The 72,089-nt window shown below is 38.6% G+C and overlaps 1 protein-coding gene, 2 long non-coding RNA genes and 3 pseudogenes across 4 annotated transcripts; 3 read left to right on the forward strand and 3 right to left on the reverse strand.

Annotated features, from left to right (window-relative positions):
- Window positions 1-3,044: 3,044 nt before the first annotated feature.
- On the reverse strand, window positions 3,045-4,560 carry LOC143551150 (uncharacterized). The gene is made up of 2 exons (XM_077041654.1): window positions 4,537-4,560; window positions 3,045-4,309 (listed from the first exon to the last, which is right to left on the reverse strand). Exon 2 carries the CDS (start codon window positions 3,853-3,855, stop codon window positions 3,079-3,081), a length of 777 nt encoding a protein of 258 aa, XP_076897769.1. The 5' UTR covers window positions 3,856-4,309; window positions 4,537-4,560; the 3' UTR covers window positions 3,045-3,078.
- Window positions 4,561-23,427: 18,867 nt separating this feature from the next.
- LOC143551174 (glutathione S-transferase T1-like) lies at window positions 23,428-24,608 on the forward strand (annotated as a pseudogene). The gene is made up of 5 exons (XR_013138452.1): window positions 23,428-23,566; window positions 23,658-23,718; window positions 23,820-23,873; window positions 23,967-24,240; window positions 24,323-24,608. The product of XR_013138452.1 is annotated as a glutathione S-transferase T1-like (transcript).
- Window positions 24,609-25,229: 621 nt separating this feature from the next.
- LOC143551161 (copper-transporting ATPase HMA5-like) lies at window positions 25,230-27,369 on the reverse strand (annotated as a pseudogene).
- Window positions 27,370-39,934, reverse strand: LOC143551162 (putative copper-transporting ATPase HMA5; annotated as a pseudogene).
- A 9,432-nt stretch (window positions 39,935-49,366) lies between these two features.
- Window positions 49,367-49,785, forward strand: LOC143551152 (uncharacterized). Its single transcript, XR_013138448.1, has 3 exons — window positions 49,367-49,439; window positions 49,616-49,689; window positions 49,766-49,785. It is a non-coding gene; the product is annotated as an uncharacterized LOC143551152 (long non-coding RNA).
- Window positions 49,786-49,844: 59 nt separating this feature from the next.
- On the forward strand, window positions 49,845-60,097 carry LOC143551151 (uncharacterized). Its single transcript, XR_013138447.1, has 3 exons — window positions 49,845-49,922; window positions 59,434-59,707; window positions 59,787-60,097. It is a non-coding gene; the product is annotated as an uncharacterized LOC143551151 (long non-coding RNA).
- The last annotated feature ends 11,992 nt before the right edge of the window (window positions 60,098-72,089 follow it).

Genomic DNA, 72,089 nt, shown 5'->3' on the forward strand with positions numbered 1-72,089 from the left:
CGCGTTCCCACGTGAACTCTGGTCCACGTCTCGAGTTCCAACGAACCTTAACGATTGGAATTTTGCTGTGCTTGAGTGCTTTGGTTTCCCAATCCAAAACTTCGACTGGTTCTTCGATGAAGCGTAGCTGTTCATCAACTTGCAACTCGTCCAGAGGAACTGCTTGGGTTTCATCGGAAAGGCATTTCTTCAAATTGGATACATGGAATACATTGTGTACGCTACTGAGTTCCGTTGGTAAATCCAGTCGGTATGCTACCGGACCATTGCGCTCAGTTATCCGGTAGGGGCCAACGTATCGTGCATTGAGTTTGTTTCGCCTTCCGAAGCGAACTACACCTTTCCAAGGTGAGACTTTGAGTAAAACTTGGCCTTTCACTTGAAATTCAAGAGGCTTTCAGCGCTTGTCGGCATAACTCTTTTGGCGATCTCGTGCTGCTGCCATGCGGTTTCGGATTTGAACAATCTTTTCAGAGGTTTCAAGTACTAATTCTGGACCAGTGATTTGGCTATCACCCACCTCTGCCCAGCAGAGAGGTGATCGACACTCTCGTCCGTACAACGTTTCAAACGGAGCTGCTTTAATGCTTGAGTGGTAGCTGTTATTATACGAAAACTCTACCAAAGGCAAGTGAGGTTCCCAACTTTTCCTGAAATCCAACACGCATGCACGCAACATGTCCTCCAAGGTCGGAATAGTGCGCTCACTTTGCCCATCCGTCTGAGGATGGTATGCTGTGCTCATATCAAGGCGGGTGCCTAGTGCACTCTGTAGTGACTTCCAGAAGTGCGAAGTGAAACGGGAATCTCGATCACATATGATTGAGACAGGCACTCCGTGTCTAGACACTACTTCTTTCATATAGATGCGAGTCAGTCTTTCCATTTTGTCCGATTCCTTGATTGCTAAGAAGTGTGCAGACTTAGTCAACCGATCAACGATCACCCAGATGGTATCGTATCCCGTCGGTGTTTTGGGTAATCCCGTGATGAAATCCATGGAAATGTGTTCCCATTTCCACGTTGGAAGTTCCGGTTGCTGTAGCAGACCAGATGGTTTCTGATATTCCACTTTGACTCTTGCACAAGTCAAGCATTTGCTCACGTAGGTGGCAATGTCGGCTTTCATGTTTGGCCACCAGTAAAGTGCCTTTAGGTCATGGTACATTTTATCCGAGCCAGGGTGGATGGAATATCGGGACTTGTGTGCTTCGTCCATCACTAGGGTTCTCAACTCTCCGTATCGAGGGACCCAAATCCGGTTTTCGAAACATCGGACCCCGTCCGATTTGGTTTCAAGTTGCTTGTTCATGCCTCGCATGAGTTCTGATGGGAGATTATCGTCTTTCAAGGCTTCGAGTTGAGCATCACGAATCTGATCGGGTAAGTTGGCGTGAATCGTGAGTTGTAATGCTCGCACTCGTCTAGGTTTATCGGTTTCTTTTCTGCTGAGAGCATCGGCCACTACATTGGCCTTTCCAGGGTGGTACTTGATGGCACAGTCATAATCCTTAAGTAGCTCGACCCAACGACGCTGTCGCATGTTCAGCTCCTTCTGATCGTAGATATGCTGGAGACTCTTGTGGTCGGTGTAAATGGTAAACTTGGTAACGTATAAGTAATGCCTCCATATCTTAAGAGCAAACACCACAGCTCCGAGTTCCAGGTCATGGGTCATGTAGTTCTTCTCATGGATCTGTAGTTGTCGAGAGGCATAGGCTATAACCTTCTCGAGTTGCATCAACACGCAACCGAGACCCTGTATCGATGCGTCACAATGCACCTCAAAATTCTCCGTTCCCTCGGGGAGGGCTAGGATAGGGGCGCTACAGAGTTTGGTTTTTAACAGTTGGAAGGCGGATTCTTGTGCGTCACCCCAATTGTACTTAGTACCCTTATGTGTCAATGCGGTGAGTGGTTGAGCAATCTTGGAAAATCCCTCAATAAAACGCCGGTAGTAGCCGGCCAGTCCTAGGGATTGTCGCACCTCAGTCGGAGTCTTAGGTGCTTCCCAGTTTTTGATGGCCTCTACCTTGCCGGGATCGACATGGATTCCATTCTCATTGATCACATGTCCTAAGAAGTGAACCTCGCGAAGCCAAAATTCGCATTTCGAGAGTTTAGCGTACAGTTGTTCCTTCTTCAGCAATTCTAAGATCAACCTCAGGTGTTCTTCGTGGTCAGTCTTGTTCTTGGAGTAGACGAGGATATCATAAATAAAAACAATCACAAACTTGTCGAGGTACGCCTTGCATACTCTGTCCATGAGATCCATGAATACGGCTGGTGCGTTGGTTAAGCCAAAAAGCATAACTGAAAACTCGTAGTGACCGTACCGAGTTCTGAAAGCCGTCTTTGAAATGTCTTCTTCGCGCACTCTCAGTTGATGGTAACCAGATCTCAGATCGATCTTCGAGTAGTAACTCGATCCTTGAAGCTGGTCGAACAGATCATCAATTCGGGGTAAGGGATAACGGTTCTTGAACGTCACCTTGTTCAACTCTCGCTAGTCGATGCACATGCGGAAAGTCCCGTCCTTCTTTTGGACAAATAAGACAGAAGCTCCCCATGGTGATGAGCTAGGTCGGATAAAACCTTTATCCAACAAATCTTGTAATTGAGTGGACAACTCTTGAAGCTTCGCCCGTGCGAGCCGATACGGGGCTCGTGCTATGGGTGCTGCACCGGGGGTCAATTCGATTTGGAACTCGACTTGTCGAATAGGTGGGAGTCCAGGCAAATCCTCCGGGAAGACTTCCGGAAAATCTCGCACAATCGGTATGTCTTCGATTCGCTTCTCCTCCGCGGGTTTCTCGACAATATGAGCTAAAATTGCTGGATGACCCTTTCTTAAATATTTCTGCGCCTTCATGAGGGTGATGATGCTGGTGGTCATGCTGCTCTTCTCGCCCTGGATCGAAATGATTTCACCGGAAGGGGTAGTGATGTGGACTATCTTGTCAACAGGAAACTTAGCATCTAACGGGGTTGGAGTTAAGTCTAAGAGTTTACTAAAGGCTTCCGATATAAAACTCCTATCAGCTCCAGTGTCAAACAAAACAGAAGCAAAACAGTCGTTCACAGAAACTTACCGGTAACCACATTCGGATCGTTGCGGGCCTGGCCCGACCCAATCACGAAAGCTCTACCCTTACCACTGCTTCCGCCACTGTTGTTGCCTCCATTGTTCTCATTCTGCTTCAGTTTGGGGCAATCCTTCCTGAAGTGACCCTCTTGACCACACTTGAAGCACCCTTTAGTCGCCGTAGGCTGTTTAGGAGCACCCTTAGCCGCTAGGTCTCCCCTACAGTCTTTGGCTTGATGACCCATTTTACCGCATCTCAAACACTTCATACGGTCGCATGAGCCAGCATGGTGATAGTTGCACTTGTTGCATTTCGGGTACTTTCCAGCATAGCCACTCGAACCCTGCCCGCCACCGTTGTTGTTATTTTTGGAACCTTGATTATTGAAGCTCCGAGTTAGTTCGGGCTTACGGTAGTGTTGTTGCTGTGGGGGGTTCGATGATGAGGACCTGGTGTTGTCAAATTTCTTCTTTCCATTGCTCGGGTTGTTGTTCTTGTTGTCAGTGCTTGAGTTGTCTCGGGTTTTAGAGGTGGAACCTCTAGGTGGTAACGCACCTTGAGCCACTGCCTGGTCCGTCAGTTTGTGGGCTAATCGGATCGCTTGTTGAATTGTGGCCGGTTTGGAAGACGTCACCATACCCTGAATTTGTGGTACCAACCCATCGATATAAATCTCGATTCTCTTACTCGGCGGGTCAACCATCCGTGGACACATTACTGCTAGCTCATGGGAACGGGTGGTGTAGGCTTCAATCTCAGAACCCACCATTTTCAACGTCCAAAATTCAGATTCCAACTTCGCGATTTCCTCTAGGGCAGTACTCTTCTCGCATCATATTCTTGAACTCTTCCCAGTTCATAGCGTTCGCCAAATCCAACCCAAGAATTTGCACATTGGAGTTCCACCAAGTGAGGGCAGAATCCTCCAATGTCCCAGCAGCGAACTTAACCCTGCTGGCGGGTGGACAGTTACACATCTCGAAAGCTGACTCTGCCTTCTCAGCCCAACGCAGGAAACCTATGGCTCACTCAGTGCCCTTAAACAAGTTGGGCTTGCAATCCAGGTAGTTCTTGAAAGTACAGGCTCCGGCTGGGCCTCCGGCTTGATTCTGAACATGTGCAGCTAAAGCTGCCGCCGCATGGTCATTCAATAGGGTTTGGAGTTCTGCTGCGGTTAGGTTGATGTTACCGCGACCATGCCCAGCGTTTCTTCCAGCCATCTCCTAGAATCACAACATAAAATGTTAGACATGAATTCTCGTTTTCATATGCAACACACCATACATGTAATAAAAGGTAGGTAAGAAAGAAAAATAAAAGAAGCAAACATCACATCACAACCATATAATAATCCAAATAATAATTCATGATTAAAACCATTGTTTTCGCTACAAAGTATTTAAAAACAATCCTTAAAATCATAGAAAATAATAGTTTGGATGGAGACAACCCCTCCATCTAGGTGTTATCATTCTTGGATGTTATTGTCTGAGAACACCTCTGAGTGTGCCTCTGGCTCAGCTGGCTCTTCCTCCGGTTCCTCCTCGGGGTCTTCCTCAGGTTCTTCCTCGGGTTATGCTGCATTCTGGGCAATTTGCGTCTGTAAGATATCACAACGCTCTAGAGCTATCTCTGTCCGGGATCTCGCCACAAGGAGTTGCTCTTGCAAATCTATCATCTCTGCTTGCATTTTTCTCATTATCTTCATTTGTTGATAGTTAGCCTCCTGCGCTTCCCTCACAGCTTCCTTCAGGCGAAAAATTTCTTTCCTAGTCTCGGTTCCATCTCTTAATAATTCGGGAACGTTCACTTTCGCCGAGCGAATAAAATCCACGTCACGCTCTAGACAGGAAACAACAGCTGCGAGAACACGCTCTATCGGTTCGGTTGTGGGTGGTAGGGTGTTGGGGTATGCAGGATGGCTCGGGTGAGGTAGTGGGGGAACTTGCTCGCTGTAAACCATACGCCTGATCAGACTCGGGTACCACTCCCAGCTAATGTCATCGTCGTACATGCCTCCAGATAGGCGATGCCTCTTTGGTGCAGGGGCTTCTAGTTCCGGGGCTATTCAGGGTGGCGATGAGGTATGTAGTTGCGGTTCCTTTCCATGGGCATGAGTCACCTGGTCGGATGATGATGATGGTGGCGTCGACATCCCTACAGGATAAGTCGTGTATGCGCGCGTATGAGTGAATAAGGTAAAGAGATAAAGATAACGAAAGTCTAAATATAATATATATATATATATATATATATATATATATATATATATATATATATGCAGTGCGTAAAATTATAACTAATGCGTCGTTGCGGTTATAGTCTAGTATGCATGCAAATTCTAGTTCGCTATAACCTGGCTTTGATACCAATCTGTCACACCCTCAAAATCCACTAACGGAGTTTTACCGTCAGAGGGTGTGGACTAACAGGATCGGAATCATTAGTTATAATCAAACATTATATTCAAAGTTTTTAAACCACAAATATTAAAGTTTAATGAATGCGGAAGCGTAAATCATAAGCCAAGTGTTGCGTCACGCAGGACGACTTAAAACCAAATTAATAAAAGTTTAAAAGAAAGTTTTCAAAATGATAGTGTTCAATGAAATGCATGTCCCTATACCGCGCCCGCCTCGGCTACCTGAGAATAACATACTAAAAGTGTCAACACAGGGTTGGTGAGTTCACATATATAAATAAAGGAAAACGTTTACGTTTAAGTGTTTGCGTTTGCGTTACCAGATAATGTTAAGTCAATTATATATCGATAGGTAGCTAGCCTATAAAACAAGTATTACTAAGTGTTCGACACCGAAGCTGACTGTTTATCAATTGCCTTGCCATCAGTCTACCACGACCATGGAAAATGTGTTAGCCAAGATTACACCCACTCGACCTGCCGTCGAGTTTAGAGTTGGGTGGGGTTTGTCAAACCCAGTAGTACTACTCAACAGTGACTCGCTATTATACAAATACTAAACGGTTCGATGTTATGAAGGACTTTAGTTGGTTTGTTTGCCACTTAGCCTTACAAGTGATATATAAAAACTAAACAAAATCTACAGCGTTGGAGTATGTTATCTCCTCATAATAAAAGCGTTTAAAAGAGTAAAAAGGGGACGTGAAACTCACTGTTTGCGAAGAATTCAAAAACAAGTCAACCGAGAGATGCGCGTCACAGAAAATCCTCACTGGCGCTCTAAAACAAGAATGAGATTTTCTAAGTATTGGAACTATTATTGAGTCTCTAGACTTGGCACATAATACCTATGCATGAGATACGTTTCGTGTTTCGTTTGTGAATTATGTGTGACTCGACAAACACATTGGTGACACGTTTCATGTGTAAACAACTACATAAGTATCAAGTACTAACATTGTACATTACTAGTAATTATTCCCCACACTGGCAATTTAGTCAAAAACATAGCAAATATCGATCAACAAACACGTTTCATGTATTTTCACATAGTTCAGCAGCTAGTTTTATCAAGACAGAATTCTACATGGAAAGATTACTCAATTCAACAGATCATAACATATCAATTAATTTACCAAAAATCGTCACAGAAGCACACATGAGTTAGGTTTCCAGAACTATTTTTATTGTATTTTTATTCCACATAGATTTCTCACAATAATCAAAACATTACAGTAAACTCACAGCAGTCAAAATCATGCACAACAGAATGATTTGTTGTTCCCGTTAAATGATAAATTAAATTAATGCAAGACCAATTGGGTTAGATTATTAACTCAAAATGTTAACTTCCAGAAGTGGAAACAACCCATTTGGTCTTGTAGTTTATGAGATATGATAATTTCAAAACAGCTTAACAGCAGACCTCACAATTCAGACTTGCACTACAGTTTTGTAAAATAATAAAAGTTAACTTTTACACGTCCAAAAATTACAAATTTAGACTCTTTAGAAACTAGACTCAACCTAGTATACTGTAGTGTTAATAATTTCGACCAATTACCACATTAACATCCGGTTACATTCGTCTAAACATCAATTTAACAATCTGTCCAGTACCAGTTTACATCAAAACTCAACATAACAACAATCTATGAACCATAATCCATGCATATAACACTCTAGACACAAGATTTACCAACCATGCATATCAATTTTACGTTACACACATAGTTAGGGTTTTACTTGAAAGTTTAAAATCAAAGAACAAGTAATTAACAAGCAATTGTAACATAACTAGTTATCAATTCACTAGCAAATCATCATCAAACATGCAATCAAACCCTAACTCATCTTAATCATCAATTTCGAGAATTAGGGTTTTGATTAACCCATTCAATATTAAAATTAAACACATAGAATGCATAGAGTAGTTGTTAATTACCTTCCTAGCACCTTAATTCTTCAACAAAACTTGAAACAAGGTTGTATGTACGTGTGTGTGTGCTCACGGCTGCCAAAGGAGAGGGAGAGGGAGAGGGGGTGAAGGCCGATCGGTTATGGGGAGGGGGTAGGGGGTTAGGGTTTTGTTATTATTTAATATTAATAATGTTACACAATGGTCCCTCTACTTCTAGTTGTTCAAACTCTAGTGTAAAACAATAACTCTTGTCTCTTGTGTTTAATATTTCACATACATATCAAGTAACATATAGATTAACACATAATTATCAAGTATTTATCGTTTGATGTTTGTCGTTTGTTCACCAATGGTTTAAGTCAACTCGTTTGCGTTTAGGTGCAATCCCGAAAGACTACATGTGTAGTGATTGTCGAGCGTCATTTAAAACCCTAGTTTAAATGTAATGAGATGTGCGTTATAGTTCTAGTGATCTTAAGTTTGAATTGACGGAGTTTGGATTAACGGAGTTAACCTAAAATTGGCGAGTGTCACATATAAGGCATACATTTATCACTTAGGATAAATGTATTAACAGTCACATAGAGTATGCACACAGCCCCGAAAACATAACACGGAAATGGGGCTAGAAACTCACTTGGATCCTGTTTCTTTCCCTGTTAAGTTTCAATCCTTTCCTTAACTGAGCTCTGTTAACTGCATATTAATTACATGTATCAATACGTGTCCTATTCACATTATTCATATTTCAGCCAAAATGGCTAAGTCTGTTCTATTCTAATTGTCTTTTTTAGATTACAATCTACTTAGAATATTTTCATCCTTAACCAGAATGTATTTGAATACAAGGTATTCAATTATCTTCGTATCCTTTCTTTATTTCCTTTTGCATTTACAAGCATAGTTTGTATTAGATTAATGCATGCAAGTTTCAGGCATGTGATCGAATATGGACAAGTAACCAGGTTTATCCATTGTATTCGATTCTTTGTTTTGTATTCAAACTACACAGGGCATGTGAGGATATCATTGTAATTGACTAAAGCAATGTAATCGAGTTTAATAGTATGCGAGTTAACGTTGTAAGCGGCCTGTCCATTCTAATCGATTTCTATCTTTGTAATCGAATCTACATGTAATCGAACACAACCTTATAATTGAGTTTCCCGTTGTAAGCGAATACAAGCAATGTGATCGATTATGGTATTTGTAATCGAGTGGACTATGTATGCGACCAGGAGCAATGTAATCGATTATAAGATGTAATCGATCATAGCCTTTGTAACCGAACGGGGTAATGTATTCGAGTCTAGCCGTGTAATCGAATGAGGCATATGTACGCGAGTATAAATTGTAACCGAATGGTATATTGTATTCGAGTTAAGCATATGAAATCGAGTAATGGCCATGTAATCGAGTTCTGACCATGTAATCGAGTGACATAATGTAACCGAATCCCCCATTGTGATCGTGTATGAATAGTGTAATCGAACCATCCAAATGTAATCGACCATAAGGCATGTAATCGAACGAGCAGTAGCCACTTGGTCCGTTTATCACCTTTATTACTACATTTCTTGACTTTGATACTTTATTAAGGTTTGGTATTAACCCATAAACATTTCCTTAACCGTTTTCGGCCAAAACTTGACCCGAGTGACCATAAAGCTTGGACCTTTATGGTCCAAAACGTCCAAGGCTAGATCTAGGGTTTCTTTATACGAGCCGTATATGTCCATGAGTTCGTTAAGTCCATTTTAAGCATCAAGTTTACAACTTTATCACATAATAAGGTCCGATTTACTATCCTACCAAGTTTCATGCAAAACCGACTTCGTTTACTCGTTCTTTTCACGAACCGAACACTACTCGTTTTACCCGAAATAAACCAACTTACCCGTTTACTATCAAGTTCATTAATTTATCGATAATCATGCCCCGATCTATCATCCTACTAATTTTCATGTAAATCCGTTCATGAAAAGTAAGCCTTTTTAACAAAAACGTACCTTTGAGGTTTTTGTCTGAAATCACTCGAGAGGCTCAAAACCATATCAAACGAACTCTGATTTGAGTGATTCAAGCGTCCATGGAACCGTGTTGTCCCGATAAACAAACCCATCAGCTCGCCTTCGCCGGAAACCACTGCCACAGTCGCCGGAACAGCTGAACAGTCGCCGGAATCTTCACTTTTGAGATACTATGGTTTTGCTGATGAAAACCGGACTTCCCGACCTCTGATCGAAGAACTAATCAATGGAAATCTTCATTTATATACCATGAACACTCAGTTAAAATTTGAGATCGATCCGACAGCTAGATCTTCAAGAATCTTTATGTCTTTGTGGGTGGTTTTCTCAAAAACGGGAATTGAAGAAGTGTTTGTTTTTTATGGTGTAGGCTATGATGTAGAGATGTATGAAAATAGAAAGGATTAGGGTCTTAATGGGTATTTATACTCTCTTAAGCCCATGGACCTTCGGCCCATCTTTCTTTTTTGGCCCATAATTAATTATATCTAATTAGTCTACTTATCCTTCCATATTTATTATTTTACTATTTTTCTATTAACTCAAGTAAACTTTTCCATCTTAAATAAATAATATATTAATTATTTATTCTTAGAAATTTCGGGATGTTACATAAAGCAAGACTTGTAGCTCAAGGTTTTTCTCAAAGGCCAGGAATTGACTATGAAGAAACGTATTCTCTTGTTATGGATGCTATAACGTTTAGATATTTAATCATCTTAGCAGTTTCTAAAAATTTATAAATGTGTCTTACGGATGTTGTTACAGCTTACTTGTATGGATCACTTGATAGTGACATCTATATGAAAATTCGAGAAGGTTTTAAAATGCCTAAAGCATTATGCTCAAAAATCAAAGTGTATTCGATCAAATTACAAAGATCTTTATATAGTTTGAAACAATCTGGAAGGATGTTATACAACCGACTAAGTGATTATTTGATAAGCAAATGATACACAAATAATTTTATTTGTCCATGCGTCTTCATTAAGAATACAACATCATGATATGTGATCATAGTTGTGTATGTTGATGATCTAAATATGATTAGGACACAAAAATAAATTAATGAAGCAATTTCTCTTTTAAAGAAAGAATTTGAAATGAAAGACCTTGGAAAAATCAAATATTGTCTTTGTTTGCAGATTGAGCATATGCATAATGGGATACTTGTGCATTAGTCAACTTATACTGAGAAAATCTTAAAGCGTTTCAATATGGATAAAGCAAATACTTTAAGCACCCGGATGGTTGTTAGATCACTCAATGTTGACAATGATCCATTTTGCACTTGCTAAGATAAAAAAAGAGATCCTTGGTCTACAAGTACAATACCTCAGTGCAATTGGAGCACTTATGTATGTTACTAACTGTACAAGACCTGACATTTCTTTTGCAGTTAATTTATTGGCAAGATTCAGTTCATCCCCTACTAAAAGACATTGGAATGGCATTAAACATATTTTTCGGTATCTAAAAGAAACTGTTGATTTAGGTTTGTTTTATTCTAACGATTCAAAAGAAGGGTTGGCTATGTAGATGCAAGTTATTTATCTAATCCCCATAAAGCAAAATCTCTAACTGGATACATATTTAAGAATGGAGGAACTACGATTTCATAGCGTTCTTAGAAACAAACACTCGCTGCAACATCTTCAAATCATGTTGAAGTCATTGCATTGCATGAAGCTTCAAGAGAATGCGTATGGTTAAGATCTATGTCACGACACATATTGACTTTTATGGACTAGAGAAAGATCGAAGTCCAACTCATATCTTTGAAGATAATGCAGCTTATGTCTCGCAAATGAAGGAAGGGTATATCAAAAGTGACAGAACAAAGCATATACCACCAAGATACTTCGAGTATACTAGGGACCTTATTAAAGACAATCAGGTTGAGATGAGACATGTCCAGTCCAACAACAACTCAGCTGATCTTTTCACAAAAGCACTTCCCACAGCAACATTCCGGAAACACGTTCATGATATTGGCATGAGACACGTACGAAAAATGTAATGACATACAACTTGAGGGGGAGCTATATGCTGCACTCTTTTCCCTTAGCTAAAGTTTTTCCCACTGAATTATATTTAGCAAGGTTTTTAACAGAGTCGGTAATTCTAGATCCCGAAGTTTGAAAATGTTATAAACGTGTACTCATCCAAGGAGGAGTGTTATAAACGTGTAGGTAAACATATCCATGTGAATGGATGAAAATTTTCAACACCAATTATTTGTGTATGTCTCCTAAATAGTAATTCCAATAGTATATATATCTACCTCATGTAACAAAAGAAAATGCACATCGACAAAGTTACTGATTTGTCTATTTCCTATTCTCTTGTTTCTTTGTCATCTTCAAGTTCAAAGATTACTTTAATAATCTTCTTCTAATTAGGGCTAATATTATAGCATATATTACTTTTTGTTCATAATTAGAAATTTTGTGTCAAACCGTAACCGAAGACTCCAATGATGCCCAAACATGTTACCAAGAATTCGGTTGTTGATAAACAATTGTTATAACAATGGAGACTTCATACACAAAAACGAAACCACCCTACAAGATTTATCACCACTAAGCTAACTATAAAGCAAAAGAAACCTAAATTTCATAACTGTAAATTAAAGCAAAGTAATAACTTTATTTTCACCAAAACCTTGACAACTTTATTTTCACCAAAACCTTCACCACTGAACTGGGTAAGTAACCTCTTGCTCTCATCTAGTCATCTTTAGCTGCATGCTCTTATCTTGGACGTTTTTGTTCCATGTAAACAATATACTTTTTTGCCCTGTTAGAGTATTTAATTTAATATTGAATCATATTATGATATTCGTATAATAGAAGAAAAAAACAACTACATCATACATGAATTTCACTCCATCATATAGAGATTTACCATACAAAAACTTGATTAAAGAGTGAAGTATGAAAAAACATATGTATATACTATTTACCAAACTTATGTTTTACAAATACGACAATATCAATCTCCAATTGAATCCAACATGTCACATAAAAGAAATTAACATAAAGATGTCACTTACACGGGCAAGAAAAAAATACAGGCTTAATAAGTAAGAAAAGTATATTAATATATATATATATATATATATATATATATATATTAAGAAGAGGATTATATCCCTCTCACAAAGTCACTATTCTTTTTTAATATTTTATTAATTATTATAACCATTAATTCACTAATCATAATTTCAAAAATAAAAATAATAGTTTTTACTTCTTTTATTATAATTTTTTTGTCAACTAATTAAAATATTTAACCAACTATATTTTTAAACACTAAACTTGGACAAGTGTCGGCTCTACATATCTTATTATTGGTTAAGCGATTTCTTTAAAAACTTGCTTTCATATTTTTTATAGTTCATCTTTACAATGACCGAAACTTTTTTCATGATTTAAAAATATCTTATCGTCGCATGGTTTATATCCGCGTGTCAGCATTTGATACCTAGCTCGCCTTTAAAATATTTTTTTGGAATACTAATTTATGTTTACGAATTTGTGTTGATACCGCTAATACGAACCGAATTTGTGTTGGTATCGCTGATACGAACCAAATTTGTGTTGGTTTGCAACAGTAACATGCCGGTCTTTTTGGTTCCACCTATGAAAATTTGTTGTATTTTGACATTAAAGGGTTTATTTCTTTTGTTTAGTTTCGATGTCGTAACTTGATACAGACTGACTTCGCATCGACTTGTAACGAGTTTATGGTTTACATTTTTACTTATGTTTCCTAGTATAAATATAAAATGCAGATTTTAATGTACCTAATATACAAATGAAATCAAAAACTTGAAGATAAAAAGCACACACACACTCCCGATCCCCGAACAAACCGAGGTTTGTTGACACTTAACAAGATGGCTGACATACAAAGGCCTAATGGTGACTACAATTAGTAGATAAATACATTCAATATTAAATAACTACATATACAACAATGTTAACCTCACCATATTTAATATCCTTGTAGTTTGAATCACTTTATCATGTGGTTTCGTCTTCCCAGGCTCTCCGATTTCTCCTTCTATATCTACACTCCAACCACGTCGCCGCCGTGTCCGTCTGGTTAGCGCAGTTCCGACGAAGCGAGGGGATCGAGCTCTTGACACAACTGTCTCACAATTCATGTACCCTTGGAGAAGGCCACCAGTGTAGGGATGAGCATGGTACCGGACCGGTACCGACCGGTCTCGATCCCGATCCCGAAAATCCCTAATTCTTGGTACCGGCCCCAGTACCGAAATATTCGGTTCGGTACCGGAGGTAAAAAGTCAGGAAATACCGGTACCGTACCGTACCAGTACCTATCCATAAATTTAAAACTTTGGTACCGATTCGGTACCGGTCCCGATTTTGCTCATCCCCACACCAGTGTACCAGTATTTGGTGATGAAAAGCGGTTGTGAAAAGCAGTGGAGAAGAGGAGGAAACATGGAAGATGTAGAGAAGGCGAATACCAAAATTAGAAGATGAAAAGGGTAGGTGCATATGGAACCACAATCAAGATCCACAATTTGCAACTCTTAATGCAACACAAAGTTGCAAATTGTATATATATAATTTCTTTTTAATTTTTTTAACTATATACAATATACATTATAATCACCATTTTTTTAACAATTCAAAATAAAATAACTTTTGATTGTTAGAGCATCTCTAATGGTGAATATGTGGCAATGTGATCGATGTCGAAAGGTCAATCAAAAACATTTATAAATTACCTTTACTAGCAAGGGCAAGTAAGGTGTTGAATCCACAGGGAATCAGTGGAAAGTGCTAATCAAGTTTTACAATAAAAATAATTAAAGTGGACAGACGATGTCAAGCGGTTTAGTTGATTAGTTTGTAAACAATTATATGAAAATAACCAAACTCCAGGGTTCGGGTTTTGCAACAAGTTAAGGAATTGATAAACTTCTTTGGACGGTTTCTTGTAAAATATGTAAACCAAAAGACTTAACGATTGACCGTGTTGATCGTCAGAACTGAATCCGAACAATTGACAATGTTAAATGAAAATCTATTTGATAATTGGTTTTACTTGTTGAAGCACAAAATCAATAATATGGTTAATGATAAACGGGTCAATGATGAAAGAACTTAATCCTAATTGTTGATGACCACAAATCAATAACTGACAAAAGATTAAGCAATCAATATATAAAAACCGTTTAAGCACAAAAGCAAACTCAAAGAATTGATCAACCGAATGATTAACCAAATCCAAATCCAAAGTTAAAGTTTAGAATATCAAAACCTAATTATGCAACTCAACCCTACACCCGGAGAAGGTTATGAAGTCTTTAGCCTTGCATCTTGATCTTCATGCTCTCTTGATTATGATGTTGGAGAATGATTTCATGGATCAATCTTGTGATTAGAATGAGTTATGATGGTGTTAGATAGCCTCCAAGACGTCCCTCAACTGATAATTATTCAATAGGATCGACTCTAGGGTTTTCGGGCCTTAAATATGGAAGAAAAATCAATAAAAACCCTTTTTTCGTCAGACCAGACCGTAAGCTACGGTCTGGTCAATCTGATTTACGGTCTGCTAGGCCAAAACACTGTTTCCTTCATAGAATCTTCGTTTCAACTCCGTTTTCCTCCCCGTTTGCGGCCACATCTTCGTATTTAAATTCTCTATCACCTCATAGATCATCACTTTCATTTCCACTCCATCATGAATGCTCAAAATTAGCTTCTTTAAGCTTCGTTAAGCTCCACACACCTGTAAACATAAAACCTATCAAAGTATTTGTGTTCGATACATATAAACAAGTAAAACACACAATATAGATCACTTAAAGCACATTCTTTTACCCACACATCACATCCCCACACTTATCCTTTTTCTTCCCGAAAAATATTTATAATGGAATCAGAACCAGAAACTGTCTTTGCAAAACACTTAGGTTATTTTAATTAATGACAGATAACACAAAAACCGCGATTGCCAGTATTGTTGTCCACTTAAACCCAACCGCCGACAAATCAGACCCCTAATCATGTTTAGATTTTAAGTTCAAGTTAACATATAATCCAAGGGTGCCACATCTAGAATCGCAAATCCACCTAATTTGTTTCAGATATGTCAAAGCAAAGATGAAATTAAAAAGATTTTTCTACCACTATAACCTAAAAGCTTGTAAATGTTAAAACCTAACCTCACAGAAGGGTACATAATCTGAGCATTTACATATAATTATATATTAAACCTCACCCATGGATGTTCAAACCGTGGTTGCTAGCCCAGTAAGAAGCATATAAGCTGTTGGTTTTTTTTTATTCATTAACTTTCATTGATCCTCACCCAGAGGCCTATCCGCCAAGCTACCAACTCGAGGTAAAACACATAGGTTGTTGGATCTTAATCATATTATATTTTTTTTTCTCTTGATCCTCATCCATAGATGTCATCTCCAAGTCATTATCCCAGAGGGAGACACATTAAATTATTGGATCTTTATCATGCCATTATTTTTCGATCCTCATCCATAGATGTCATCTCCAAGTCACTATCCCAGAGGGAGACACATTAAATTATTGGATCTTTTCTCGATTATTTGGCTTTTAATGCTCATTTTGATGAATTCATGAATTGCCACGCTTTTGTGCCCATTAACTGAGATCAAATTTTAAAAGTTACAAGGTTTTAACCTATAGTGGTGCTTATTCATTGACTTAGACATTTTAGTTTCTCCACTTTTCTAAGATGGGAACCCATAAGACTTAATGATTTTAATTATATGTATATTAATACATTTTCAGAAATCCTTCATTATCGGCTGGGCCTACCAACACATCCCAAGTTAAGTGTGTTTCCGTCTTTTCTTATCTCACATATATATATATATATTAGTTTTGAAAGACAATTCCCAATTTTTCTATCATTTTCCATTGTTTTGCAAAAAATTAAAATTCGGGACATTTGTAACGTTTTTCACTTTCTCAAAAACTCTTTCCCTAATATTTTCAACCTTCCCGTATCCCCACACTTAAACTTTACATTGTCCTCAATGTAACTCAGATTTTCAAGAACATATGCAAACACGGGATATTCATACCAATTGCCATTCAAGGGACAACCAATACCCATCTCCAAATTTAAATAAAGTTGCACACCATTAAACGAAACACACAAAGTTTTTAAACATAAACATAGACACCACCCACACGACCAAAAAGTTCATCACGCCACCCAACCACCCATAACACAATTATTAAACAGTCAACAGCAAATAAAAGATAGGGAAAGACACATGGACCTGATTCAAATCTCTTATGTCAAACGGGTCCTGTCGATGAGTACTTTTGCAACCTTGACCCTTACTTCCTAAATTATGATATGACAATATCTACTCCACCGAATCTTGACAAAACCACCATGAGCTTCCCCACACTTAGGGTTCACTATGACCACAAAACACAAACAAAAAGTAACACACAAAAAGAAAACCAAAAATAAAGAAACAAAACAAAACAAAAAGGTCGGGTTGCTTCCCGGTCAGCGCTAAGTTTTTGTTAAGGTCTTCAGCCAGACCGTTACCTCATTTTGCGGTTATGGTGGTCTAATGGAGTTCTTACCTTCCTCCACCTCATTCTTCTTCCTTCTCCAACACAATGGTAGCTCTAATGCTTCCTGTCTAGGCCCAAAACATGCCAACCTCCTTTGTTCATTCTCGAATCTGGGTGGTTTCTTTACCTTCTCCTTCTTTGGTGGTTTCTTCCTATTTGTTTTATCCTTTACGTCATTGACCATCACTTCCATCACTGTCTTAGTATTGCTTGTTGAACTTACTGTTGCTTCACTTTTTACATCTACTGCATTTAGCTCTTCCTTCTCTCGTTCACGCTTAGACCTGTCAAAAACAACACTTTTCTCCTTTTTGGCGTCATTCTTACTTACATGAGAAAGTCACCCATTAGTAGCACATGACCTAGAATATTTATTTTCAAAAGAATAATCATATGAATTTGAAAATATACTTAAAATTAACTTACGGTTACCGAAGGTCATGCAAACTGTTCTGTCTCGGCAGTTAATCTGAGCATTTGAAGTAGCCAAAAACGGTCTGCCCAATATCACTCGGGGTTCTTCATCCTTCTCAGCCAGTGCATAATTAAGTACCAATAAATCCTCAGGGTAGTAAAAATTACCAACCTTTACCGCAACACCAACTAGCTTACCACGTGGCCGCCTTCGAGTGAAATCAGCTAACACCAAGGTGGTGTCAACCTCTTGTAAAGACCCAAAATCAAACCGGTCATACACACTCCCCGGTAGAATACTCACACTCGCACCATAATCAACAAGTGCCTTGGTGGTCTTGAACTCACCAATCTGAATAGAGATAAGTGGTGCCCCTGTTTCAAATTCTTCAACCGTGTCATTCTCCACACTATCTTCGATTGTGATGGCACTGACGTGTGCATTTTTGGAGTTACTTTGATGGCTCGGATTCTTCAAGGTGTCACTTGGTAATTTGGATGGATTTCTCTTTAGGCTCGCCATTTCTTCAGCCAGTTGACTCACTTGTTTATCTCTTGCAACATTTTCCTTCTCTTGGAGCTCCAACCTCTGATTCAATGCCTTATTCTGAGTCTCCTGATTTCTATTCTGAGTCTCTTGATCTGCCTTCATTTGTTTCAATAACTCCACCACATCCTTAAGTGACTCCTCTTTGTTACCCGAAGAATTTCCTTGCCCCTGTTGATAACTCTTTTGATAACCCTTATTGTAACCCCCATAATCTCTCTGATTGTACCCACTCTAACCGCTGCCCGAACTATTACCATACTGTTTCTGATTTGACTGATAACCTGTCTTCTGAAAACTACCCTGAAAATTCGGGTTCTGTTACGTGCTCGGATTTCCATAACTGAAGTTTGGATGATTCCTGAGGCCTGGATGATAAGTATTTGAACTCATATTATGGTACTTTCTTTCACCATGCACATAGTTGACCTCTTCTTCTTCTTCTTCTTCAGTTTCTTCATCTTGCACAACCCCACAACTCGCAACCTCGTGTCCTAATTCACCACAACCTTCACATACCGGATATGTTTTCCCTGACTTTCCGGCTCCTTGTACACCTGCAACCAACAACCTATCCATCTTCTTTTCCAATCTATCCATTCTTTCTTCTGACCCATGACTTTCAACTGCTTTGACCACTGATCTTTTTGACATCCTGTTCGACTGTGCTTGTCTCTTCGAATTACTCGCGTATCTCTCCAAATGTCCCCAATCCTCATTTTCGTCATTTGCAAGGAAAGGTCCATTCGTGGTGGCTTGGAGGTCACGAACATCATCATTTGAGAGACTATCATGGAATGCCTTTATCAATTCCCATAAGGCAATCCCATGATGTGGACAAGTCCTCAACAATCGTTTAAACCTTTGGAATGATTCATAGAAAGTTTCACCGGTGATCTGCTGAAAGTTTCGAATGTTGTTGCGGGCCTCTGTGGTTCTCTGGGGCGTATAATACTCGTCTAAAAACTGTTGTGCCAAGTCTCCCCAAGTGAAAATACTAGCTGATGGCAACGAGAGAAACCATTGCTTTGCCGCGTCGTTCAAACTGAACTGGAAAACTACCACCTTCACCTCTTCCGCAGTAAAACCTTGACTCGAGATGAGTGCGCATATCGAGTTGAAATCACTCAAGTGTAAGTATGGTTCTTCTGTAGCCTTTCCATGAAATGTCGGTAATCCCGTTAAACTGTTCTGCCTTACCGAAAAGTTCTTCCCTGTCTGACTGGAATGATGATTGGTAGAGGATTCGCAGCCACTTGTGGAATGAAGTGGCGTTGAACGCCTCTGACTGGCTGTGGAACAAACGCCCTTGGAACTCCATCATCAAAATCATAATACGGCTGTTCATGGTGTTGTTTCCGTCTCGGTGCTCGATCTCTCTGGTTTTCTGGATGATTCTGCCTAATTTCTTGGTCATCACGGGGATCTTGTTGCTGATATCGACCCCGCTGTTCATCTCTACGCTCCTCCTCATCCTCAGATTCGTAACCAAAATCGTCCCCTATGTGCCAATTTTCCACCCGTGCACGAGCACGATCAATCTCGGGTCTTTCCTCTCTCAAATCAATCTGTCTTTGATGGTTCACTGGAGCTGATATGATTGACAAGTTGTCATCCCTGTTTCTGGGATTACGGTTAACGTTTCTTTGGTTGAACAGATTGCGGTTTCTGTCACGGTTAATGTTCTGGTTTTGTGGAACTGGGTGCTCTTGGTTATTTGGTTGGTACATATTCGGGTCCCTTCTATTTCGGGTACTCATAGTCTCTTCTTTTGGTGTTCTGATTTCAGGTATTTGGTTTGATATGGGTTTCTGAGCTGCTCGGTTTTGTCTTGTTGTTTTCTCGATTTCGGGATCAAACTGGAACGGCTCTTTCTCTCGGAAATATCTCGTTTGCATCAACTTGTGAAGTTACCTGCAAAGACACAAACACTAACACCCCGCGTAAAATCAACGAAGAAAAATTAAAAACAAAAACTAAAAACTAAGCTAAACTAGCACTTTGTGCGTTGATTCCCCGGCAACGGCGCCATTTTGATCCATGTTGAAAGGTCAATCAAAAGCATTTACAAATTACCTTTACTAGCAAGGGCAAGTAAGGTGTCGAATCCACAAGGAATCAGTGGAAAGTGCTAATCAAGTTTTACAATAAAAAATAATTAAAGTGGACAGGCGACGTCAAGCGGTTTAGTTGATTAGTTTGTAAACAATTATATGAAAATAACCAAACTCCAGGGTTCGAGTTTTGCAACAAGTTAAGGAATTGATAAACTTCTTTGGACGGTTTCTTATAAAATATGTAAACCAAAAGACTTAACGATTGACCGTGTTGATCGTCAGAACTGAATCCGAACAATTGACAAGGTTAAATGAAAATCTATTTGATAATCGGTTTTACTTGTTGAAGCACAAAATCAATAATATGGTTAATGATAAACGGGTCAATGACGAAAGAACTTAATCCTAATTTTTGATGACCACAAATCAATAACTGACAAAAGATTAAGCAATCAATATGTAAAAACCGTTTAAGCACAAAAGCAAACTCAAAGAATTGATCAACCGAATGATTAACCAAATCTAAATCCAAAGTTAAAGTTTAGAATATCAAAACCTAATTATGCAACTTAACCCTACACCCGGAGATGGTTATGAAGTCTTTAGCCTTGCATCTTGATCTTCATGCTCTTGATTATGATGTTGGAGAATGATTTCATGGATCAATCTTGTGATTAGAATGAGTTATGATGGTGTTAGATAGCCTCCAAGACGTCCCTCAACTGATAATTATTCAATAGGATCGACTCTAGGGTTTTTGGGCCTTAAATATGGAAGAAAAATCAATAAAAACCCTTTTTTCGTCAGACCAGACCGTAAGCTACGGTCTGGCCACCGTAAGCTACGGTCTGGTCAATCTGCTTTACGGTCTGCTAGGCCAAAACACTGTTTCCTTCATAGAATCTTCGTTTCAACTCCGTTTTCCTCCCCATTTGCGGCCACGTCTTCGTATTTCAATTCTCTATCACCTCATAGATCATCACTTTCATTTCCACTCCATCATGAATGCTCAAAATTAGCTTCTTTAAGCTTCGTTAAGCTCCACACACATGTAAACATAAAACATATCAAAGTATTTGTGTTCGATACATATAAACAAGTAAAACACACAATATAGTTCACTTAAAGCACGTTCTTTTACCCACACATCACAATGGTCTGAATTCCAAACCAAACCCTCAAAAAGGATGTTACCATTAGAGATGGCTAGCTGGAAGAGAGAGAGAGAGAAAGGAGGGATTGTTTTGTGAATCCAGAACACTTCAAAAGTGTACTACATGTCCCACTTTAACAAAGCAAATACACACCATATTTTCCATCTAAATTCCTTATTTTTCATCTTTCAATTTCCTGCTGGTTCATGAATGGTTGAAATCAATATCAAATGCATTTGTTTACATGGTGATAAACTGATAGGAAAGAAATACAGTAGGAGGTGGGTGGTGGTTAGGTGATAAAAAATGAATGGTTGAGATTTAATGGTGAGATACTAATAAAAATTTCACCTTAAGCAAGATGTGTTGAAATTTCACCTTAGGTGATAAAAATCTCACCATTAAACATGTTATTTTTGTTTTCAAATTTGTTTAAAGGGTTAATAATTCAACGGGGATACGAAGTTATTGAGTTTTTTTTAACTAAGAATATAGGAAGTTAATATATAAAGTTAATGAATTTTTTATTAGTTTTATGTGTGCATTTTAATAAATGAATTAAATAAAAGGAAAACTAGATACTGAGGTGGATGGTGAGGTGGTGCTTTGAAACAAGGACTATATATTTTTCTATTGGAGGATAAAGAATGTTTTTGATGTTGATTTGAAATCTGATGTGGCATGCTGAGGTGGTGATTTGAAACAAGGAAAAACAGCTTACCATTGTGGATGCTCTTAGTTCTTCCCTCACTACATAAGATGATGTAATAGCTATGTTTCAAAAACTCAAAACCTATAAAGAGCAACTACAGGAATATTATAGTTCTATTATACATTTTTTATAACAATTGATGTATTTATATTTTGTCTATGAAATTAATTTAGCTTTAGTTTTTATAACATGACCTGACCCGACGTGACCTGAATTTTTATAAAAAGAAAAGATAATATATAGTAGCAGATAACTGACACTAAAAAATGTCCGCCGCCCATGAAAATTTTTTATGGGTCTACCAGTGGTCAATATTTCTTTTGTTTATATGGTCGTGATGGTGAGACAGCCCATCTGTCGATGACCACATCAGGACACACAGGGTGACGATCCGTGATTGTTGATCCGATGTGGCATCCCATGATATATCATGTAACTTATATACACGTAAGCATTCCCTAAGGGCGCGTTCGTATCACGTAATGGAATGGATTGGAATTGGAATTTTCATAGGATTTGAAATTTGAAGGAATTGGATTTGGAATCTAAACATTCTAATAGGAATTGGAATTGGGGGAAATTGAAATCCAAATACATTCTTAATGTGTTCGTTTGACAATTGAATAGACATCAAGTTTTTTTTTTGTTTTTTTTTGTTTTTTTTACAATGACACCGGCGAAAACATTTTAGCTTTTTTAGATTTTTTTTGTTTTTTATTTATATTTTGCGTTATGATTTTATTATAATTTTTTTTTTGAGTTTTTTTATGGATTTTCTATTAAGATTAAAAACCCCTCAAAAAATATTCAAAAATATTAATAAAAAAAATCATAACTCAAAATATAAATTAAAAACAAAAAATCTAAAAAAACTAAAATGTTTTGTTCGGTGTCCTCGTTAAAAAAAAAAAACTCGAGATAAGATTCCAATAAATTTCCTTGAATTCCTCCATATTTTGAAAGGATTTGAAATCTCTATATTTAAAGGAATTTGAAGGATTTGAATTCCAATTCCAATTCCAATTCTTTGAACCGAACACACCACAATGGAATTAAAATTCCAATTCCAACGAAACGAACACGTCATGTCATGGGATTTTAATTCCAATTCTTTGAATTCCCACGAATTCCATAAAACGAACACGCCCTAAGTGTTACGCCGCATACAAGAAAACTCTAGATGCAAAATCCTACAAAAGAGTGGTTGACTATCGATGGAAAAGGTACAAACAGTGAAGTGTGGCCAGTTAACCAAATTCACACATATAAAGTAGCCAATTAGTGGAAAAGGACAATATTACTAGAAGGTGTGATGCGTGTATAAATAAGTACCACAACTAAAAGACATAATAATTTGATGCGTTCATATAAAAACATACCACGTGATCATAAAGCTTCCTGATGCTGCACTTTAAACCATTCCTTCATCTTTATATATTCTCCAAACTCATAACTCGGATGATATTAGTTTCACTTAAAGTTCTGTGATCAGTTATGTGACTAATGTGTTTATTATGTTATATGAAGGATGAATGGGATAGATTTTGAGGAAATAACTATAGAAATCCTTAAAGGCCAGCAACATACCCCTGAATATAAAGGTTTGTATACTACCATCTTTTATTGATTATTGTGTTTAACTGTACATATTGAGGTTACTGAAGTATGCTTATCATTTTTCTTATGCAGCAGCAATAAATCCCATGTGTCAAGTTCCAACAATAGTTGACGGCGATTTTACACTCTTTGAAAGGTTTATTATCGTTTTCCTGTATTATTTAAAGCACGCCACAGGGTCTAGGGTTTATGTTGTTTTAATACTGTAAAAAGTGAAAACTTGGTGTACCTTTGCAGTCACGCGATTCTTATCTACTTGTCTTGCAACTACCCTGGAGTGGCTAGTCACTGGTGAGTCGCATATATCTTTATACAAATTCTAAACTTTACCTTTTAACCGTTCTTACTGTAGTATGTATATATATGTTTTGTATTTATATATAGGTATCCAACTGATCTTATTGAAAGAGCTATGGTCCACTCTGTTTTAGACTGGCATCATGCCAATTTACGTCTTGGAGTTATTGTAAACAATGTCATCTCTCCACTAAATGGCCTGCCTTCAAATGCTCAAGCAACCGAAGAAGCCGAAAAGACACTTGAGAAAGCGTTAACTGTATTAGAAACTTATTGGCTAAAAGATGGACCATTTTTGGTTGGAAGATCCCAGCCGTCCATTGCTGATCTCAACTTAGTTTCTGAAGTCATGGAACTTCAGGTATTGATATAGAAACGTTTTATCTTTTCGTTTTTTTTCCCAATCTTTTTGCATCAACAAATAAAATTTGATGAGTTTGCAGCTTCTGCCCGAGGAGCATCATGATCGGATCTTAAGCCCTTACAAGAAAGTTCTTAAGTGGGTTGAAGAGACAAAGAATGCAACCGCGCCTTATTTTGAAGAATTTCATGGGATTCTGTTTAAAGCCCGGGAAGAATATCGTGCTCTGCTGGCAGCAAAATATGGGAAAGACTAATGAAGTTGTGAGACAATACACGAACTCGCTCTTTATAATGTCTTGATTGTTGATTTTATGAAGTGTGAAGGTTGATTTAGTTTGTCAACGGTTATTGAGGATTTTGGAAACAATGCATGTATATGTTTACTGTTTCTGTTTCTGGTGTTTTTATGTGTTTGGATTAAATAAATGCCTTAAAATGTTCATGTTCTCATGTGTACATTTTCGGTTTCAAATATTCATATTAGCAATATTCTCACAATTCCAACATAGCCCAACTTGTTATATGAAGTCACAGTCTTGAGGTAAAAATACAAAACTTATTAACATGTCATGTTCCTGTTTCAGACTTCTGCAACCATAGTTAACTCGGTTAGTAGGTCAAATACCACATGTTTAGTAAATAGTCACTATATATGGAACTTTGTACACTAACTAGCACATTAGAAGTATAAAACATTAAAACTACCACGCACACACATTTTGTACTTTAAAATTACTTAATATCTATATTCAAGAAGTAGTAATTACTTGCATCTTCAAAGTCCCCAGAAACCTGGGCCTTTTGTAATACTTAAACAACAAAGAGCAACATACCACACTCACCGATGATGCTGCCATGGCCGCTCCGGCAATCCAAGGAGGCAGGCGGAATCTGGAGAATGGGAAAAGAACGCCAGCAGCGATAGATTGCTCTTCATTAAAACAACGTCAGCCATTTCTATGGTTGGTGAGTCGTTGATTCCGTATCCTACATCGCCATCGCATGTCCTGAAACCTGAATCAGAAAGATAAACAGTTGACTTTATGGGAAAAAGTTGACTTTTTGAAAAACATTGTACATTTGTACCTCAGCTGCAGCAATCAATTCATAGAACTCTTTAAGTGCCATGTTCTTTAACAATCTTGTGTTAACAACTAATGGCTTGCCAATTGTAAGAGTCCCGGTTTTATCAAACACAATGCAATCCACCTGCATAAATGAAGCCAACTTCAATGTTGGCTAACTTTAAAATTTAAAGAACCGTATCAACTAATATTGTCCACTTTGTCCATAAAGAGCTCATGAACTTGCTTTTGGAGGATAAAATGACTAAACTGACCTTGTGTGCACTTTCTAATGCTTGGCCTCCTTTTATAAGAACGCCTTGAGTGGGCAGTTGGTGTAGCCAAGCCTAAAGCACACGGGCAGGCTATAACCATAACTGAAATACCAAACTGAAGAGCCAGCTGAAAACTATCCATAGAAGACGGTATCCAAGATTCTGGGTATCCGTCTAATTTTCCAGAAACAAACCAAGCAAGCCACGTGGATAAAGAAAAGATAATGACCTGCAACAATAAACATTTATACAACACGGACAAAAAAGGTGTATAGAAGCATTTGATATTGAAAGCATAGAACGATAAACATACCAGAGGCACAAAGAATTTGGAAATCCGATCAGCAAGTTTCTGGTCCGGAGCTTTAGCCATCTGGGCTGACTCAACAAGCTTTACTATTTGTGAAAGTGCACTTTCTGACCCGACCCGCGTCGCCTTAATATGCAAAACACCATTCTCATTAACCGTACCCCCGATCACAGGGTCACCCTTCTTTTTACCCTAGTAACAAGCCCATCAGAAGCCACTTTTGCACCCGGAAGAATCTTGATGACATCATTCCTTTGAATCAACCGACTGTCAATCTCTTCTTCATTTACAACATTCCCTTGACAATCAAAAGTCAACAGTGTCGCAGTATCTGGAGTCAAATCCATAAGTTTTGCAATTGCTTCGGATGTCTTTCCTTTTGCCATAACCTCTAAATACTTTCCAAGTAAAATAAACGGAATGAGCATCGCACTTGTTTCAAAGAAATCATCATCATCATCATCATCATCATCATCATCATCATCATCATCGTACTCAGTATATCCCAACAATAGCAATGCTATGGTAGGGTCTGAGGAGGGTAAGATGTAGACAGTCTTACCTCTATCCCATAGGGATAGAGAGGCTGCTTCCGGTGAGACCCCCGGCTCGATAGTAGTTTTGCATCAAGCCTTGGACATAAGGCACATAGCACTCAATCATCAGGGACACCGGCTGATTGGTGCATGTGCCCTTGTCTTTCGGCTATCAACGCCACCACATGATGCCTGATTAACCTTCCGCCACTTTTAACGTTATTTTCACGAGATTAGTAAAATAACGTCAAAATTAGTGCACTTTTACTTTTGCCCACCCGAGGTTTCAAAGAAATCAGTTGCTTCAAAATGTGGTGAAGCTGCAGCTCTTAACACAGAGTAAACTGAATAAAAGTAGGCTGCATTTGTTCCCAATGCAATTAAAACATCAGAACCGTGGCTCAAAAATTTGTAGGACCCGGTGTAGAATCTTCGACCGATAAAAAACTGAACCATACAAGATGACCGTAGGTCATCATATTAACAATCTTGGTTTCCAGTAAACGTTTGAGTCGCGGGATATACATGAGCACCATGGAGGTTAAGAACACGTGAATTGTAAAAACTAAACTCCACATAAACGATTGTCTATATTAATTGATTTCTTGTTGTTTGTGAGAATCCACCCCCTTGCTTTTGGGATATATCTTAGTCAAATAAATCAGATAAAAATATTTATTCGATGCAAGTTACAGCAACTTGTTAAAAGTTGTACCAAAGAAAGCTTGGGAGCTCCAAGCACATGTCTAGTAACTTGGTAATTAAGTGATTAGTATGTGTTTGGATTTCATCCCTCTTGAACACGCTAGCTCATATATGTTGATTGTACTTTTATCAAACGACATGGAGCTTTGTACACCAACTAGTACATTAGAAGTATAATAACTTAAAAACTACCTTTATTAACTAAACTTCTTTAAAATCACTTATATTTACATTCATTCAAACAATTGTTATTCCTTGTGTCTCCAATGTCTCCAGAGTCCTAGGCCTTTTGTAATACTTCAACAACAAAGAGCAACAGACCACACTTACTGACGAGGCCGCCATGGCAGCTCCAGCAATCCATGGCGGCAGGCGGAATCTGGTGAATGGAAAAGAACACCAGCAGCAACTGGAATCCCGAGAATGTTGTAACCAAAAGCCCAGATGTAGTTTAACCGGATCCGAGTAAATGTTTTTCTTGAGAGATCAATGGCTGTGATCACATCTTCTAGATTGCTTTTCATTAGAACAATGTCTGCTGCTTCTATGGCTATGTCTGTGCCTGCACCTATAGCCATCCCGACATCCGCAGCCACCAATGCTGGCGAGTCATTTATCCCGTCTCCTACCATCGCTACCGAATGTCCCAAAGCCTAAATCAGAAAGAAAACAAGTTGGCATTTTAAGAAAAAAATGGCATTGTGATATGTTTATTTTGTATCGACCAACAAAATTTTATAATTGATATGGCTTCAGTTTTTTTTTAAATTTATAACGGAATATAGATTAAAATAAGCAACCCGTAATATGCCAAATTCATTTTTTATAAAACATTATTAAACGTTATAAAAACATAAATATATATTAACTTAAGTAAAACCAATTGGTGTAAATAGCAAATATCTTGGTGTAAGTAGAATCACCTAAAAAGTATGTTGACTTTTTGAGAACAAAGTTGACCTATGAGTTATGAGAAAAAAAAATGTTGACTTTTTGGGAAAAAAAGGTTGAAATCCAGTTGACCTTTAGAGTAGAACATTTGACCGTTTGAGAAAATAAAGTTAATTCTTTATGAAGAAATTTGAAAACATTTTGACTTTTTGAAAGAAAAATAAAGGTTAAAAAACAGTTGACATTTTTTGAAGGAAACAGTTGAATTTTGATATAAAAATTCACTTTTGGATGAAATGGTGGAAAACAGTTTGACTCTTTGAGAAAATGGATGAAAAACAGTTGACATTTTGAAAAATCATTCTTGTAGCTCCTTAACTTTCTCAGCTTTGTCCTCCGGTTTGGCTTCAGCAACGACATCATCAATCCCAACTTCCTTAGCAATGGAATTCGCGGTTCCCCAGTTGTCTCCGGTCACCATTATACTTTTGACTTTCATTGACTGGAGTATAGCAATGACCTCACGAGCACCGGGCTTTAACGGGTCAGAGGTGGCAAGAACTCCAGTGAGTTGACCATCTATACACACAAGAATCCCAGTCTGAGCCAATTCTCCAATTTCTGCCAAAATATCTTCGACATCAGTTGAGATACCAATGTTTTTATTTAATATCAAACTTTTATTTCCCACTATTATTTCTTTGTTCTTAACAACGGCCCGCACACCATGACCTGTTATTGATTCAAAGTTTTCAGCTTCGGCCCAAACAGGGTTCTCTTCGCCTCCTCTTAATTTCTTTGCGTGTTTGACTATAGCTTTGGCTAAAGGGTGTTCACTGTTCACCTACAACTTGTGTATAAATGTCAAAGTCAAATGTTTTAGTCAAACTAAAATGTTTTGATGAACGTTGTACATTTGTACCTAAGCTGCAGCAATCAGTTCATAGAATTCTTTAAGTACCATGTTCTTTAACAATCGTGTGTTAACAACCAATGGCTTGCCAATTGTGAGAGTCCCGGTTTTATCAAACACAATGCAATCCACCTGCATAATGAAGCAAACGAGGTATGTTCGTGTTTGAGCGTTTAACTTTAACTGAACACACCATTAAATATGAAAAGTTAATCAAACTGAAGTTTCTTTTCCGTGTTCATTCCTTAAAAAATAAACTTGCTCATGTTCGTTTATGTTCATCAATTAATAGTGTAAATGAATGGTTCCTGAACGTAAACGAACGAAGATAACTAAACATAGATGAAGGAATATAATCACACATAACTGAGATAAACATGAATATCAATCTTTTGGGCCTAAAAAACAATAAACCAGACTAAATTGTGACGGGTGATACTTTAATTTCATATAACTCTAAATTGTAATGGGCCTAAACAATTCAAATAAACTTAAAACAAATGTAAACTAATTAACTAACAAACATAGACAAATGTAAGCAAACGAACATAAACAATCATTCACGAATACAAATGAACGAACAATAATATCATATCACATAAAATTGTAAATATCTCCACAATATTAGGAGATATTAATGTAAATTCTAAATCTAGAATAGATGATTCTTTTGTAATTTATATACATGCTATAAGATTAACGAGAAGTTAAGGGATTATATTCCTATATGGTATCAATCCTATACCCTAGCAGCCACCACCTTTCTCTTTGCCGGCTGCCATTCACCTCCGATTCCCTCTTCTTCTTCTTCAATAACCATTACGTGACACGTGTTCATGTCCATTCGTACAACTAAATGAACAAAGCATGTTACAAATTCAAGGAGAAAATGACTAAACTGACCTTGTGTGCACTTTCTAATGCATGGCCTCCTTTTATAAGAACGCCTAGAGTGGCCCCTACTCCAGTACCAACCATAACAGCGGTTGGAGTAGCCAACACTAAAGCACACGGGCAGGCTATAACCATAACCGAAATACCGAACTGAAGAGCAAGCTGGAAGCTATCCATCGAAGACGGTATCCAAGATTTTGGGTACTTGTCAAACTTTCCAGAAACAAACCAAGCCAGCCATGTGGAAAACGAAAAGATAATAACCTGAAACGAATTAACGTTTATAGAAAACGAGTGTTTATAACCATTTTATATTGGAAACACAGAACCATAAACAAACCAGAGGTACAAAGAATTTGGAAATCCGGTCAGCAAGTTTCTGAACCGGAGCTTTAGCCATCTGGGCCGATTCAACAAGTTGGACTATCTGCGAAAGTGCACTTTCTGACCCTACCCGTGTCGCTTTAATATGCAAAACACCATTTTCATTAACCGTTCCTCCAATCACCGGGTCACCCTTCCTCTTGCCCACGGGTCGAGCTTCACCCGTGATCATACTCTCGTTTACATGACTTTGTCCCCAAGTAACAAACCCATCAGATGCCACCTTTGCACCCGGAAGAATCTTGATGACATCATTCCTTTGAATCAACCGTCAATCTCTTCTTCATTTACAACATTCCCTTGACTATCAAAAGTCAACAGTGTCGCAGTATCTGGAGTCAAATCCATAAGCTTTGCAATCGCCTCGGATGTCTTTCCTTTCGCCATAACTTCTAGATACTTTCCGAGTAATATAAAAGAAATGAGCATCGCACTTGTTTCAAAAAAATCGGTTGCTTCAAAATGTGGTGAAGCTGCAGCTCTTAACACAGAGTAAACTGAATAAAAGTAGGCTGCATTTGTTCCCAATGCAATTAAAACATCCATATTTGCAGAACCATGGCGCAAAGATCTGTAGGACCCGGTGTAGAATCTTCTACCGATAAAAAACTGAACCGGAGTCGATAATATCCACCTTACAAGATGACCTACAGTCATCATATTCACAATCTTGGTATCCAGTAAATGTTTGATTCCATTAATATACGTGAACACCATGGATGTTAAGAATACTGGAATTGTAAAAACTAAACTCCACACAAACGATCGTCTATACTGATCGATTTCTTCTTGTTTATGAGAATCCAGCCCACCGCCTTTAGAATATATCTTAGCCTTGATCGGTGCGGATGACTCGGAACCAATTGACTCGATTAGTGTAATGAAATGTCTGGGCCCGGTTACATCTGCTTTGTAAGAAACTGAACACTTTCTGAGATTTGTGTCAATATCCACCTTTTCAACACCTAAAAGTGCTTTAAGAGAATCACGGATCATGTTTACTGAACCATTGTCGAATGGTCCATCAATTTGTAAACTTATGTTGCTAATGTGTTCGCCTGTGCTAATCAATATGGCTTCAAATCCAGTGTCTTCTATGATTTTCATGAACTGGTCATGGCTGACGGTTATGGGGTCATACAGGACCGCAGCCTCTTCGGTTGCTAATGCAACTTGGGCTCTGTGAACCCCGGGTATAGTCCTTAAAACTGACTCAACTGTTCTAGAACAAGTTGTGCAGGTCATTCCTTTAATTAGTATTCGACATGTTTGAGTAGTTTTTTCATTCGTTTCTTCTATAATTAGTGTAGCTTCATATCCTACATCTTCAATGGTTTCACGAATAGTCTCTTCCTATAAATACCAGATTAAAAACAACTGTTCAGCTTCTATGAACTAGTTGATATTTGAATTCTTACAATTCACTATCAACATTTGAAACGGAAACTGGTCTACTAATTGTTGATGGTTAAACGAACATGAACAAAAGATTTTGTTCAGTTAACTAAACAAACGAACACGAAAATAAGTCTTGTTTGTTCAATTGTGTTCATGGACGTTCGAACGAAAGATTCATTTACGTCCGTTTATATTCGTTAAAGATTTTTAATACTTTTTATTGACTAGAAAACAATTAAAAATGTATGGGTATTATGTGATTAATTTATACGTAAAATTAACATGTGAATATGAATGTTAAGAAAAACACCAACATAAACTTTGTAACCGATCATACCATTTTTAGTTAGTCAAATCAACAATAAAACATTGTATTTGTGTCCACGAATTAACCATTTACTTTTCACGGGGAAGGTTAACGTACAAATGAAATTAACATGTTAAACGTGATAATCAAACAGAGTAATTATATATACAAATAGAGTAATTATGTAATTACATCATAGAGTAATTCTTTCCTTGATATAAAATTACTCTGCTTGATATAAAATTCAAGCAGAACCCTACTTGATATAATTTTACTTGTATATAAAATTACTCTGCTTGATTCTCACGTTTAGCACATTAATTTCATTTGTATTTGATCCGAGCCCTACTTTTTTTCATTTCCTTGATGAACAAACACATAAATTTTATTCAGTTAGATGTTGGTGCACCGTTAGGCATGTCCGAAAAAATCTGATCAACCATTCTCACAAGTCACAACTATTCAAAAAGTAATGAAACTTATAGGTAGGATAAAACATAACTTGAGCTTGATTATTCAACACATTAACAACAGCCTCCTTGATCCCAGGCAACCGCTTCACCGCCTTCTCCACCGATCCAGCACACGTCATTCCACAAACCGAAAACAAAACCTGAGCCTTCGTTGCCTCCGTATTGAGTGCTCCTTTTGGATACTTCGGCAGTGATAATCCACCTGCGCCACGTATACACGCCGGTGACAATAGTTGTTTTTCTCCATTTTTGCTTAGTGTTTAGTCAGTTAACAATACTTGTTTGATTACACCACAACTAATTTAGTAAAAGCAAGTTGATTTATTTATATCATTTTAAGTTGAGATGGTGATTGTGTACCGGATATTTTTGTGGGCCCCAATAAGCAAATATTATGCGCGGGTATCGTATGCATTTGACTTTACAAATTTTATATATATATAGGCAGTTAGGTATATTGATTTTTAAAAGAGTTAACTAATAGTATGGTACTTACTTGTGGTTTATATGAGTTTACTGGTTTAGACTTTGAAAATATACACCACTTCATGTATGTAGGGAATTCTGAGGCGGCGGTCTTAAGGCTTAATGCATGGAGCAGCTTTGGATTGGAGAAACCGGTTATTTTGGTAATTGGGTTATGTAAGGATAATTATTTTATGGAAAATTTATTTTAGGTCTAGATGAAGATAATTATTGTGTTTATTTTGTTGACTCGTAAATATATTCTAGGGTTAAGTTATTCTACAAAGTTAATAAAAATAAGAAATGTGAGAAACCATAAATAATTGACATGTATCAAGTGAGGACCAAAATAAAAAGAGTATAGAGGTAATTGTACACATTTTCTCTCTTCACATGCAAGACACATGTTAATACCCCCTATCATTTTAGAACGTTTATAACTTTTCCGTATGATATTTAAAAAAAATCATCATAATAACAAGCATTTTTTTTTATCTTTAATATGAGTATGATTTTTGTTATATAAAATTTAAAACAAAAATCACGTCATTGTGTCTTTTCACACACCATTGTGTCTTTTTTCATCATAGTGTATTTTCGCACACCATTGTGTCTTTTCGCTTATCATTGTGTCTTTTCGCACACCATTGTGTCTTTTTGCTTATCATTGTGTCTTTTTTCGTCATTGTGTTTTTTCGTCATTGTGTCTTTCAACTCATCATTATGTTTTTTTAAATACTAATAACACCGTTGTGTAATAATAATATGTACAAATAATGATAAAATAACAACAAATTATTTAATACATAAAACACAATGATTAATACATGTTACACAATAACTTAAAACGTAAAACACAATGGTGAATGCGTATAACACAATGACCTAAAACGTAAGACACAATGGTGAATACGTATAACACAATGACTTGAAACATAAAACACAATGGAAACAACATATTACACAATGACTTGACGTAATATACAATGAACGCAATACTATTTTTCTCAAATTAAATGAATTTGTCATATGTCAATCCGAATAAAAGACAAAGAACGTATTACACAATGACTAACAGTTACTGATGAACAAAACGACACAATGACGTAATCTTTGTTTAATTTTTGTCTTTAATATGAGTACCAATTGAAAAATATAATGATCAAAATCTATAATACAATTCATATGAAAACTCAACTAAAAGACACCATGAACAACAAAAAAACACAATTAAAAAAAAAACCATTAATTTTTTTTATTTTTATATAACAATATGATACTTATATTAAAGATAAAAAAACGCTTATTATTATGGTGAAGTTTTTTTAAAAAAAATAATGTCGTATGAAAAAGTTATGGACATTTTAAAATAACGGGGGAATTGACATGTGTCTTGCATGTGGAGAGAGAAAGTCAACAAAGATGGGTTATTACCTTCATGACATTTCTATCAATTTTTATTTATTAAATTAATCTCAGTCATTCAAATCTAAGATCAGTGGACTGGATTCCTTCTCACCCTTCTCATTTTTGTTGTCCTTTATATTTTAACTTTACCCTATATTCTAACATGTTTAGATTAGTCTATATATATTGTGGGTATAGGACAATTATATCAAGTTTTTAAGTCAGATTTATTGATCAATAAAGTTTAGGTGTTAGCCAAATATCACATTCATTTATTTTTCTGTTTCTTTGTTCCCGTTCAAAACCCACCTCTAATTACCAGAATTGGTATCCGAGCCTTGATCAAGAGAAAAAGTTGATCAACAATTCGTTGATTCGAAACTTGCCATCCATGACCAAGGGATTGGCAAGAAGAAAGCCAAGGAATTAATTCTTCAACAAGTCAAACAAGTTGGTTTATCTTTTGTGGATTTATTTTAAGCTACGAAGGAAGCCACATATCATATATTAATTCTTGAATTAGTATTTATCAAAACTGTAGTGTCTGGAGAAAAGGGTTTGCAATAAATTGAGTTCTTGAATTGATATCAAGAAAATAGTTTGTGCGTTATGGACATTAAGAACGTGATCAGATCATCTCATCATCCTGTGATTAACCAACGACATCATTATCAACCATGATTACTAGGCTAGATCAAAGTGGTACATCATCGGTAACCTATGAACGAACTAGACGTAGGTTAACAATGGGCGATCAACCGGCCGAAGAGATGAACCTAAACCCGAACTCGTTTCAATGTCTGAAACTAACCACAACGAATTACACAGTCTGCGCTATCCGCATGCACGTGCTGATGAATGTGCATGGTGTGTAGGAGTGTAGGACACAAGATCCACGTAACGATGATGTAAAATGATGTGCTAAAAGTAATAAATTCTAGACTTTTAAACTTAACTAAAACTACTAATCGGCAAGTGAACCGATCGACTCTAGTAAAGCTAAGTAAGTCCGGATATCAAATCCACAAGACTCTTTAAATTACGTAAATTAACTAACTCGACTCAACTGACCGACATGACTATTTATTTTTATATTTGTTAAAAGGGGGTTTTTAATTACTATATTAAACTAATAAAATAAACTAATTTAGAAAACACAAGTACTAAAACACAAGAATATTAGTTTGTCTGACTTAGATGATAAAGAAAAACCACCTTGGCTAGAATCCCCTAAGTTGCAGTTATCAATTAATTGGAAAATACTTGTTATGGAACTGAGATAATAAAATAGGCACTTAAAAGAAAACCCGAACATGACCCCTGACCCTTCTCAAGAAAACACCTATGGGTTTCTAATAAGTTTTAAGACACACCAGTTTATAAATTAAACTCCCTTACGGTTATCTAATTAATTATGAAAGAGTACCTTTATAGTGAAATCCTACCTTACAGCGCGGAAATCAAAGGTAATTTGACAAACTTAATTGACTTGCTAGACAATGTTAATTAATCAAACATAGACGGACTCCTTACGAAGAACTAAATCTAACAATCTTAATCAACAAAGATCTAGCAATAACCTATCACCTTACAGCTTTATAGTTAGCAACACACTTTTATTCGTTTGACTAATAATATTATTCCTATGATCTTATTCGAATTTAATCATAAACTAGTTAAAAACACACAATAGATGACCTAACAAAATCCTATCATATGAAACAATCACCAAGGATTATGTGGAATAATCAAACTCATCAATCAAAACCAAGCACACATATGCATCAGTTACATAAAATCAAACAGTTTAATGATTCATAAAACCGTAACGAAAAGCATAATCCAAATAAAATCCAACATTAATAAAGGTTCATCATAAGCCTAGGCAGTCTTTTGAGTTTAGCGTAGCATCTTAAAATCAAACAAAACGATAATAGGAGAAAACATGGTGAAAGTAATAAAAACGGAAGATCGAATGTGATAAAACCCGTAATCTTCAATCTTGAATGTATAGCTCTTCACCGAATGCTTCCTTGCCTTCAAAACCACCGAGAATCTCGAATAATTGCTCCAATAATCTCCAAATTCGTCCGGTGGCTATAGGGCATTTTCCAAGTTAAGGTTATGGGTGTTTATATAGTGAAACAGGGGCCAAAACTGATCAAAACGGGAAACTTTCTGGAAAATTTGGTTGGCCGCGCCGCGTGACCAGAAAGCATAGAGCTGGCCGCGCGTGGCGGCGTGCTCTAATGGGGGCCGGTTCGACCGGTTCCTTTCCTGATGTGTTCCACATCTTCTCGTTTAGACTTATTTTGACTTGTTTTTTGCCCTTTTCAACTACGATCAACTTCCGGAACCTACAAAACACAAATATGTTAGTAGTATACAAATATTAACTGAAAAAGAACAAAAACTAATTAAATATTATATAAAATATACAAGGAAATTATATATAAATCTCAGTATATAATAAAGTGAAACAATATTGCAATCACCTTGGTTTTTAATCGATCCCCGAAGTACAGATTTTACAAGTGGGTAATCTGGGTATGGCGAAAGAACCGAGGGAACGATTAAAGACCCTATATCTAGGAGTTGAACGGGTAAAAGAGGCGAAGCTCCAACCCTAACGTCAAAGTTTGACAGGTTGAAGATTAAAGAAATAGGGACAATTGATGTGTATGTAGCCATCGAGCTACTCATTAAAATCCACCACGCTCGGAGAGATATTCTAGGAAGAAAATATGGTAAAAAAGTTCCTTGCGAGTTTTTCGAGACGTTCTACTCATACCATGGCATCACTTGAGCAAGTTTTAGATTTGAAGACGATTGGGTTCGATGATGTGGTACGTTTATTAAAAGCCTATGAAGATAGGATAAATGAAAACAATATTCAAACCGAGAGCAATCAAAATTGGTTATTGTTCACTAAATCTGAATCCTTTAGCAGAGGTTGAGGTCCATGATCCAATGCTTCAAGAAGACGGGGATGCAGTCGAGAAGACAATAAGAAGTGTGATTATAATAAAGGAAAAGGTAAAGAACGCAATTTATCATACAGTAAATGCTATAGGTGCAATGAATACAGACACTTTTTCTCGAGGTACCCATATCGATTTCGGATAGATGAAAAAGAAAATCTAAACCGAACGGAGGAAAATGAAACAAAGGGTTTAGACGTTGCGTTCTTTATGATGGAAGGTGTTTGGGAAACCGTACACCTTGACGAAGATAAAGTAATTCCGACAAAGTACAATACCGATTCGGGCGAGACCGACATATGGTACTTAGATAACGGTGTGAGTAACCATTTGAAGGGAAACCATTACTATTTTGTGGAATTAAATGAACAAATAGTTGGAAGAGTAAGGTTCGGGGATGATTCATGTTTACCGATCAAAGGGAAGGGTTTGATTATTTTTTATGGAAAAATTGGAGAACAGAAACTGATGACCGATATCTATTATATTCCTGGTTCGTAGAGTAACGTGATTAGCTTGGATCAAGCAACCGAGTCGGGTTGTTAAATACGAATATTGATCAACTACTTAACGATGCACGATAGTAATGGGAGGTTATTAATGCATGTCACGATGAACGCCAACATGCTTTGTAAAATCCGACTAAATGTCAGGAACCCAACCTGTTAGAAAAGAAATTTACTTGGTATGTTCTCTATGACATCCGTCAATTTCGGTTTATTATTTGTAATTGTTTACCCGACTTGGGCTTGTATTCGGATCTTTAACATTAATGAAACCAAGTGTTTATTAGTAATTTATGTTGCTTAATTCATTTTATATTGTTTTGATATTTAATTTTGTTAAACAATCTTTAAAATCACTTCTTTTGAGCTTAAAACGCATTTCTGGAAACTATAGGGGCCAAAGTTGCCAAAAATAAAAGTCCGATGAAATTGCCCCCTCGCATGGCGCAAGGGAAGCAACATATCAATATTTTGCGATTTATTTCATTTTTAACTCGTTTAACATCCAATCTTCATCCTAATCTTGTTGTAATTCGAACTTAGAAGTTCCAGGACATTCCTAGGTATATTATATCGTAATCCCATGACTTTTATCATCTAATTTAAGAGATTGATCAAGTTTTAGTGTTTATCATACTTCATTTTTGAGTTTTAAACACGTTTGATGATTTGTTCATAAACATGAAGCTTTACTCCGACTTCTATATAAACAAATCATTCTCCATATTCATTCTCTGCTACACAACTCGTAATTCTCACTCTCTTTCATGAATTAAAGCTCAATCAAGTTGTTCTTCAAGGTTTAACTTTCAAAAGTAAACGGGTCTTTCAAGCAACAATCATCTAGTTTTTCCATCAATCCTCAAGTAAGTTTGTGTTTTTAATGTTAGTTATTAGCCCTCGATGGAAAGCCCTCATCTAATTTCAATAGATTTGGGTGATTTTGTGTTCACTTGAATCAAATTCAAGTTAGGGTTTATGCTAAGAATTAATTGGGGCTTTTTCAATTGCACTATGAATTGACTCGAATTGGCTTCTGACTTTTAAATGTTTTATGTTTGTAATTATATTTTGGACATGCTGGACCCGAATCCGATCTCATATTGAAATTTGACCCAACTACAAACCGAACACTCGCTTAAGTTTCATCTTCTTTATGTTTTATGTTAAATCTCATATTTTGGTAACGATTCATGTTCAGTTTAGTTTAGTATTGACTTTGGATTATTTATTTAAATTTTAGGGCATCCTCAAGTTTGGTTTTGTCAACTCGCTTAAGTCGGTCTTCTCTTATTTACTTATTTTCTTCCGCTCTCTAATTTTCTAAGTTGAGTAATTCACAACACATTTTCTGATTTATTTTGGGGGTAACATGCCCCACAAATTACTTTATTTAACATTAATGAGTCCTCAACTACAATTCACATTAAATCGTTTACGTGTAATTGCTATATGCTTAATTGTCAAGGTGTTTATTTATTGTATTGGTGAACCTCATCCTCATCCTCAATAGTATGATCATACACCCGTCTTATTAGCTTGACTTGGTGTCATGATGAAAGGATTTTATTTGTTATTATTTCAACTAATTGTTGTAGTTATCGCATCCGCATTGAATTGTTTATTTAATATTGTACATTTCAAATACTTGTGGTTTGCTCGCAACCGTTGTGTTGGCAATATATATATATATATATATATATATATATATAACACATGTTGCAGGTGCATATATTTTGATGAAATAAGTTTGAAGCTTATAGGTTGGGCCGTAGGATATCAATGAATAAACTTTTTATTTTTATTTTTATTTTTAATTTTGTTTTTGGTTTATGGATAATGTTTATTTGTTATTTAATAAAATAATTAGTTAATGTCATGTTTTAATAGTGTCTTGTGAGTTGTTGTGCAATAAGTTGAGCCCTGACATTTTCAGCTGTTGGTTGGGGTGTGACATTCTCTGGTGTTTGCGGGCCAATAGATTTCTGGTATGGACCAATAATACCGAATCCATTTGAAACAAACTGCAACAATAGCGACGACGAAATTGTCACAAGCAACTTAAATTTAGTCGCCAACAGTAGTGATTCTGTCGATAAAAGCAACAATAACGACGAAACTGCAATGATACTATCGCAAGCTGCAGTAACAACAGTGAAAGTATCGCTAACAGCAAAAGTCATGTTTCAAACTCCACTAAGGTTCCCATGAATGCAAACCCTAGCTAGATGTTCCACTTGCCTTTCGGTGCTACCTGTCAAATTTGGCGAGTACTAGTTAAATTCCGATGAAGAACTTGAAGAATTACTACTATTATTGAATGATGAACTAAGTAGTTTTGATGAGAGAAATCGAAACCCGAGTGGATCAAAATAATGCGGGCCGAGATCGATTCAATCTAGAAAAACAAAACATTGAGTTTAACAGAGTTACCAAAAGGCCTTAAACCAATCGATTTAAATTAGCCATTTAAAGTGAAACATAATGCATATAAATCGATAAATAAACACAAGGTGTTGCTCATGGTGATAGGATACACATAAAAACCTGGGATTGACTATGACAAAGTGTTTGTCCCGGTATCACAAAACGAGAAGATACGATTTTTAGTTGATCTCGCGCAGATTAAATTCAAGGAGATGCAAGATTCGCTAAAGTTGAAACATCTCCCTTATACGACTCAGAAATTCATGGGGTGATTGTTGGGAATTAATGGCGCCTTAGGATAGAAGAAACCGGTAACCTTGGTGTGAAAATAATTAGGTTATTTAAGGATAATTATTTTATGGAAACAGTATTTTAGGTTTAGATGGAGATAAGTATCGTGCTTATTTTTTTGGGTCCTAAAAATATTCTAACGCGTTTGGGTTAGTCTATATATACCGTGTTAGGGTACGTGATAATCTGTGTCAAGTTTTTGAGTTAGATTTCTTGACAAATAAAGTTTAGACGTTAGCCAAATCATTTGTTTATTTTTCTGTTTCTTTGTTCCCCTTCATAACGCACCTCTGATTACCAGAGTTCATCCCAGCATACAACATGTCTTTTCCGGCTAATCATCCACCTCCCCTTTTGAAACTTTTTTCCTTCAAAACACCACACCTGATTTCGTACATAGGGGACAACCATCAGAATTGTAGACCACCAAAACACGCATTGTTTGTTCCCAAGAATGATCACCGCTCACCTTAAGAAACGAAGAAGAACAAATTGGTTCAGTTTTGGTGACCATCGGAAACTATCAAATATGATTTAGGTTTCATATGCATGATTTGACGGTTGTTTGCAAAATCTGGTCGGAATCAATAGGGTTAAAAAGGGTGTGGCGGTTTAGATGGCGATTTTTTAGCGACAATCACTAGCCTCGTTTTTTCCGTGTGGAATTATGAATTTATTCTTTTCTTAGACACAAGTACGATAGAAAGAGTTGTTGGCCTAGAAAAATCAAATAAACAGATCAAACAAACGAACCCGAGATATTGGATGAACAACCTAAGAATCTTTTTATTATCAAATGAACTTAATGAACTTATAAAGCGAGACGTATGACAAACTAGGATCTAAGTCATTAGTTACACCAAACGACATCTATGTTTATTTAAAAAAACATAGTTGCCCAAAGTGGGAAAGCGTTTATGTGGGAACAAGTTCCAAAATCATAACAAAGTAACCAAAAGCTCAAAACATGCGCATCCCGAAAGTTCAAATATTTGAAAAACCAAAAGTTCATAGTTCATGTTTATGCGTGACATGCATCCGACTCCTATTCGTGTTGTAACGTTTTGGTTTTTTTCGTTACATTGTATTTGTATTTTAAACCCGGCCCGTTTTAAATTGATTGATTATCTTGAAAGATCAAATTATTTCACTTACAAAACTATAGGGTGTTTTTCATAATCTACCAAAGTTAATATCTATTTATAAACCTATAATTAAAAACATAAATAAAAAAAGGAAAATAAATATATATGTATATCTTTCTTACGGCACTTTTCCTTTTATTTTATTTCATCATCATCATCATCATCATCATTATTATTATTAACTTTACGTATTCCTCAAGGCTAGCCTTATTATTAGACTGAATACTGAATACATTAGTTATAGAATCTGAATATGTAAGGTATTAGGGAAACGTATAGTCTTTCGGTTATTAATTGTTATCCCTATATATCTCCTTGTTACACTCTTATTCAACATATAGAAATACATATCATTTACAAATCTGATTGCCAAGTTTGTCTTGGTATCAGAGCCTGATCATTTTTAACCTGAGCTGTTGTCTACTTCTCTATCTCTTTCTCTCTCTAATCGCTACCGGCCATACAATGGCTCTTCTAACTGTTTTCTCTCAAACTGAGAAGACAACCCATAATTCACACAAGTTTGGATTTACCTTGTCTCCGACCAACTATGGTTATTGGAAGAAAATGATTCAATCGTTCCTTGTTACAAACAACTTATTCGGCTATGTTGATGGCTCGATCCCTTATCCACCAACAACTGTTCAATCACAAACTTCTTCTTCCTCTGATAAAGACAAAGAAGATACCAGAGTATCATCTCAACCAAACCCTAATCATGCAATATGGGTTTCCAATGACGCTCACATTCGAATGCTAATCCTATCAACAAATTCTGAAGCCTATTTTCAACATGTGCAGGGAACTACTTCCCGTGACCTTTGGCTGTCCCTCGAGCGTGCCTATGCTCCTCATACATCTTCAAGGGAATACATTCTGAAGATTACAATGAAAGGCGAGGAGTCCTCTTCTGTATATCTGAATCGGGCACAAGAATACTTAGATGCACTTGCATTGGTGACCAATAAAAGAAAAAGATCTTGTGATGCTTGTGATATCAAGCTTAAGGGAAGAGTGCAATGGTCAGTCTACCCTTCTTGGCCGACAATTCCTTACTGTTTTTGCTGAGCTTCATGGGCTTATTTCAGATTACGATTACATGACCAAAAGGCCCTCCTCTGAAGTGTCACCAAAATAGGCATTTATGGCTGTTACTAGCCCAACTACTTCTCCTATCGGATCTCTGTCTCAAATAGAGGCCATTCAAGCTGTTCAATAGCTTGCTACTCAGCTGGGTTGCAACTTCAACCAGCCACTTCCCAATCGGCACAAGCTCACTACACAAATAGACCAACAAACAATCGCAACCGTGGACGAGGAAAAACTCGTGGACGAGGGAACTATAACAATCTCAACCATGGAGGAGGTAATCATAATCAATTTAGTTGGGCTTCTAACCAAAATACTGTTTATGGCGCCTGCAACAGGTGCGGTATTGGTCATGTCCCATCAGAATGCCCCAGTCGTGATCCCGCCACCTTAAGGCCAAGAAACCAACCATCGGCCAACTTTGCCAACTTTGTTAATTACCGCTCACAAGCTTCAACTTCTTGGCTGCTAGACACGGGTTCTAATCAACATGTTGCCCCTGATCTCTCTAGCTTAGATAACTCTGAGCCCTATTATGGTCCAGATAACCTTCACGTTGGCAATGGTAAGGGTTTACCCATTCTTCACATTGGCTCCTCAAAATTTTACTCCCCCAACAAAACCTTTTCCCTTCTAAATATACTCCATGTTCTCGAAATTAAACGAAATCTTATTTCTGTTCAACAATTTTGTGATGATAATAATGTGTTTTTTTGAATTTCTCTCTACTTATTTTTGTGTGAAGAACAAGTTTACACACAATACCCTCCTCACGGGTCCAAGTAATGGCGGTTTTTACCCCTTCCAACTTCCACTGGTACAACCCGTTTTTAAAGTTGCCTTCACCGCCACTCGAGCTTCTTCTACTATATGGCATTAAAGACTCGGACATCCTCATCCACAACTTTTGAAGTCCATGTTTTCTAAGTACCGTTTACCTTTGTTGAATAAAAGTGCTATTTCATTTTGTGTCTCATGTTCAGTTGGAAAATCATCAAAACTTCACTTATTACCATCTACTAATATAAGTTCAAACATTTTGGATTTAGCATTTTGTGATGTATGGGGACCAGATCTTGTTACCTCTTTTGATGGTCATCGTTACTTCCTATTATGTGTTGATCATTACTCTAGGTTTTTGTGGATATTCCCTTTAAAGTTGAAATCTGATGTTTTTGACACTTTTAAACAATTTCTAGTTATGGCAGAATGACAATTTAAAACAAAATTAAAATCTGTCCAATCTGATTAGTGAGGTAAATTCAGAAATCTCTCTCCATTTTATTTTTCTCTTGGCATCACTCATAGACTCTCATTTCCACATACGAGTGAACAAAACGGTCTTTTTGAGCGCCGCGTGGTCGAAACCAACCTTACTTTACTAGCCCAATCTCATGTTCCACAACGGTTTTGGCATTTTGCATTTTACACGGCAGTTTATCTCATTAACCGGATGCCGTCTCGAACAAATTCCAACATCACACCTTTTGAACGAGTTTTCCTACATCAACCCGATTTCTCATTCCTTCGGGTTTTCGAGTGCCGGTGTTTCCCACATATTCGTCCATACAATAAACACAAAATGGATTTCGGATCTCTTCCTTGTGTGTTTCTTGGGTATAGCACCTCCCACCATGGATACCGGTGTTTGGACATGCTTTCTAAACGCATTTATATTGCTCGACATGTCCGTTTCGATGAATAATCCTTCCCCATTCATAAACAGCCTACCAACAATTGTACCTCACCATCTCCAAATCCTTACGTCTCATTCTATCCCACTTCTTTTTTACCTTCTGGACACATTGAATCAATACCTACCTCTCCTTCAACTAACCAAAAATCACCAGCCCACTCTTCTCCTTCATGTCAACAACAAACCACGCCCCAAACAATCCCCAGCCCAACAGCCCTCGGCTCAACATCTCCCATCTCAACACCAAACCCCAACCCAAACACCCTTACCCCAACAAGAACCCGTTCCCAGCCAACTTCCAACACGTACCCGACCCGCCAACCTTCGCCCTAATTTTAAACAAACCAAACCACATAATGTATCTTCTTTTCATACTCATACAACCTTTCTCGAAACAGAACCTGCCACCTTTACCATTGCCAACAAGCACCCTAAGTGGCAGAGCGACATGGCTGAAGAGTACTCGATACTGGTGAAATAGAACATGGTCCTTAGTACCACGTGTTCCTAATTCCAATGTTGTTGACTGCAAGTGGGTCTACAAATTAAAAAAAAAAGGATGAAAAAGGGGCCATCAAACGTTATAAAGCGCGCCTTGTTGTCAAGGGGTATTGTCAGCAACCGAGCATTGATTTTCAAGAAACTTTTAGTCTGGTAGTGAAATCGACCACTATACGTGTTGTTCTCTCCCTGGCTACTGCACAAAAATGGCCTTTAAGGCAACTCGATGTGCAGAACGCCTTTTTGTATGGCGATTTAAAGGAGACGGATTACTTGCGACAACCTCTTGGCTTTGTTGACCCGCTCAAACTAGATCACGTATGCCTTCTTCACAAATCCTTGTATGGTTTGAAACAAGCACCGCATGCATGGTTTCATCGTTTGTCTACAACACTTAATGCGCTCGATTTTCTGGGATCTAAAACCGACCCTTCGTTGTTTATTTACTCCTCGCCGGGAACCCTATTGTACATGCTCGTCTACGTTGATGAAATTATTTTGACAGGTAATAATTCACAAGAAATCAACCCGGTGGTGAACAACCTCGACATGTCGTTTGCTATTCAAGATATGGGATCCTTGTCTTATTTTTTGGGTATTGAAATCATCCATCAAGGCTATGATATGATTCTTTCACAAAAAAAATACATCCTTGAACGGGTTGGCCTTTCAAATGCAAAACCAGTGCCTTCATCAATCACCACCACATCCAACCTTGTTCTCGGTGACAACCCACCATTCGCTAATCTATTGAAATATCGCCATGTGGTTGGTGCCCTTCAGTATGTCACATTGTCACGACCCGATCTTACTTTTGCAGTCAATAAGGTTTGTCAGTTTAAGCACTCTTCGACTGAAAATAATTGGTCGGCTGTTAAACGAATACAACGATACTTGCAAGGTACAGCTGCCTACGGTCTACTAATAGAACATGACTTTGGGACACTCCTCCATGCTTACACTGATTCTATGTTTAACTCTTTGAGTGCATTTTCCGATGCTGACTGGGCTGGTTGCCCGGATCACCGCCGATCAACTAGAGGATATGCCATTTATCTTGGCTCCAATCTAGTGTCTTGGTCCGCTCGAAAGCAAAGAACTGTCTCTCATCATAAACAGAGTCTGAATATAAGGCGTTAGCTGACACAATTGCTGAACTCACTTGGCTTCAAACTCTCTTGCATGAGTTTCATGTTCATGTTAAGTCAGTTCCTATTTTATGGTGTGATAACCTAGGTGCTACATATTTATCAGCAAATCCAGTCTTTCATGCTCGTACAAAACATGTAGTGGCGGATTTTCAATTTGTTCGAGAAAAGGTTACTCAAGGAAAACTCTCGATTCAGTTTATTTCTACAAATGAACAGATTGCTGATGTTTTCACAAATCCTCTACCCCTCACAATGTTTTCTCTTCCTACGGCTTAAGCTACAGGTCGCTCCCCGGCCTTAGCTTGCGGGGGAATATTAGACTGAATACATTAGTTACATAATCTGAATATGTAAAGTCTTAGGGATACGCATAGTCTTTCGGTTACAAATTCATATCCCTATATATCTCCTTGTTACACTTTTATTCAACATATAGAAATACAAATCATTTACAAATCTGATTACCAAGTTTGTATATTGTCAAGATCTTTTGAGATTTATTTATTTTGTAAAAAAAAACCTTAATTTTTCAAATTAATGATTTCTTGTTCCTTAAGCCTAACCACCTCTGTACAAACTAAGCCTCATAACCCTTTCATCCTTTGTTATTCATCGTAACCTCTCTCTTAACTCGATCCTTGGTGTATTTTTCTCAAAGTTCTTAAAGTTCAATTTCTTAATCTTCATGATTTCTTCTAGTTCTTCAAGAAATCTCGGGTAAGTGTTGAACATGAAAGTTGTACATTTTTACATTTTAAAACCCTCAATCAATTTCAATGATTGATGGGGGCACGATGGTCAATTCTGTCCGGGCCATTTAAGGTTTATGTTAAAGTTATTTTAGGACTTTTCGATTTCACCATGAACCAACCTGAACTAGCCTCTGACCTTTTATGCTTTAGTCTTATTTCATTTTTTTGAATCTAATTGACCCGAATACGGTCTCATACCAACATTTGAGTCAACAACGAACCGACATTCGTTTAACTCTAGTTTTCTCATTAACTAGAGTTAGGGGATTAATAATTCTTGTTCGGTTTTAAAAGAAGATTTTTTGTAATTTTTCCAGATTATTTTATTTTAAGTCAGTCAGCTCGCTTATTTCTCGTTTTTCTTATAACTAGAGTTTTCGTTGGTTTCTAAATTTAATTTCACTTGGTATATTCTTGGTTTTTAATATATTTCATCATACTGTATTTTCAGGGCATTTCATTTGAAAGTTGTTGGCCCGCGTATTTCCGCATCCTTATTTTCGTTAACTCGCTTACCACTCTAAGGTGAGTAATCACACTCCCGTTTTTCCATTTTTGTTTTGGGGACTTTATGCGTACACAAAACCCTGAGTTATATTTACTTAATCAATTATATTATCAAATACAATTCCATTATTTTCTTTGTTGTGTTATTGCTCGATTAGTTGATTAAATGATATGTGTTTTATGGTTGGTTGATGTCTCATCATCATCCTCATCCTCATCCTCATCCTCATAGTTTGATCATACGCCGTCGGACTAGCTCGATATCATGTTTTGGTTGGGTGAAAAGACAACTTTTATGTTATGTTATACTAGTTGAAGTAACACACATTATCGCAAAGGAATTGTCAATTTAATTATTATATATATCTCAAATTTGTGATTACTTGCTCAACTTTATGTTGAAAAAATATTTGGGAAGTTCCTTTTCCTTGTTCCCAACTTGACACACACTCCCTTGTCCCACTAAAATTTCTCTTCGGGAGGTAATTTTCAAAACTAGGTCGATTATAGGTCTAATATATCATGAATAAAATTTTAAACATATAGAGCAATAAACGATTAGGCTAAGTTTAGGGGATCAAGGTGGGGCAACACAGATACGCGAGAGCCAAAGAGGGGCATTAATACCCATTTCGGTCAAGCTATAGTAGGCGTGAAGGGGAAGAAACTGTAGCATGTGACAGGCCATTGGTATTTTTTTTGGGTGGGGGTGGGGTGGATGGGGGTTGGTTGAGAGGTTAACTTTAACAAACCCTTAAGTTAAAACCACTACACCAAATTGTGAAATGACGGTTTACTTAAAAGTCAAACGCCTATGTGGCAATGACGTAACACTTTAACATGCTCTTTAAGCCTTCACGTGGGTTTCAATTGGGTTTTGGAAACCACTTCGGTTCACATTGTGAATGGGGAGGAGATTGTTGGTTCCAATCAGAGTAGATGAAAGTTGAAGAATCTAATTGTGTGCAGTAATGAGTAATCATTAGAGTCATCTGCATTGCACAAATTGTTTTGATTCTGGGCGGTGTTTCGAGATTGAAATTTGATTAAAGTTTTTTAATATATAAATGGATAATTAAGTAGGAGATTATTTGATAAATGGTTATAAAAACATACTATTTACCTTTTTTTTATAAAAAAGGTTTATAAATCTAGTCGTTGATGAACGACTCTTCTTGAAACCCACGCCCAACGGTCAAATTTCTTTTGTTTATATGGTCGTGGTGATGAGGCACCCCATCTGCCCATGAGCAAATCAGGATACACGGTATGTGTTGGGGAAATATGTAGAAAAACGGGTATCAGAGTCGTAATCACACTTTTAGATCAAAACTATTTGTGGTTCACAAATGAATTGATTGGATAAAACTCAGAATTTAGAGCAAGAATCAAGTATGTAAGTTTGTGTGTTTTTGATGAACCAGCATAAGAGATCGTATAATCAAAACGATTATTATTAGGGTTAGGGTCAATGACAACTGTTTTGTAGTTATCACAACAGTTATTATGTTTTGAAAATAAAAACAAAGTGAAGTACCCCTATTGGTTTTCATTAAAACTTATGAGACAACATATGTCCAAAATAAAAAAATTCCAAGCTGACCTTTGACCCCGGCCAGGGGATCTGTCCCTTGGACCCTGCAACCAGGGGCGCTGCCCCCGACCCCCGCCACTTGGAACCTCCATTACTTAGGGGCTTCGCCCCTTACGACCAATAAGGGTGTTAAATTATAATAAGATTAAATAAGTGTGTAAACCACACTCGACTTATTTCAATTCATATTACAATTAACTTGATTAACAAATTAATCTTCAATTACACTAAAATCACTAGCAACCCCGTCGTAGTTCTCAATCATTTCGTGGAACCGGGTGTGGTTGAACCATCTACCATGGGGAGTTCATGCACAGGGAAGAAGCTTAGATAAGAGAACACGTTTCGCTTTTTTTTTATCGAAAGCTCGACCTGCAATAAAAAGTTTTGGTCGAAGACAAAAGGTTGACCCACTTCATTCGCAGGTCAAATCATCCTCGCTTGGCGGGAACAACAAAAACCACCAAAATATGATGCCTAAAGTGTACTGCGATTGAATGTCCCAACCATCTCGAGCAATTCTCATATTCTGCAAGTAAATTAGTATCCTCCCTCTTTCTGTAAATTAATTGGTTGATGTTTCTTGATCTTTCGGTATAAATATTTCAATCAGATTATATTAGTTTCACTTTAAGTTCTGTGATCAATATTGTGTGAATCATATCTATATTGGTTTATGTGATTAATGTGTGTTTATTATGTTATATGAAGGATGAATGGGATAGATTTTGAGGAAATAACTAAAGAAATCCTTAAATGCCAGCAACATATCCCTGAATATAAAGGTTTGTATACTACCATCTTTTGTAGATTTTTGTGTTTAATTGTACATATTGAGGTTACATGTTCATTATTATGCAGCAATAAATCCCATGTGCCAAATCCAACAATAGCTTATGGAGATTTTACACTCTTTGAGAGGTTTGTGCTTCTTTCTTAGGGTGTACATTTGCACTCACGCGATTCTTATCTACTTATCTTGCAAGTACCCGGGAGTGACTAGTCACGGGTGAGTCGTGTATATCTTTATACAAATTCTAAACTTTACCTTAAAACCATTGTTGTTGCAACATGGATATTTATTTATCAAATCTATATAGGTATCTGAAGAGGTAGGTCCCAGCAGAGCCCAGTTGGACCCGCAGGACTCACCTTGAAGAGAGACGTCTGCGCAGAAACCAACTGGATCCGCAGGACCCACCATGCTCAGAGACGTGACGTCCTTACGCGCAGTACGCAAGCTGTTCCCGCAGGAAATGCCTCCCAATGGTGAAGTACTCCGCCTGTTCCCGCAGCTGCGGATACAAGCCATCAGGGAAGGCCACCCGCGCAGCAACGCTACACGCACAAGACACTTGGCTCTCAAAATAATTCAGTAGTCACCTGAAGGAATGAGCAAATCCGGGAACAATCCCGCACAAAGGCCGGAGGGGGAATACTCCCGCCCAAATGAGCCAGTCCGTACGATACTGGAAGATCTTTTGTACTGTACCTGACGAGGTATGGGCAAAAGATCTGACCAGAGATACGACAGCTCATTGACAACAGTATGGCGAGCAGCATGCTCTTGTACTGTATGTCACTATTAGCCGCTACCTACTCACCAACTCCTGTCATACCACGTGCATAGCCTGCAGTTGGTGGAAAAGGAATAGTACACAGCAGGCCTGGTCACTGTCAGCCGCTGCCTACCCACCAACTACCAGCATGGCACGTGCGTAGGCCACAGTTGGTAGAACAGGAATACTATTCAGCCGGCTACACCTTCTTGGAAACCTACCTTCGGCTATAAATACCCCAAATGGTATGATCATCTCATCTTATCTTGTATCTTACATCCTATACCTGATATCTGCTCTAGCAATCTCTTAATATACACTTATATTCAAGAGCAATCTAGTCTGATTCTCACGCCGGAGGGTGGTCACAAGGAGGTACCCCCCCCCCCTTCTCAGTGACGAGCTCACGGTGTTTGTTTTGCAGGTTATCAGAAGAACCATCTTTGCCGGATCTAACCCCTCGTGGGAAACATCTATTTAACCCCCAGATTATCCGTAATCTGCCCGGGGTTCATTAGTGTTTCTTCATTGGCGCCATCCGTGCATAAAAGCTAGAACTTCATTTCTTTTCAGTTTTTTCAAACTTCTGGAAAGATGGTTAAAGAAACTCCGGTAACCACAACCCCAGCTACTGGAGGGAATACCGGCGACTACACAGTTTTTACGAACACTACCCCGGTTACCCAAGCCGGGGCAAGTGCAGTAAATTTTACGAACACTACCCCAGTTACCCAAGCTGGGGCAAGTGCAGTAAATAATCGCCCACTGGGATTCACCGATACCCAGTTAGAGAGACAACGAACGAGGCTCCTCCGCCAAACACTCGATGAAGTTAAAGCGTGGGCGGAAGCACGTCAAAAAGAATTCCAAGCTGAGTTGGATGAACGCTTACGTTCACTCCAACAGCCTGAGGAATTCGGAGAGTACTTGGACGGTGATTCGGAGGAATCCGATAGTGACGCAAACCCTCGTCATAGGACGAAAGGGAAGCGTAAGGAAACGGACTCCCAACCGAGAAGGCGTTTTGGAGAAACCTTCAAACCAAAAAACGCGGATGGAAACCCACGTGACTTCTCCAAAACATTTACACCAACTGCTGCAAAGGCGGGAACGTCCAAATTTGCAAGGGACATTGCGGAAGCAATCGTCCCGAAAAGTGCCAAACAGATGTCCAACATCGGCACTTACGATGATATATCTGATCCAGACGATCATTTGAACAGGTTTATAGCGGGGGCAACCGTCAGTAGTTGGACGGAACCTACGTGGTGTTACATGTTCCAAATGACGCTTGTTGGGGCAGCTAGAGCGTGGTTCGATCGTCTACCGGTCCACCACATCTACGATTGGGAAGACTTCCAGCAGAAATTTAGCCAACACTTCAGCTAACAAAGAAAGTATACCGAAGAGCAATGGACAATCCTCAAATGCATTCGAGAGAAAGATGAATCTTTGCCAGACTTCATCACTCGCTTCAACTCAAAGAAGCTAAGTCTGGGTAATATTAGCGAAGATCTTGTTCGCGCTGCTTTTATCCAGGGCGCGAACGACCCAGAGCTCATCCGCACCTTAACGGGTAAAGATGGCATGACATCCACATGGGATGCCATCATGACAGCAGCTAAACGCTTTGCGAAAACGGAGAAGCAACTGGGTAGAGATCTCCCCCAGAGCACAAACCTCTACACCCAGAAAACAAGAGAAGACAACGTCCTTACCGCCAGACTAAACAAAAAGCGGAAGCTAGGCATTTGGCAGTCAAGGGTAAACTTTGACACCTCATCCGGCTTGCAACATCGGTTAGGCGGAAGGGATAACGTACAGTCGAACCAGAACTCCAGATGGACGCCACTCACCAAAAGCGTCACCGAGATATTCGCCACTGAGGAGCTCCCATGGCCAAAGGCTCCAATAATCCGACATCGTCACAATGCTGATCGGAGCAAATACTGTGACTTTCACAGGACAAAAGGCCACAACACTGAAGAATGCACAGACGTAAAGGACATCGTCGAAGCATTTGTCAAAGATGGGACGCTCGCACACCTCGTGGCGTAACGAACGCTGAGCAGGCTGATGCGTGTAGAACCCCAGTTGGGGAAAACACGAATAAAAATTGCAGCTTCAATGTTGGAGACTACATACTGCGTAAACAACGAGATCCCGAACCAGGTGCATATCGGCTCGATGGCACTCCCATCCCAACAACATGGAAGGGAGCTCAATTACACAGTTTGCATGTAGATCAATTCCAAATTTGTAAAGGCCCAGAGCCACTTCTAATGGAAATGATTCTCCTTAGAACATCGACGCTTTTACATTTATACTTATGAACTTTCCACACGGATATGCCGGTCTTCACCGCACACATAAGTGTGAAAGAAAGCCGTTGCGTGGGGAAGGCGGCAAAACCCGCATAAACCCAAAAAACGGCAAACCTTCACGCAGGTCAGTTAAAGGTAAAGTTCAGTCATCCCACTAAATGAAAGTGCCGGTCTATCCGCACGAATCATGATAGAGGAAACTGAACACTAACCTATTAACAACCGCGCGTCGAACGGTTAATTTATTCAACACTGATATGCCGGTATTCACCGCATAATTACGTGGAAAGTCGTTGCGTGGGGAAGGCGGCAAAACCCGCATAAACCCAAAAAACGGCAAACCTTCACGCAGGTCAGTCATAGGTAAACTTTGATCATCCCACTAAATGAAAGTGCCGGTCCTACCCGCACAAATCATGATAGAGGAAACCGGACTAACCTATTGACAACCGCGCGTCGAACGGTTAACTTATTCAAAATACTTAGAAAATTTCTAACAGAAGGATGAGGAAAACCTCCACGCAGGTCAGATGTAGGTAAAGTTTAGCCATCCTACTAAGTGCAAGTGACGGTCCTACCCGCACAATCACGAAAGAGGAAGCAAAACTTCAACCTATTATCTACCACGTTCAAAGGTTAACTTATTCTAAACACTTAGAAAATTTCTAACAAAAAGATGAGGAAAACCTCCACGCAGGTCAGATGTAGGTAAAGTTTAGCCATCCTACTAAGTGCAAGTGACGGTCCTACCCGCACAATCACGAAGGAGGAAGCAAAACTTCAACCTATTATCTACCACATTCAAAGGTTAACTTATTCTAAACACTTAGAAAATTTCTAACAAAAAGATGAGGAAAACCTCCACGCAGGTCAGATATAGGTAAAGTTTAGCCATCCTACTAAGTGCAAGTGACGGTCCTACCCGCACAATCACGAAGGAGGAAGCAAAACTTCAACCTATCATCTACCACGTTCAAATGTTAACTTATTCTAAAAACTTAGAAAATTTCTAACAAAAAGATGAGGAAAACCTCCACGCAGGTCAGATATAGGTAAAGTTTAGCCATCCTACTAAGTGCAAGTGACGGTCCTACCCGCACAATCACGAAGGAGGAAGCAAAACTTCAACCTATTATCTACCACGTTCAAAGGTTAACTTATTCTAAACACTTGGAAAATTGCTAATTTAAACTAAAGTATGCATGAGCAAGTCATATAACGTTTATAAAGCAAGTCATCCAGCGAAAGTAGCGGTCTTACCCGCACAAAGATTTATATTTCATAATATTCATTACAAGAATGGCCGGGTAACTACCCGCTTACAAGAATATAAATCTATACAAGCTAAACCTATCCTAACAGTGGGAAGGGATCTTCAGGATCAAGCTTCAGGACCACTTCCACTTGGACCAGCACCATCAGTAGAGTGTGGCGGTTCAAGGAAAGCTTTAAGGATAGCTAGCCCATCATCAGCAGCAGCAACTTCGTTCACCTTCTCCACCACCGGATGCGGGAAGGCGGCATACTGATTCACTGCTTGGTCATATACAGCTTCAGTATCAACATCATATAAAGGGAAGTTGGAAGGCGGGATGCCTTTCTCAACGAACCCTAGACCAAGCAGGAAGCCGGCCTTTTCCCCATCCTAGTGAGAAGCGTTGAGGGCTGCGCTCATGGCATCGTCGTATGATGTGTCCGTGAAGACTCGATGCACAACCTACAAAAAAAATATACAAGTATCAAAACCTTTTCTGTTTACAAAGAAAAGCGTGAAGACATTATGAAGCTAAGCTTACCTGCGACAACGCTTCTCGAAGAAGCCATTCCTTGGTAACCAGAGCTTCCTGGAGGGCAGCTTGAGCTTGGTTACGGGCGCGTTCGGCTTCACTTTTGTTGAGGTTGGCAAGCAACACTTCTCTAGCCGCAGCCTCTTCAACGCCCTTTAGCTTCCGCTCAGTATGGTCAAGCACCCCCCTCTGGTCCAAGATCTCTTGGAGCTTCTTGGCGTCTTCCATCGCCAATGCATCATGAGCCTGTTGGAGCGCCTCTAGTTTGGTTTTAAGTTCCTCATTCTCGAGGCGTAGAGGCTCAGCAACAGCTTCAGCCTTGGTGGCCCTCTCGGTTGCGTTCCGTGCAGTTTCCTTAGCCAGCCGAAGCTGTTCGTTAACAGCTTGGGCAGCCTTGGAACGGGCCTCGAGCCGGGCCTGAACTTCAACCTCGAGGGCCTTGAAGGCCTTCTCCTTTTCCGCAGCCACTGCGGCAAGCCTCTTGTTCTCCTCCCGGACAGCCCGCGCCTGAGCTACTTCTTGGATGCGAGCTGCTTTTAACTTGTCGTTTTCACGACAAAGCAGCTCGACGTGCGGCTGCATTCGGACCAGGAGAATCCGCAGCTCATTGGTTAGCCTACCCTCCTGGTAGCTAGCCATTGCTTCCCCCAACGCACCACTGGGAGCTGCGTGACGAGCCCACTCCACGCACTCCACAGGCGTGCGAACGGTTGTTCCTCGGCGGATGTTCCAGCGTGGAACATACACTTCATTGGAATCCGACACTGCAAAAAACAAAAAGCAGTTAGGAAAAGATGATATATAAAAAAAAAAAAAAAAGGCCAAAAGAACCCTACGCACCTGTAGGGTCGACAACAGGCCAATAGCCGCCAAACCCATCACCTGAACCCCAGGTAAATCCATCCAAGAGGTCAGGCAGATGGGAAGGAGGCAGAGGTTGGCGAGAAGCCCCAAGCATACCTGAAGGATCGGCTGTAGCTGCCGACGTCGGAGGCATGGAGGCCACCGCAGTAGAAACCAACGGAGGTGAACTCACCGGAGGTGAACTCACAACCGTGGTCGCCGCTGCGGAAGTACCCGCAGAAATAGTCACCGCCGGCTCAGTAACAGATTCAGTAAATATGGCACTAACAGCCGGCGGAGATGTCATCGCAGTTGGAACAGTTGGCTCGACTGGGTGAGCAACTGAACCAACAACTGAAGCAGGCGTAGCCGCCTGGGTCATCGCCTCAGGTAGGTTGACCAAACCTACCGTCATGAGTCCGGAGGTGCTCCTCCCCGCTCCACCCTGGAATGCGGTAGCATCCACGCCTGCACAAAGAAGATATAAGTATAATGGCGGAAAGATATGAAGTTAAAAAGTAAAGGAAGTTTGTACTTACGGGTTTTCTTGAGCCTAAAAGTGCGAACAGGCGGGGACGAACCCGATGGAGCCGGCCTCTTCACGCCGCTCACCGTCGTTGTCCTGGGCTGCTCGGAGGTGACGGTCGTCTCAGCCTCCGGAGCAGTGGTCTTATCACCACCAGGGTTCCCCGCCACCTCCTCGCTCTCGGTCTCTGAATCAGACCGAGGCAACGGATCGGCAGTGGAGGCAACCTTCGCCTTCCCCTTCCCGCCGGCAGCCTTCTTCTTCCGCACCAACGGAGGACCATCTGCGGATTCCTCATCAGAACATAAGATTAGAGGAATTCCAGCAGAGGTTTCAGCATTGAGGGGTCGAGGGTTGAATAACTCCTTACCTGGCCGCCTGGCGCTCAGGATCTCGTGGCCTGGCGGGTAGACCTCCACGAACCGATCCGCCGTATGTTCAAGGATGGGCAACTCGTTCTCATCTAGAGCACGAGTACCCATCCGAGCGGGACTATCAGCCTCCCGCGGATGCAGGAGCGACTGCAAGTCGTTCCCCTCTGAAATAAAAGAAAAACAGTTAGAAGACAAACCTATATAAACAAAGAAGACAGAGCATACCGTAAGGGACAGAGTTCAAACCGTATTCGAGGACGATGGGAACCTGTGACGCCTCCTTCCACACCCGGCTCATCCCAAGCATCACCATCCCAGACTCCGCAAAGCGGTATACCGGAGTCTGGACCCGGGAGATCTTGGCGAACCACTCCGCCTCCTGGTAGTTGAGGGCGTGAAGGGCGGGGAGTGCTCTCCCATTCTTAAAGGTCATCGCAAGGGGGGTGACGCGAGCGGAGATATAAAAAAACTCACGCTTCCACGACCGAAGACTGCGCTCGGTAGCGCAGATCTTCAACCCCTTGATCCGATTGACCAAGGTGTACCACCCCTGGATGCACCTCCAAGAATAGAAGGTCATCAACCGGTCAACATGGGGCTCCACGCCCAGAATGAGGCACACCCACTCAAAGTGGCGGATCTTGGCGATCGCCATCGGGTGTACCTCCGTCAGATGCACGCCGTGCCTTTCCAAGACACGGTATACAAACTTCGTCAATGGGAACCTGAGATTCCCATAAACGAAGAATGCAGCGTACACCCCTATCTTGCCCTTGGGGGCATCGTACACCGTCTGGTGTGGCTCCGGAAACTCAGGCTCGAACGGCTCGAGCATGAACTTCCGGATGACGTACCGATAGAGGTCGGCCGGAAGAGCACACTGGCATTCGCCAGCAGTGCTCTTATCGTCTTTATCAGACGTAGACGTCGGGATCTCGACGTGCACGTCAGATTCTTCGGCAGCAGCTTCAAAATCGTGAGTAGAAGACATGGTTTGGAAGTAAAGAAGAGTGATTTCAGGAAAATGCTTGGCAGAAAGTATTCGCCGGAAATGGTTTACAAGAAGAGAAGAGTGAGTGTGAATTACAAAGGACCCTCTCCCCCTTTATATACTCATCGCAATTAATGCGATGAATTTAATACGAAAGAGAGAGAAATCGCAGGTGCAATGAAACTATGACACGTGGCAAAGTGCAAGCTGGCAACAGCTGTTGAAAGGACGCGTGCCATTAATTTCGCGGCCACGCGCCCGAAAAATCGCGCCCACGCGCCTGAAAACGCGTCTGGAATGACCATGTACTGTCACGTCGCCATAACTTCCTGCACGTCCTGACACAGTCAGAAGAAACCGTCCGACGACGTTTCAACAGTTTGGACTGTTCTTATCCTTTCACCAACTCTTCGAATTTCAAAATTTCAAAAAAGATTCAAGTAAGCGGGAAAATACCCCTTACCTTGGCAACCAAGTAACTATAAGACAGGTGCGAGTACAGTGTTAAGGCACAACCCTTCACATACTTAGCACCTGCAGGGAATTGAAGCCAATAATACCTCGGCAACCAAGTAACCATAAGACGGGTGCGGGTACAGTGTCAAGGCAAAACTCTTCACATACTGAGCACCCGCAGGGAATTGACGCCAGGAATACCTTGGAAGTAAAGTAACCGTAAGACAAGTGCGGGTACAGTGTCAAGGCAAAACCCTTCACATACCTAGCGCTCCGCAGGGAATTGAAACCAAGAAGGATCTTCTGGGCAATGCTTGCGGAAACGGGAATAACATCCCCGCATAGCGGGAACGTCGAGAACTACATTGTTTGAAGCTTCAAGATGGAATTGGTGGTTTTAACATAATTGATCACTATGTTCAAAACTACCAAAACCTCATGGAGAATCCACACAAGTGGGACTCAACGCTCCTGACTTGCGAGGAGGTTACAGACCTACCCGCATCATACCCAAAGATCAAGCAGGAAAGTCAGGAATTTCTGCAAGTGACATTAGGACTTCCGCGGGAAGAATCCCCATGGAAAACCTTAAAACTAAACCCTTTTCAAAAACCCTTAAGTCCAAAAGTTCACCTCACTTATTAAACATTCATGAGAAGAACATTGGACTGGGGGGACTTGAAGAGGTAGGTCCCAGCAGAGCCCAGTTGGACCCGCAGGACTCACCTTGAAGAGAGACGTCTGCGCAGAAACCAACTGGATCCGCAGGACCCACCATGCTCAGAGACGTGACGTCCTTACGCGCAGTACGCAAGCTGTTCCCGCAGGAAATACCTCCCAATGGTGAAGTACTCCGCCTGTTCCCGCAGCTGCGGATACAAGCCATCAGGGAAGGCCACCCGCGCAGCAAGGCTACACGCACAAGGCACTTAGCTCTCAAAATAATTCAGTAGTCACCTGAAGGAATGAGCAAAGCCGGGAACAATCCCGCACAAAGGCGGGAGGGGGAATACTCCCGCCCAAATGAGCCAGTCCGTACGATACTGGAAGATCTTTTGTACTGTACCTGACGAGGTATGGGCAAAAGATCTGACCAGAGATACGACAGCTCATTGACAACAGTATGGCGAGCAGCATGCTCTTGTACTGTATGTCACTATTAGCCGCTACCTACTCACCAACTCCTGTCATACCACGTGCATAGCCTGCAGTTGGTGGAAAAGGAATAGTACACAGCAGGCCTGGTCACTGTCAGCCGCTGCCTACCCACCAACTACCAGCATGGCACGTGCGTAGGCCACAGTTGGTAGAACAGGAATACTATTCAGCTGGCTACACCTTCTTGGAAACCTACCTTCGGCTATAAATACCCCAAATGGTATGATCATCTCATCTTATCTTGTATCTTACATCTTATACCTGATATCTGCTCTAGCAATCTCTTAATATACACTTATATTCAAGAGCAATCTAGTCTGATTCTCACGCCGGAGGGTGGTCACAAGGAGGTACCCCCCCCCCTTCTCAGTGACGAGCTCACGGTGTTTGTTTTGCAGGTTATCAGAAGAACCATCTTTGCCGGATCTAACCCCTCGTGGGAAACATCTATTTAACCCCCAGATTATCCGTAATCTGCCCGGGGTTCATTAGTGTTTCTTCAGTATCCAAGTGATCTTATTGAAAGAGCGAAGGTCCACTCTATTTTAGACTGGCATCATGCCAATTTACGTCGCGGGTCAGTTGGAGTTATTGTAAACAATGTCATATTTCCACTTAACGGCATGCCTTCAAACGCTCAAGCATCCCAAGAAGCAGAGAAGACGCTTGAGAAAGCGTTGACTGTATTAGAAACTTATTGGCTAAAAGATGGACCGTTTTTGGTTGGAAGATCGCAACCGTCCATTGCTGATCTCAACTTATTTTCTGAAGTCATGGTACTTCTGGTATTGATATAAAAATGTTATATCTTTCTTTTTTTTTCAATCTTTTTGCTTCAAAACATAAAATTTCATGTGTTTGTAGTTTCTGCTCGAGGAACATCATGGTCGGATCTTAAGCCCTTACAAGAAAGTTCTTAAGTGATTTGAAAATACAAAGAATGCAACATCACCTTATTTTGAAGAATTTCATGGGGTTCTGTTTAAAGCACGGGAAGAATATCGTGCTCTGCTGGCAAAGAAATCTAAGAAAAGCTAATGAAGTTGTGGCACGACACTACACGAGTTCTATATAGTATTTGATCATGGAATGTATGATCGAACTATCATTGAATAATGTTTTGAGGATGTTGGGTTGTGTTAAGGTTGATTTTACTGTCACTAGTTATTGAGGATCTTGGAAGCAATGCATTTGTTTGCTATTCTTTTTATTTTTTTATTTTTTTAATATATAAATAAACAAGTCATAATTTGGTGTTTGCATATGAAGCTTATGAGTTATGATTCTGTAATTCCATTCTTTCGAACAAATTATATTGGTATGTGATGGCAAGTTTTTTTTTAATTATTTTGAGAAATTAGGGGGTGTTTGGGATTCCTTATTTCCATCAACTTATAACTTATAAATTTTTTGAAAAGTTAATAATGTGTAAAAGGTGTTTGGCAAACAATAAGGACTTATGGTTTTTAACTTATTGCCAAGGCAATATAAGTGGGTTTTGAAAAGTTATGATTCTCTAACTTATTAACTTAATGTGTATAATATTCCCATTAAACCTTTCACAAATCACGACCACCTGAATCATAACTTCTCCATCTATCATATGCATCTTTGCATCTCTTTAATTCTCTCTTTACTTCTCTGTTCAACAACCACCTACACCCTACTAAATATAAACTATATACACAAGATCTCTGCCACAATCATCTTTCTCATCTCAGCTCATCCCTACCAGGTTTGTTTAATTTTTTGATTTCGTGAAGAATTTCGTTAGATTAACTGCCATGTGTATTCCATCCCGATGTTTCATGCTCCGGTTTTTGTGTTTACAAAGTTAGGGTTCTTCATGTTCACTGTTAGTTAGGGTTGTTCAATGTCATTGTTATATTACCTAAAAGCATCATGAATCTTTTAGACTTTTGATTTATAATTCAATTAGCATGAATTTTGTATAGTTCATGAGATTCTGTGGCAGCTTTGATTTATTTGAGCTTCTTTTGTTTGCAAGATTTAATAATGCCCGCCACATGTTTGATGAAATGTCTCAATGAAATTTCATGCTGTTTTGATTAATTCAAGTAGTTAACAACATCACCAAAACATTGCTTTCAATTAGCTACTATTTAGATTGTGTTTTGTGTTGATTTGTGTGCTTATATTGAAATGAAAAAAAGCAAATGGAAGGTGTGTTTTGTACGGGTCTAGGTTGTATTTGTAAGTTTTAAAAAGAATGTGATTTTGTTACTGTTTAATTTTATTTGTTTAATTTTTTTTATGGAATCTGGGAAAAATCTTGTGATTTTGTTTGGGACCATAGAATGTGATTTTAGTATTACACTCATTTGTTGCTATGGATCAGATAATGGAAAAATCCACTAAAAAGAATAAAACAAAGTTTTTGTGGTCTAATGGTACGTTCAAGGAGTTAATCGATGTGTACTTGCTTGAACTTAAAAAGGGGAATAGACCCGGTACACACTTTACTAGGGGCGGGGGGAGAATATAGTAAAAACCATGCAGGAAAAAACATGCGTAACCCTTGATAAAAAACAAATTAAAAACAAACGGGATGTCATGTAGAAAGAATGGAAGCTTTTTGATCGCTTGATGAGGCTTGAAACTGGAATCGGTGGGACAAGAAGCTCAATCGATGCATCGCCTGAGTGGTGGGATGAGAAAATAAAGGTAAGTTCTTTTGTTATTTTCATAGATAATTATTAATATAGATAGTATATATAACATGTTTGCTTTTATATATTATTAACCTGCCTGTTTATTTAATGAAGATGAAGAATGGTTTAGTTTAGAGGTTGTTGTAACAGGATCATAGTTTAGTTTATTGAATTAGTGATCGTTTGTCGGTTTTTGGTTCGATTCGGTTAATTTCGATTAATAACCGAAACCAAACTTGGGCTAAATTTTTTGCTTGCAAATACATGATATGGGCTAAAATATATGAAAATTGGATGGTTTGGTTCTTTTGATTTCGGTTCATCGAGGGTAAAAAGGAAACATATAATGTTAATGTCCGTTCGGTTTTGTTGGTTTTTGGTTCGATTCGGTTAATAACTGAGACTAAACTTGGGATAAAATTTTTGCTTAGGAATACATGAAATGGAGTTTATAAAAGCTAGCAATATGTGAAAACTGAATGGTTCGGTTTTTTTTATTTCGGTTCACCGAGGGTAGAAAAAAATACAAATAATATTAATATATGGTTCAGTTATTGCAATATGAATGTTGAGGGCAAAGGAGACAGTGATGAAATAAGTTTAACTGTTCGTGACCCTTTGTTTCCTAGTTTTGTTGGAAATTGTTCGGGTAAAAGGAAAAAGTCTAAGAATGGTGCCAACAAACGTTCATCCAAGTGTAGAACTTCATCTTTGGAGGATAAGATAGATGTTGCATTAATTGTCTTATCAACAAAAAGCACACAAACTTTTCCACAAAATACTTCCTTCCCAACAATTGAAGATTGCATGAGCATTGTCATCACTTTTCCCGGTTTCGAAGAAGGTTCTGATGGGTATTTGCGTGCATTGCATGCTTTTATCCAAAAGAAATACCGTGACGCTTTTATGTATCCACCGACTCATGAATCAAAGATGGGGCTCCTCAAGTGACTCTTGGAAGATTGATTTGTCGTTTTACGTTATATCTTATCGTTTGACACTATGTGTTGTTGTGTGTTTAACATTATGTGTTATCATTTGACATCATGTGTTATTTCTACTTTTTATATTTGTGTTATCGTTTGACATTAATGTGTTATTGGTTTACATATTTTATATTTATATAGGATGGATAGTGACGACTCTAATTCGTATGATGGTGATTAACAAAATTGGGTGGACGAGGATATTGAAACCAAAAGGTTATGTACGTTAGTTATCAAAGGGATATTAAGAGCTCGTGACTTGTGTAACAGACGATTGCCATGTCACACGTCGGATCGCACCTGTAACACCCCGCAACCGCAGCGGAAACGTAAACGGGGTGCGACAGACTCGTCTGATATCAACCACATTGCTTATAAAGAAAACTGAATACATTAATATACTTCAAAATTACATTATCTCGTATTTCATTACCGTCTAGGTGATACACACATCATATAATACGATACATAATTCTATTTATTATAATGTATCCTAACATCCCGCACGCAAATCTTACACACATCAAGCACTTAGCACGTAAGCAATCACTTCATCTTAGTTGTACCTGAAAAGCATGTGAGAAAACGGGTCAACTACGAATAGTTGGTGAGTTTCACAATTCGAGTAAACCATGATAAATCATTATCATAAAATAATATTATTATCGATGTAATTATGCTGAGCCCACAAGTGAAACCTCTGACTATCACACACAACCCCCGTGGCATATCCCCCGCCCATGGACCCGTGGCATATCCCCCGCCCACGGAACTGCCCCAAACCGCTATGTCTAACATTACATAGCAAAATATATATAACACCCAAAATAGACATGTGCAACTGGCTGGGAAACATCAGCAAATCCATGCCGGACCAGTTGGGTTTGTCAGACCAATAGTACTATCCACACTCTACCGGCTTTCAGTTAATCACTCGTGTTCCGGGGCCTTAGAATGTTAGCAACTCAGACAATTACCATCTTAGTACATTTCCGTACGATTCCCCGTACAATAAAATATATATAAATCCACGCAAGTCCATGCGTTCAGTATGTATTTAAACATTTCAGTAATAACATGCTTCCGCCCCGAGAAACTATTTAAAAACAATTCAGAAAAAGGGGCTCGTGAAACTCACCTTAGCACATGCAAGCAGGTAACAACAATCATTATCAGTTAACACGTCCAATCTGTAATATGATCCCTACGATCGTTACTATACACTCATTATTATTATAACTTTAACCAAGTTAACCGGTACATCTGGGGACACTGTTAACCCAGCACTGTACCCGTTCTGGGGGCAAGGTTAACCCAGAAACACTTCTCCGGACTCAGATTGTGATATAGTTTAGAGTTCCATGGTCACAATTACTATTAGTCGTTTTTCTCGTTTTGCGTGCCTAGCACGGTTATCCGTTTTTACGTTTCAAAAATGAGTTTGGTCACACACGACCCGAGAGTAGTGGTTGACTGATAATTTAATTAAAGATGTGAAATTAGAGCTCGGTTTAGACGTCCCGATTGGCCGCGGGACTCGTTTTCGTCTTTGGCGTACCGGAAACTGTTAAAATAGGTTAAAATTACTCAAATCATCCGAATTATGTTCGGATGATTTATTTTTACTTGTTTAACTCAATTATATGAAAATAGTTCATTTTTAGGGTTTTTATACACCAGTCAGCTCGCTTAAGCGAACTTCGCCGGTTTACGCGTTTTAACTTTAAAAGTTTGATAATTAGCACAAATAATTATCCGTTTAATCTCGGATCTTGAAATTTTGCACAAATCACTTTTTAACAGTGGGGAATTTTATAAAAATATTTCCAGAATTAATTCTTATATTTAAAATTTATTTATCTATTTTTAAACACCATTTAAACACTAAATATGTCGTAAATACCAAACGATCTTAGAAAAATCCCAAATTTCTCCTGGATGTCCCCTGCCATCCACATAGTCCCCTGTAATTTTTCCAGAACCAAAATCTTCTTTTACATGCCATTTTCACTAAAACCGGGCTAGAAAACCCTAGAACTCGTTTAACCGAAAAGCCTACTTAGACTTCTCCAACTGACCTCAAATTTTGTTTGTGACTTATACATGATATAAAAAGCTTATCTGCAATTTTCCAGAATTTTTCATGATATTTAACTATTTTTCACCATTTTTAGCCAAAACCGAGCATTAAATTCACCAAATATTCATCATTTGTCCAAAAATTCACAGAACTCTTATTTTCATGTGTAGAACATCCCTGTAAAATTTGATGATCTAACTCTAAACCATCAACAATCTGTCCCAAACCACATACACCGAACATAAACCGAATATACCTTTCGTTTTCCGCCACTACAAGATACAAACTCGTCTTTCCGCCTTATCTACCACTAAACACAGAGCCTACAAACAACATACCACAATACCAAGCAAGTTACACTCACGATCAAGCCATTTCTTTCATGGTTTCGGTTATGATTCCAAAAACAAAGATTTAACCGTAAAAATTCGTTTTTGATTCGTTTAACTCCTTTCTTGGACCAAGATCCCTTGTATAACCCGTATACATCACTTGATCATGCAAGAATCGGTTTTCATCTTTGAAACCTCATTTTCTTGCAAATACACTCAAGAAACGAAGATAAACACGTACATAACACGATCATTACCTTGTTTTTCTTGCTAGAACTCTCGGTTTTTGGATGAAATTGTTGAGAGGATTGAAAGATCTTGGAGATTTTTGGTGAAAAAAAGAAATGAAAGCAATGGGGATAACCCCATTTCCGATCGGCACTATGTGGGGGGTGGGGTGGGACCCACCTCTCCATTCCTATCCACACATTTGGATTCTCGTAATCCGGATAATGTTTTGGATAATCCGGTTCAGTTCGTTTTTCGGTTAAATGTTTAATTCGGCTTAAAACGAGGCTAAAACGGTCGTTTTTCGTCTTAAAAATGAAATTTATATAAAACCGATTTAAAAACTTTAAAAACTTAAACCATGACATTTATTAACTTAAAACATCATATCATTAATTATCGCGCATCTTTTTCGGCTTGATCGATCATCTCTTGCTCGGTTTGGTATTAAAGGTTTCGTTTAACGTACCGACGTACATTAAATCGAAATTCTTTTTCTGTGCCGTACTTTACTTATCCCGAAGCATTAATGCTTCGTAAAATCACTACATATCATATATCTCGGCTATAATTGAACCCTAGATTCGTTCGGGTTTCAATAACTATCGATCGATTGATCGCATATTCAATACGATGAATTATATATTCACGTACAATCCATACAGTGAACCCTGTATTCTCGTATAATTACTATGGTAATTCATGTATCCGACATTAAATATGACGTAACTATTATCTACCGGTTAGGGTATACCGGGTTTCGTCGGAATCGTTACATTCTCCCCCCGTTAAGAAATTTCGTCCTCGAAATTTTACACGCTCACTATCCCTTTCCGAGAGAAAGGTGGGGGTTTTTCCTTCAGAATTCACCCTCGCGTTACCAGGTATAATCTGGTCCTCGCTGTGAATTCCACTTAATCTTAATCAATAAAGCTTGGTATGTCCAAACTGTTTAGTTTTCCCGTCTACTATCTCTACGGAATTATTTATGATATCAAGTATGACTTCTATGAGTACCTCCATTACTAGTACTTTCGTTGCCTCATCGCTTAGGTACTTTTCAATCCGTATACATGGCAAAACATCAAGTATAGTACTTAGCCTCTGGAGTACTTTAATCGATAAACTAAATGACCAATCATGGAGATAGTCTCATGAGGTCCAATATATTAAGAAGCTATTTTCGGTTTTGCCAAACCTCATATCACCTCTCTCTAAGGTGATGCCTTAAAATGCCTTGTCACCTCTTTCCAGTGACAATGGTTTCCTTTGAACGGTGGCATAAATCCTTTGCCAATCTCGCGCTGCTTTCAACTTATCCTAAATATTATAAATCCGATTGGTTGTTTCTCGAATCAATTCAAATCTTATGGCTTGAGTGACGCCCAATTTCAATTTAACAAATTGGTGATAATTACTTCACCCATAGAAAGCTTCAAGCTCTCGATGCTTCCTTCCCCGCCTTCCAATAATGGAAGTAGGATGCCCATTTCGATCTAAGATAATTGAAAATGGTATTCCACGATGAGATACCATTTCACCATCATGAATTTGGGCGAGAATTTATTGTGGTAATCATCATAGATTGGGATGAAATGCGAGGATTGGTTAATCGATCTGCGATTACCCAATTTACATCATGCCTTTGATATATCTTGGGAATTTGCGTCCCGAAATCCTTTGTAATTTATTCCCACTATCATTGGCGAATTTTTCTGTCGTTGTAGCGTTCCCTAGGGTTTTCGGCGTGCAGCCTTATCTCTTGCATAACTTAAATATTCACCAACATTCGTAACCATATCTTTCTCCAAACTCAGCCATTAATACAATCCTTTCAGATATTCGTATCATCAATAGTCAATTCCGATCCCGGATGTATGGAATATTTCGATCTATGCGCTTTGTCCATGATTAATTCACGAAGGTCATGGAGGGTCGGGATCCAAACCCGATTTTTGAAGTAGAGAATTTCGTCCACGAGCTGTTCAGAATTCTTCTCATTGCCGTAAAGTTCCTCCTTTTCGTTGTTCCTCTTTCAACGCCTCACGTTGAGCGACTCGAATCAGGTCCGAAAAGTTCGACTGGACTATCATCCCTAGCGCTCGCACTCGCAATGGCTTAACCCGATCTTTCCTACTCAAGGCATCGGCTACGACGTTAGCCTTGCTGGGGTGATAACGGATGTCACAGTCATAATCGTTTAACAACTCGACCCATCTTCGTTGCCTCATATTCAGTTCTTTCTGATTGAATATGTGCTGCAAACTTTTATGATCGGTGAAGATGGTGTACTTCGTATCGTAGAGATAATGTCTCCACATTTTAAGTGCGAAGATAACCGCTCCCAGTTCTAAGTCGTGAGTAGTGTAATTTTTCTCGTGTACTTTTAACTGTCTGGAAGCATAGGCTATAACCTTATTATACTGCGTCAACACGCATCCTAACCCTTTACGCGATGCGTCACAATACGCGACAAAACCATCGTCTCCATCGGGGAGACTTAAAATCGGTGCTTGGCACAATTTTAATGGTTTCTATCTTATTTGGATCTTTGTGAAATCTTTGTTGCTTTACAACATGACCAAGAGATTATGCCTTCTTTATTCAAAATCACATTTCGAAAACTTCGCGTATAGCTCCTCTTGCTTTAACACTTCCACAATTTTCTTAACCGTCGTTCGTGCTCTTTTTTACATTGCGAATATATCAAAATATCATCAATGAATGTTATGACAAATTTGTCAAAATAAAGTTTACAGACTCGGTTCATGAGTTCCATGAATGCTGCCGGCGCATTTGTTAGCCCGAAAGGCATAACTAAGAATTCATAATGGCCGTAGCGAGTCCGAAACGCTGTTGTTGCAACGTCCTCCTCTTGGATTTTTCATTTGGTGATAACTATATCTAAGATCAATTTTTCTAAAAATAAATCGCCCTTTGCAGTTGGTTAAACAGATCATTTACTTCGAAAAAGTGAATACCTATTCTTGTTCGTCACTTTATTCAATTCTCCATAATCAATACATATCCTAACACTTCCGTCCTTCATTTCCCAAATAACACTGGTGCACCCCATGGTGACTAACTAGGTCGTATAAAACCTTATCCAACAATTCTTGTAACTGATTGGATAATTCTTGCATCTCGGACGGTACAAGTCGGTAGGGTGCCTTAGCAAAAGGGCCAGCTTGAGGTATTAAACCGATTCTGAATTCGACCTGTCGGGTTGGCGGTAATCCAGGAAGTTCTTCTGGGAAAACTTGTGGAAATTCGCGTACCATCGGGATATCTTGTATATGTCTTCTTTTAAATACTTTGGCCATCGCGTTTGTTAAATACACCACGTCTTCTTGTCGTAAATATTATAACATCTCAAGATGAGGTTAGAGTGGTAACATAATACCGTACACTTTTCTCTGTATCTAATCGCTTCATCGTCCGAAAGAGATCTTCTAATCATCTTCTTTTCATATTTGATTTCAGCTTCATGTTGAGTTAGCCAATCCATGCTAACTATTACGTCAAAACTTCTTTACTTTACTGGTCGTAGGTCAATAAGGAAAGGTTAATCGTTCAGAATAATAGGACAATTCCGAACAATTTAGTTAACCATTAGGGACTTACCGTTAGCGATTCTACAGTATAGGGTTTTATAGTTTCACTAATCGGTATCTTTCCAAAGGGTAGGAGATTAACAGGAATTAACTACTATCGACGACCGTAAAAATATCACTGGTGCCTATTGATTTAAAACCACAACATATTTAATACCACCTTTGGATCATGACGTGCTTTATTCAAATTACTCACAAAAGCACGGCTCCTTGCTTGATCAGAGGTTGATGCTTGTCATGAGATTCGTTTTCCAACGACACCTTGGTTCAACTTTGGGCAATTTCTCTTGAAACGTTCTGTACTGCCACATTCATAGCAAGTACAACCGTTTGGCATAATTTGATTTCTTTGGATTGATTGTTATTAAAACTGTTGAGTTCGGAGTGGTTGTACACGAATGGGTTGGGGTGGCCGGTTCACATGGCTTCAATTGGTTCTACAATTGGGGCATTACGTCCATCTTTACCACACCTGTGGCCCACTATCACTCGACATTCTTCTTCCTGCCGATAACCATATATTTTCCACATTTAGGGAATGACCCTTCATGCGGTTCATGTTTCACACCAGAACTAGTCTTTAGTATGATTATGGGTTGTAGGACATACCTACTTATTCAAAAGTCTATCTTGCACTATACCTTTATCATTTCTCTTCTTTAACACTCGATGACTCACCTAACGTCCTTCCAGTCCACTTCCCATAGCGTCAAATATATCAATGCTGGCTTGTGACACAACCCTTCCAAAGGTTGTATATTTTACAGGATTGACTATACTCCTTATCGATGGAGTTAGTCCCCAATATAGCGCTCACTTTGCTTAGTTTCAGGAGTAATTAGCCATGTTACCAGACATGACAATTCCTTTAAACGATTAGCGCGTTCTAAGTGATCAGCACACAACATTTCTATCTTCCATAGCTCAGTTTCCAGTCTCTGAACTTAATTATTCGAATAAAAGTGCTCTAGCACAAGAATTTTAAATCCTGACCATATCATCTGAGCAAAAATTTTCTAACTATAATTTTGTACCATCGTGTTCCATCACGATACAACATAATCTACCAACATATCTGTAGCATATTTCACTACACAATGTTCTAGACTCTTACCAACATCCTTAACCATTTCGATCTTTTCTATCCACTCGCTAATCTATTCCTCCCTTTACCATCAGTACACTATTAATAATTTCCTTACCACAAACAACAAACATATCCTTCATACCGGATCTAATTCATTACTACTACTATTCGTGTTTAGTTTATAACTAATACTTGTAGTCACAATAGTATCCGGTGGGACAATATCACTCTTAGTAATAACACTAAGAATTGAAATATTCATAATCATGTGATTGCTCGATCTATAATTCTGTGATCACACTTGCATCAACACTATCAGTGATCTGTGATACGACATTCGGTATCATCATCTGCTATCTTTGAGCAATCAACTGAATCATATCAATCTCCATCATTGGAGTTACTCTTTTTATGTCATTCTGCCGTACTCATCCCGTACGCAGTAATCAATACTAATCTCACCGTATAACTCGTTACCAGTTCAATCATAACAGCAGGTACACATACACACAAAATATTATCATACATATTACACATACCAGTATCTAGTATATATGTCCCACAAGTATAATAACATATGGACTTAACCTGACGTCGGTTAACGTTTAAATATTTTTCATACTCTTGTCACCAACTGACATATAGTTCTTTCTCAACAAAGATTAATATTTACTATACTTGATTTCAATATCTTTCTGCATGTCAGCATAACCGATACATGCTCACCGTGAGCACCAAACTATTACGTACCACGGAGTTATAATATCCGTGTCTATTCGTATATCCGGCATACACGGTATACCACCTACGAACGAATAACCAACTATGCTATAATGATTTCAACACCTCTTTGTGTATGGGTAATCATTCTATTCGAGTATACATGGGTATAGGCATCTAACGGATGTAAGGTTAACATAGGGAGTTGCAAGGTTCAAGGTAATCGCGCAACATGGGTTGCCTTCAAATATTATTAATTACTATTATGGGAAACTCTATCACTTGCTCAGTCAATGTCCTCAGGCGTTCTAGGTTTGCTACAATCGGTAATTCTCGATCTAGAGGTGGTATGTCTCATATGTTTGAGAGTGAGCAATACATATATATATTTCTATATATTATTTTTATCTGCTCATTTATTATCCATTTTATTATTATTATTTTATTTTTATTTTAATGGAACAAGAATGGGTTCAGGTACAGGTTCGTCCGTACGTGAGGGTTGGCGGTTCGGGTGAACATACGGGGTTATTAGGATATACGGTACCGGTGTTGGTAGGGTAAGGGATTTATCAATTTTGGTTGGGAGTGACGGTTACTAGATATTTCTGGTTAATGTCAAACAGGAGATCTAACTAGGTATTATCATAACTATAGCCCGATAAGTCAAACTTATCATCAACCGATGCTCTAGAAATTTCAGCATCCTCTGTACTTTTATTATTTCATCCCCCGGTTCCTTATCCGGGTCCTATTTCTCAATTCATGTACCCACAAGATATGCACATATATATATACACATTAGCACACATAAATAATATTATATACTTTACATATATGTTGCCATTTTTACCTATTAATGTACCCCGTGACTTCCCCTGAATTCCCTCGTGCGGACAAGTCTGTTATTATGTTCCGGACCATAATAACTCACTTGTCCATCCAAGTTCATCCAGCTCTCGTCACTATAAATTATTAGTTGATATTCAGATCCTATAATACTTGAGCTACTGGTTATATTTTAGGTATCTTTTAAAGACATCCTAAATCTTTATAACCAATGGCTCTGATACCAACTTCTGTAACACCCCGCAACCGCAGCGGAAACGTAAACGGGGTGCGACAGACTCGTCTGATATCAACCACATTGCTTATAAAGAAAACTGAATACATTAATATACTTCAAAATTACATTATCTCGTATTTCATTACCGTCTAGGTGATACACACATCATATAATACGATACATAATTCTATTTATTATAATGTATCCTAACATCCCGCACGCAAATCTTACACACATCAAGCACTTAGCACGTAAGCAATCACTTCATCTTAGTTGTACCTGAAAAGCATGTGAGAAAACGGGTCAACTACGAATGGTTGATGAGTTTCACAATTCGAGTAAACCATGATAAATCATTATCATAAAATAATATTATTATCGA

This window comes from Bidens hawaiensis, unplaced genomic scaffold, assembly GCF_021521415.1.
Source record: "Bidens hawaiensis isolate Kalapana, Puna unplaced genomic scaffold, B.hawaiensis_p1.1 tig00016270_1, whole genome shotgun sequence".
NCBI lineage: Eukaryota > Viridiplantae > Streptophyta > Magnoliopsida > Asterales > Asteraceae > Bidens > Bidens hawaiensis.

Excerpts from the sequence above, each read along its gene's own strand:
- LOC143551150 (XM_077041654.1), bottom strand. The coding sequence starts at position 3,855 with ATGGTGGGTTCTGAGATTGAAGCCTACACCACCCGTTCCCATGAGCTA.